Source organism: Crinia signifera, chromosome 2, assembly GCF_055691185.1.
Source record: "Crinia signifera chromosome 2, ASM5569118v1, whole genome shotgun sequence".
In the NCBI taxonomy this organism is placed as follows: Eukaryota; Metazoa; Chordata; class Amphibia; order Anura; family Myobatrachidae; genus Crinia; species Crinia signifera.
Window position 1 is genome coordinate 248230808 of NC_139218.1, and position 72089 is coordinate 248302896.

The following is a 72089-nucleotide window of genomic DNA, read 5'->3' on the forward strand; positions in this document are numbered from 1 at the left end:
TTAATCACCAGGCATCAGCGACACGTGGGGCCGTGCATCGCTATGGCCCCTACACACGGAGCGATGTAGGGGCATTTTGTAAGCAATCTTATCAAATTACCGTATTTTTCGCTCTATAAGACGCACCTGACCATAAGACGCACCTAGTTTTAGAGGAGGAAAACACAGGAAAAAAAATATTCTGAATAAATAGTGTAATGCCCGTTCCCCCGTCCAGCCCATTGCTGCTGCCTACAAGCACAGAGTACAGGGGAGGAAGGATCATACTGTACATCAGTGATCCTGCCACACTGTCAATAAGCGGTGCCTCATTGCTGCTAATAGTTATGCTGTGTATACTTGTGCAGAACTACTGCCAGCCCGTCCTGCACTTAGCAGCAGCAAATTCATTCACAGAAATGTGCACCATAGCTATTGCCACCAGCAGGAGCAGCAATGGATGACCTGACTTCAGGTCCTATGCAGTCCCCAGGTGGCCACAGCCTGGAGGCAGCAGCTTATGGACCCCCATAGGAGACAGGCAGCTCTCACATTACTCACCAACTACTACATTACCCACCATCTCTCTAGATGGGAAGCCCCTGCAGGAGTGTGGGGGAGCAGAGGAGGAGAGCCCTGTAGATGTAGCAGCAGCCGGTCTGCAGCATGCCCACACACAACATGTCCCGGGTGCACCGTCTCCTGTGCTTGCTGTCATCCCCCCGTTCCTGGAGCAACAACAGTGAGGGAGCGGGATCCTGTGCCCAGGGCCGGGTTGCAGCGATACCTTCCCGGCTGGCGGCTGCTGTCACCCAGCCACTTCCGACGGCACTAGTAATGCACTGCGGGTCCAGCGGTGCAGCGCAGTATGTGTTAAACAGTGCCGCGGTCGGTGGGTGGAGGGGCAGTTGCCCAAGGGCCCCATTAAGACAGCCCTGCAGCTTACAGCAGTCCGGGCAGCAGGGATCATGTAGTGTGCTGTGGGGTCCGTTCAGCGAAGGGGATATAATCAGCGGGGTCCTTGCTGCAGATGGGAACTAGTAGCCCTACTAGTTCCCAACTGCCGCAAGGACCCCGCCGACGATATCCCCTTCGCTGAACGGACCCCACAGCACACTACATGATCCCTGCTGCCCGGACCGCTCTGAGCTGCTTCCAAGTACCAGGGTAGGTGGGGGGTGGGCTCTGCTGCAGCTCCAGGAGTTTTTAGCACGTTTTTTTTCCAGTATTCGCTCCATAAGACGCACACACTTTTCCCCCCACTTTTTTGGAGAGAAAAAGTGCGTCTTATGGTGCGAAAAATACGGTAAAGGCCCCCTTACATTATGCGATTTGGGCACGATTTTGCCCGATTTGGATGAATCGGGCCGTGAAATCGTCCCAAATCGCATATGGTGACATCCCCTCCAACCCGATGCGCGGCCCCGTGCGCATCGGATCGGAGATGGGAGGTCGGACGGGCTGCACATAAGATTTGCTAAATCTTATGTGCTGCCCGGAGCCGTGCTCCCCCACAACAGGGGACCTACCAGAGTCAGGCGCAGGGAGCCGGGCAGCATCAGCGGGAGCAGGGGGGCGGCGCAGAGTACCAGGGAGCCGGGCAGGAGAAGACGCTGCAGCAGCAGCACTTCAAAAAAAAAAAAGCCATACAAACGCATAGGAAGCCATTCATTGGCTGAGACCTCTCTCAGCCAATCAGCGATTGGCTGAGACCTCTCTCAGCCAATCAATGGCTTCCTATTCGTTTGTATGGGGTTTTTCTTTTTTTTGGAAGTGCTGCTGCTGCATCGTGTTCTCCTGCCCGGCTCCCTGGTACTCTGAGCCGCCGCCCCCCCTGCTCCCTGCCCAGCGGCTTCCTGCCCGGCTCCCTGCACCCCGACCCCCCCCCCTGCCCACTCTCTGTTTGCGGGCATATTCCTGCTGCTGTCCCCCGCTCCCATTGTCCCTGCAGCTCCCCGGGAGTGGCATGTGATAAATCGCATGCGATTTATCACATGCAAAACTTGGCACATGAAGTGCCATCGCATGTGATCCCTCCCGGGGAGCTGCTGGGACAATCGGGTCCGACTTGTCGTTATGACAAGTCGGACAAATGTAAGGGGGCCTTAAGTCAGGCCACTTAGAAATGCCTTGAAAATGCCCCGTGTGTTGGGACCATAAGCCACTGCAGACAATTCTGTACTATCTACAGTCTGTGGGTCTGATTGGGATCAGCTTGGAAAGCGGGACAAAGACAGGGCGGGCGGCTCAAGTCATGCCCATGACACACTTTGTCCGCCCGCATTTTCATGCGGACGCCCATGAAGCGCTGGGCGTTCCCATGCCCCATCGCTGCCACCGTCCCTGTCCCCAACAAGAGCTCCTGCATCAGAATGTAATAAGGGAGATGTGCGTGTGTGTGTGCGTGCGTGCGTGCGTGCGTGCGTGCGTATGTGTAGAAATAATCAGCACTCATAGGTCTCCATCCGAAGAAATCACGGCACAAGAAGTGTGCTGAGTTATTTTCAGTCTATTTGGCTTCAAGCTCAGCTACAGCAGTTTTCTCATAGCCAGTGATTCAACAGATTCTTAAGAATTAATGTTGCAATCAGTGAATTTGTAATACACACAAGTACTCAGTTTGCTTCCAATCCATTTGAGGGTGACATCTAAATAGTTGATTTATGAAAAACTACAGCAATATGTGAACTTGATGTACTGTATATATGTGATTGATTGGCAATAGAACTGACGGTACTTGTGTACAATCACGGCTCCCACGATGTGCATCGTACAGGGAAAAATTGCATCGCATTGCATGCGATCGCATGAGATCGCATGCGATCTGATGTGATGTCATTTTTCACAGAAATTATGAACATGAGTTGAAATCATGTAAAATGCACCCCAAATGTCATTTTTCACACTGTACCACCCCCACTATCAACTCCAACCCAAAGCGTGGCGAGCGCAGCGAGCCCGCGAGGGGCGGCGGTACGCGTCCTACGACCTTTTCATACCCACACTATCCACGTCGGCGTGGAGTTGAGAATAGAAAGTGTGGCGAGCGCAGCGAGCGGACACGGATACCTGTGAAGCCCGCGAGGGGACACGGATACCTGTGAAGGTATCCGCGTCCCCTCGCGGGGCTCGGTGGCTTGCTGCGCTCGCCACACTTTCTATTCTCAACTCCACGCCGACATGGATAGTGGGGGTATGAAAAGGTCGTAGGACGTGTACCGCTGCCCCTCGCGGGCTCGCTACGGTCGCCACGCTTCGGGTTGGCGTTGATAGTGGGGGTGGTACAGTGTGAAAAATGACATTTGGGGTGCATTTCACATGATTTCAACTCATGTCCATAATTTCAGTGAAAAATGACATCGCATCGCATCAGATCGCATGCGATCTCATGTGATCGCATGCGATCTCATGCGATTTTTACCAAAAATGCATAAAACCACGGTAAAATCGCATCGCATCGCATCGCATGCCACTACATATGGCATGCGATGGGAGCCGTGAAAGTACACAAGTACCGAACTGGCTTCCAAGAATTAAAGTAACCCGATTAAAGTAACAGAATTTCATCTATATCTCTGCAAAAAGAGGACATGAAGATAAAAGGGGTGATTATCAAAAAGTTTATGTTCAACTTGAAACGTGTAAATATTGGCAAAACAATAGACAAAAAAAGGTGTTGCACACACAGCGCTCAGTGTATAGCCTTAAGACACAGTAAAAATAGACAGAGATATCACCATTTGTTTCCAAACAGGTTTTTTTCACTGGAGATTTCTCAGTAACAGGATTAATATCTGAAAAGATAACCACCAGATCTCACATTGCATGTGAGTGGGTGGAATAGAGAAATAACATAGTGCAGTTTATCCTTGGTTAAAAATGAAATTTAATACAAGTCCGCACTTACAAATGGTAGTCTTTCAACATAGCATAAGTGATAAACCCCTCAGGCAAAGCTGCTAGCAGTCAGATGGATCGGGCACAAACAACATCGATAGGTCCATATACCAGTCCGGAACCAGAAGATGGATGACCTCTGCTGTACGCCACGTGGATCGCCAGACAGCCTCTTCTTCCTGGGGAGTCTTCACTAAACACTCCTGTGAAGACTCCCCAGGAAGAAGAGGCTGTCTGGCGATCCACGTGGCGTACAGCAGAGGTCATCCATCTTCTGGTTCCGGACTGGTATATGGACCTATCGATGTTGTTTGTGCCCGATCCATCTGACTGCTAGCAGCTTTGCCTGAGGGGTTTATCAGTTAAGCTATGTTGAAAGTCTACCATTTGTAAGTGCTGACTTGTATTAAATTTCATTTTTAACCAAGGATAATCTGCACTATGTTATTTCTCTATTCCACCCACTCACATGCAATGTGAGATCTGGTGGTTATCTTTTCAGATATTAATCCTGTTACTGAGAAATCTCCAGTGAAAAAAACCTGTTTGGAAACAAATGGTGATATCTCTGTCTATTTTTACTGTGTCTTAAGGCTATACACTGAGCGCTGTGTGTGCAACACCTTTTTTTGTCTATTGTATTCCTATGGTGGTATTTTCCTGGATGTTATACCCGTGGTGAAATCACACTAGCTGCACTCTGTTTTAATTGCGCACGCCTGGTTGGTACGCTCTTGTTGTTTCTATATATTGGCAAAAGACAGAGCTAAGTGTGAACTCGTATCATAATTTCTATAATCAAATTGCAGTTCATTGCCTCAGTAGCATCTAACTTAAGGACCATACACACTGGGCAACTTTGAGCTGAAAGTCGCTCAAAACAGCAGGTTTGAGCAGCTTTCAGTGTGTATGCACTGAGCAGCTTTCCTCGCAGCGATGACAGCGGTCATCGCTGTCCATACACGCTGGGCATAGTCGCCCAGTGTGTATGGACCTTTAGCTTTATATTTCTGTGTCCTGACTTCTGTTAACCAAGGCCCCACCAGGGAAGGGTGTCAGATCACTATAGTGTTATCTTTGCTAAACCCTTTAAAGGACTTGAATAAATACTAGATATACTTATAAATATTATGTATTTAAATACCTTTGTATACAAATGCACTAAACTAAGTGTCAGACTGCAGTTGCAGAACGAACACATGCACAGCACTGAAGACTTATAAAAGATGCAGTTTTTAATCTTTTAGCATTTCAAGGCTTAACACACCTTGTCATCAGGAAGGTCACAATACAATAAGAATAGCAGAACTTACCTTGGTACCCCGACCAATAAGGACAATGTTACCGGATGAAAGAGCAGTGCGTCCCGAAGATGATATTATTGCTACTCCAAAAGTTGCTATGCCAACTATTGATGCTTCCCCCCCAAAAAAACAGTTAGAGGTAATCCAGCGAAGATCCAAACATAGATGGTATACAGTAAGTATCTTCGAAGCAACTCACAGCTACTGGATATCCTTATAGGACCACACTGACCTGAGTGTTGGTCCCTATGCTCACAATCAAGGTTTCTTTTCAAAATATTCCTCATTATCAGATCAGTTGGGGGGGGGGGATGATTCCCGAATGGTATCACTGACCTGGGAACTGGTCCCTACAGATGAAGCATCTGTCATATAGCGCCAGCTCTTGCCAGATCCCCTCCGCTGGCTAAAGCTGGTGGACAGGCACTCCATCTGATGGGGACGCGCGAGCGACTCACATGCACGCACATTCCCGTCTCTCGGTGGTGGGGAGCGGAATCCCTGCTCGTCTCTTCAGAAAGCTTCAGAAAGATGTGAGGGTTAGTGCAGGGAGGCATGAATAAAACTACAGATATATTTTTTATCCACTGTCTATTGCTGAACGATAGTGCACAATTGCACCAATCTAAGTGATTGTTAATGAGATTTACCTTTACTTCTATTACTGTAAGCAGACTCAGATGGGCCGCTGGAGATTTGGGGAAATGTTATTAGGCAGATACTGTAATGCTTGACAATGCTTCTTTCAAGTGGCCAGAGGAAAGATTGCCTGATAGTACTGGGTCCCCCAAAGGTTGAGACACAGGCACCCCCATTATCATCATGTAAATGAACACAGAAGATAATTAAGAGTTGGTTACATAGCAAAAAAGGACTTACCGTGGAAAAACTAGGTTACAATACTGTAATGTCACAAAGTGTGGTTTTGCAGCCTGACGTGCGCAGAAGCACATTTTATATAATTATGGATCCCATACACGCTGCAATAGCAGAATGCGTTCCGATGCGATGGGATGCACACTCCCACGGGCATCCCATTGCACAGTACAAAAAGTATCTGCTGCTTTATGATCCATGTTTCATCCTTTGCCTGGTCTGTGCATGTCTCCATGCATGTCCACAGCCTCTGCTGCCTCTACAGCCATTTCTGTGCTCATGTGGTTCTGCTATGCAGGAGGTTCCCACTAGGGGCCTTATTCCAAACTGAGCTCAGTACAAATTTGTTTAGAAAATGGGCAAAACCATGTGCACTGTAGATGGGGCAAATGTAACATATATAGAGAGAGTTAGATTTGTGTGAGTTATTTTGTTTCTGGGCAGGGTAAATACTGGCTGCATTATTTTTACACTTTAATTTATATTTCAGTTTCAGCACACCCCACCCAAATTTAACTCTCTTTGCACATATTACATCTGCCCCACCTGCAGTGCACATGGTTTTGCCCATTTTCTAAACAAATTTGTACTGAGCTCAGATCTGAATAAGGCCCTAAGTCCAGTACTGGTCACTCCATGACAGTCTGCTGATTGCTCTGGACCCAGTGACCTCACACTATACAGTCAGGTAATCATCATTCAGCCAGGAGTATAAGGCCGGTCCTCCAACACTGAGGAGTTGACAGTGCTTTATTATGCAAACCCTGTATGCAGTCTGCTATCCTGCTCCTTGTTGTCAAAAGACTCCTGTTCTATCTCATCTATAGCACCACCTGACTCCACAGCTATCCTCAGTAACTGCACCGCTGCTATCATTAGTCCATCCGGTGTTCCCAGGTACCTGTCCTTAACAACTGTTGCCCTCCAGTTCAATCCTAGCAATCTTCATGTTCTGTAATCTGCTCATTGGTTCAATTCCGGTAACCTGCACTGCTGTCTGCACCTCAGTTCAATCCAGGTACCTGCAACTGGTGTGCCCTGCGACCATCAGAGGTTGTACCAAGAGGAGATCTAGCTAACTGGTGCTATCTGGGAGGAACACACTGCCTAGCGGCAACTGGCCAGGGACAGGGAGTGCGACCCAGTCTCAGACACCTGACACAGCAAAACCGGGGTGTCTCAAACCTAAAACAAGTAAATAATGAGTACACAAACACACAGTACCCCGTATAAAGTAACAAAGGAAACAGGGCCGCTTGTCCACAAGTGAGTAACAAAAGGAATATGGCAGCTTTGCCAGAACTTTATAAATAAAGAACAGAACCAGGCTCCACTGGAGCACTTACATGACATGAACTGGACACACAGCGATAGGACCACGACACCCAGCTGCACCAGATGGAAGAGTGCAGGCTGGGAATGACTGGCAGGACTGAACGAGAAAGGTACGCTGACCAGGACAGAACTAGGACAGAACTAGGACTGGACCAGGACACACTGCAAGAAGCAATGAACTCCCTGCAACAGAAGCATTAAACTGGAAACAGGAAACTATCACTGGCAGGGCAGTGCTGAGAAGAATGCCTTAAGAAGGGCTCAGGTGATCAAGACACCTGTGAACAATCCAGCCCAACTCCCAAGCTGGGATAACGAGGTCAGGCTTGTGCATAAATCAGCTCACAGAGACTGGGCTGTAATGACACAGACTCACCACTGGAGGCTACCAGAGAGTCAAATACCAAAAACAGACAAATAGAACACAGAACTGATATGACAGAACTGAACCATAATTAATAGCTCCTAACAGTGGGTAGAAATGGGTGCATTTGTACCCATTTGATATTAGTTCATTTTGCCCATTGTCAAAGTAAGCCATCATTAGTCATTAACAAAAGTTAGACATGCATTATTAAGACATGTCTAACTAATCTGACTAGACATTGTCTGACAGCTGTCTGAAGCCCTAGAAGAGCACAATGGAAAATGTATTTTACTATACATGGAAATGATGGGTGGGGTGACACAAAAGTGAGGAGGTAGAACTACATGGCCTAGGGTTGCATAGGGAGAGGACGAGCTGCTCTAGATCCAGCCAGCTAGCCAGCTAGATGCTAAGTAAGTGGGGAGAGTTTCTTTGTGTATGGTTATTGTGTGTGTAAGCAGCGCTACTCCTGTGGGTATTTTGTGCATAAGGGCAGCTAATTATGTTGGCTTTATGTGCGTAAGTGGTTCTACTACAATGGGCATTATGTTCATAAGGTTCAATGTACAAATGCAAATAGGGATAGATTAATGCGCTGGGTGCAGCCTGCACTAATCAGTTTATATGTCACCACACATATAATACAGGTAACAGAAGAAATGGAAAATACTGACAGTGTTCAGGCGCTCCCCGATGTGAAGTTGTTTCTATGTCCAATTTCACTTGTCACATAAAAGAGATAAAAAATCTATACAATAGTGTAACCTATTAAAGTCTACTGTGACTCTAATATATAGAGTACAGGTGTAACTGTACCATATTTTGAAAGTCCACTGATACTGTAGGTAGACTCTTAAAGCATTTGATAATTACGATATCCAGATTTCAGTCCCCCAGATGTGTTTGTCTTTGATCTAGTACATGAAATGCTTAAGTGGGGGAACCGTACCCTATATTGTTGTCCACTTCAATTTAGTAGACATCAACAGCTCAAAATGGAGGGAGACAAAGATCTCCAATACTTGTCTTCCTTCCCTTAGAAGTTTTTCAACATGTAGGAAAAACAAGAATATATCTCCAATGGTTTTAATCAAGCATTTAAAAATACAATAGCATTCACAATAAAAATGGATGGGTGTGAACAATGGACGCTCACTGAATTCTAATGTCCACAAAGAATTGTAGACACAGACAGCACGATAGAATGACCTCAGGTGTCCCTGGATACTGTTACAGATGTTTCACCCGGTGTTCGTCCACTGCTCCCAAAGTCCCTTCTGCCAACGCGTTTCAAAAAATATGTCCTTTATCAAGGCATAGAGACTTATCCCCATATGATGGTATTTATGTGGGAGCTTTGTGAAGTTAGAAGTTGGCCAACATACTGGGCTTGGAAGCGATACTTGCCAGGGTTTAACTGCATGTTGATTGTGTAGATTCTTTGAAGGAAATTGTGGAGATACATACTGTATTTAGGGTGCATCCCCAAATTAAAATGTTATTCACAATGATCACACAAGGGTATCTCTCAAAGAGATGCTCCATACAATGTATATTTTACCACCAGTGCATAAGCCATAGGGCACACAGAGGAAGACATACCACCCACACGTGTCATGAATGTGGTAAGCCTGGGTGATTCCTTGTCCAATATGGTATAACAAAATTCACCTTTCGCACCCAGAGTGGTAAATACTGTATATTTGCATGTGTCTGAGCTTTTTTCAGATGCACATGGTCAATGCAAATGCATACTGATTACCTTTTTTTTATGGCAAACAGCACATGGGGTAGATTCTACAATTAGACCATGTATGCCCAATGCTCTCATGTGATAAATCTCCACTATGACTTTTTTAACTCTTGAAAATAATGTTGAATGAAATGCACACATTGTTAACAACAGTATTATGTTGTCTGGCAAACTTGGGAGCAGTTTGAAATGACTGTCCACTTAAAACTGCAATTGTAAATTTGTAGATTGCAGCATGGTTAAGACCATGTGTTAGATCAGTTAATAAGTGTTTGTATGCTGGAGGATATCATGTGACATGATGTTACAACTTTCACCAATGTTAAGTGTTTTTCATCCCTGAGGCCAACACTCTTATCAGTGGAGTTCTGTGTGTGAAATGTTTTCTGGTGAAGCACCCACTCATGAACTTGGTGCAAGGGGCTACTGGAACGTGTAGTGTAAGGTTGTCGGTCATCAGATTTAAGCCTGGACCTGCACTAGGGTGCATAATGTTTTTATTTGCCACAAACATTGCATTTATGACGTTCATGGGAAAGGTGACCACCGCAATGCACATTAGTTGTATAATGCTGCCAGGGCAGTCTTAACAGCAGTGTGGGCCCCTGGGAAAAGCAATGGACTAGAGCCCTTACCCATTCTCCCCTCCTAGGGGTGGGGGGTGCTATCAGCAGCAGCTTTATGTCCCACAGGTGGCAGGGGGTGCTCTATCTTTCATTCAACATGTAGGACCTGGAGCAGTAACTTCTGCTAATTACTCCTTTATTGCACAGGTGGTGGGAGGAAGAACATTAACGTGTGGAAGGGGGCACTGAGTTGAATGAAGGGTCCCTTGTAAATGACTTCCAGGGAGGTAGGGGGTGTTTTATACGCAAGGGAGGGTTGGATAATGGAGTGGGCTTAATATTTATCATTTTCCAGTGGAAGGGCAGCTTGTTTGACTGCAGATATCGCCATTATCTGGAAATAGATTTCTTAGCCTTCAATAGTATAAAAACCTAGAGTCCTAACTTTCAGGAGGTGCTGGGGACTTGGGGATCAGAGATCAGGAGCCAGAGCAATCCATTGACAAAAATATAAAACTGTACACCAGATGTTTGGAGCTGGAGCAGGGACCGGCTGCTGGAAGGCTGATATCTCTGGTTCTGGGCAAGAGAGAGACAAGCCGCTAGTGTCCACAGCTTTTGGAATATACTCTCAGAAAAATTCCAAGTCAGAGATAACCTGAGAAATATGACTGAGAATTGCAATTAACAGGTCGGATATGGACTGCTGCTTTGAAGTTGGATATCTCCAGTTCCCCAGGGCCGATTATCAAAATTCTGGTATCCCTGGAAAAAGGGGATCCTCAGCTATCAGCATAGGGCCCATATACACCTGGGGCCCCTGGGCAAGTGTCCATTAAGCCCATACGAAAAGACGGCCCTGAATGCTGCACCTGTTGCCATAGGTCACAAACTGTACACCAGACTCACTTTTATACTCAATTGCACTTGTTTTGATCTACTCGTGTAGCATGCATAGGTTTATAGAAGTCTCCAGTGTTACTTGTCGTGTAACAAATGTGCACAAGTTGAATGATTATTGCACAAGTAATCCTGTCCCTGATGCAATCACTTGCTAAAGCACTATAATCACATATATTGCTAGTAGCTTCAGTCTGGCTGCATACAATTGGATATTCTCATAGGAGCTCTGCACAACAGTTGCAAAAGCATATTTGTCCATTATAAAAAAAAATTCTGCTAACCATACTCATCAAACTTTTTATAGTTGTCTGGATCCTCCCAATCTTCCACCTCTGAATAGACAAATGTGTTTACCTTATCAACAGCCTCAGCATGTCATCAAAGAGAGTCCTGCATAGCAGTACACATGCCACTCCTTCTTGAACTTGAGCCATGCATCCATAATGACATCACAGAAAACCAGCGGATCTCTGGTGGGAGACCTTGTGCTATCACTGACAGACTTCTGACATCATGCAAAGTTGTCTTTGTGCACACCACAACAGGACTCTGGAGAACTTTAGTAGTGCAAGTCATTCAGAACAATGGCTGCAGAAGCACATCCTGTAAAACAAACACTTCCTGTATAACAAACACTACTTGCATAACAAGGTGATGGTAATGATGCAAATTCTGCCATCCACATACAGTGTGCATCTACAAAAACAATCAGACATAAACCTTGAATGAGATAAATGTATTTCAAAACTAAATAATCTGTGTAGAATCAGGGCAAGTTGCCAGCGGAATAATATGCACAGCATGCCTCCACTCTGTTCCATTTTGTAGCATACATGTTCTTGCCTACAAAATTGCATTTGTACTATCTAGATAGTGAAAAGTTTAATGTCAGTGCTGTTTTCAAAGAATAACATAACTTTGTTCTAATCTATTTAAAAGTCAAGCTTTCATGAGTGTAAATTGAAATTCTGAAACCTAAATGTCCCCCATGAAATCTGAATTACAGAAAGCCTCACATATATCTTGATTTAAACTTCACAGAAATTGCTTGACATAATTCTTCATAAAGTAGAAGCCAAGATAAAAGACAGGAGATTTCCTCCGTTAAACTGAAGTTATAGCAACAACGGAAAAAGTCAAAAGTTGCCAATTTTCACTAATGGTAATGTCCCATAAAAAATGAAAACTACAGAAAAAAAATAAAATAAAACCCAGACATTAATTAAAATTGGAAGCAAAAGCAATATGGCTGCCTTCTAACTATGGTATTTACATATAACAGCATAGATACAGTATATTACTACTGTATAGTATAAGAGGGTGCCAGATTACCTCACGACAGTCAGTATTCCAGCAGTCAGTAGACCGACGTCGGAATCATGACTGTTCAAAGCCTGACAGTTGGGATCCCAACATACAGGGGCTATTCTCCCTCGTGGGGGTCCACAACCCCATTTGAGGGAGAATAGAACCTCTTGCGAGCGCAGTGAACCCGCAATGAGCTTCATAGCATTAGCCCCCCCCCCCGTCGGAGATGGGATTCTGACATCAGTCTAATGGCCATTGGAATCCCAACTATTGGGAGATCATACCACACCCAGTGTAAGAATGGGGCTTCTAAGCTTTTGTGAAGGTGCTGTTGCCCTATTTACCATGAGGTCTAAGGTTAAAAGCTAAACAGTCCACTGTTAACTAATTTCTTCATGGAAGTCTATGCTACTGTATTTCATTGCAACATTAGCATACGTCCAAGCTGTCTGGGTGTGGTATAGGGTTCCGACAGTCGGGACCCCGACAGTCATTAGCCTGACATTGGGATCCCGACTGGCTGGCCTCAGACAGCATGGCTCGCCACCTATTCTATTCTGCCTCTATGGGGGTCGTGGACCCCCATGAGGGAGAATAGCCGACAAACGTCGGGATCTCGGCCATCTGTGTTTTAACAGTCGGGATCCCGACGTCGGGTTAATGACTGTCAGGATCCCGACTGTCGGGACCCCGTCCGGCACCCAAGCTGTCTAAGCTTACTGCCTCAGGAATGTTCAGCCATTTCATGTAAAAGTTAGTTTGTTTCAATTTGGAGACAGTTGAAAGTTACGTCAAACTAAATGTTGCCCTTTCTCTCATGGTGTGTACACATTCTATTCCTTTGCTATTCATCTAAGATTCGATTGCTTTGCAATTTTTGTTAACTCATGTGCAATTTCCATATTCATACTATATACATTCAATTTGTACTATATAGTCATTTCTGCACTGTCTGTTCGCTTTTTTTATTTCAGCTGAATGAGTGCAACGGCATCGAATCAGTATCTAAAGCTTAAAACTATGTTTGAACTCCAGTCTATGCTATACTGATTAAATTTTGACTAAATAGTCAAAATTGAATGCCAAATGCTAAATCTCACCGTGTGTACACACCATTACTGTGTGAACCAGCACAAAGTGTTTGTGTGGTATTGAAAAGCATGTTTTTAGAAAATAGGGTGGCCTCCTGGTCATCCCCCTACCTGACCCTTTCCATGAGTGAGAAAATGCTCTATTCCTGGGCTTCCCTGGTAATGTATGATTGCCATCACCGGGAAGCTAGGTAATTGATAAGAAAGGTGTTTCACTACCTATCATACAATACCAGGGAAGTCCAGGAACAGGCCATTTCCCCCTTATGGAGGGGTCAGATAGGCAAGTATGACAAACAAAATAACTCATCCAAATACTCTCTCTGCACATGTTACATTAGCCACACCTGGTTTTGTCACAATTGATTTGTGCAAATTTCCATTGAGTACAGGGGGGCACTTGTGCACCCCTTTGGCATTTGTGCTGATCACCACAACCCAGCTACAGAGGAATAAGACAGCTATCGGGCACTAAGACCCTGAATTTTGCTGGAGCCTGACCACATCTGCATAGCATTGCCTGCTTCTTGAACAGCAGGAAACCCCATCCAGCAGCCTGGTACACACTCCCAAATCAAAGGTCAGGAACCCATGCAGCCAGGAAAACAACAGTGCCAATCAGCACCTGCACTTTCCACAAAATAAGAATGACAGTTTCCTCACTCTTGCACAAGAGTCCTGGAGTGGCAGGGGGGATCAGCTGCTTGATATTCCCGTTAAATTAACATGAGTGCTTGTACAATGAAATATCGCTTAGCAATGCATGCCAGCAAATGGAATGCGATGAAATGCGATTTTTAATTGTACAAGCACCCTGATGGGTGCTTACAATGTTAAATGCACCCCCATGGTCAACGCCACCCCCACTATCAACGGCAACCCGAAGCGTGGCAAGCGCTGCGAGGGGCGGTGGTACACGTCCTCCGACCTTTTCATACCCCCACTATCCACGTCGGCGCGGAGTTGATTTCAGATAGACACTGGGCCCGAAGCATGGCGAGCACAGCAAGCCCCGCGAGAGGACACGGAATATGAGCCCGAAGCGTGGCGAGGGGACGTGGAATTCATGTAAAGTAACCCGTGTCCCCTTAATAGGCTCGTTTGCGTTCCACCTACGGACAGGTGTTTATTTTACCTGTTATTGGAGAACTGAATGGTGCATTGAGGATCAAGCACAATATACACATATTAGAGGTATGTAAAAGTATGAAAAAAAAAAAAAACTTTTACTATTTTGAATAAACAAAATTAAAGCCATATATTACATGTAATTTCACTAGATACTTAATGATGCTCCTAATGAAGGCGTGAAAGAACACCCATTGATAAAGATTTTTGGGATATGTTGCAGGTAACTGTTGATTAATATACTTAAAGATGATACAATTAAATAAATGGGCCTAACACTAAAGGTTACAATATATATCTTTTTTATTAGTGAAATTACAATCATTGGAAAATTGATGTGCTAAACAAAAGTACACAGTAGAATATCATTACTGGTTCAAAGGATTGACTGAGGTATGACATTTTCCCCTTCATATTATTTGCTAAAATATCCATCTTTATATGGTCCCTGAATATGATCCACAAGTTTAGGAACCTCTTTTTCATCTCTTATGAAAATAAGACAATCCATCATATATATATATATATATATATATATATATATATATATATATATATATATATAAATATAAAAAAGACTAAAACCCCCAACTCTTCCATCTGTTCTGTTTCTTCATAAAATCTATAAGAAAAATGTAAATTAGTATTACTATATCTTTCCTCTTTTTGTAAGTTAAATGAATATATTTTGACTTTCTGTAGATTTGTGTAACGCACCCCTGATGAAGTCTCATGTGGAGACGAAACGCGTCGGGCTTATGTGTGCATCAACTGTATAAGAAAAATTCTCTGACAAGAAAATCGTAAATAATTTTGTTTTAATGCCTATTTTTTAAATAAATGTTTTATATTTGAAAATCTTGTCTATGGGTATATAAAAAAACTTTGAAAAACTGGGAAAGATAAGTACATACTATTGAAAGATAGGGAGCTTTATAACACTTTTGTGGAGATATATATATATATATATATATATATATATATATATATTCACAGCTTCCCTCGACGGCCGTTTCAGTGCTATATAGCACCTTCATCAAGAGGGGTGCTATATAGCACCGAAACGGCCGTCGAGGAAGACGTGATTCTGATGCTGTGATGTAATGTATAGCCTGTTGGGTGTCATCTATCATTTTGGCATAAGGATGCATTATCTTTTTAAAGATTAAATGAATTGAAAATCAAATGAATTGTTTGGACTGGTGCTGGTGTGTCAGACAGCCCCCAAAAATGGTCGACAGGCCAGACCATTTCTAAACACCATGTTGCCACCAGCCTGCTGCTGTCAATCAAACAATCTTTGACACTTTGCACACTTTGTCTGCTGTGCATGGGCAGAAGTCCGAAAACAGACTGATTTTCGGAATTCTGCAATCTCAACTGAATTGAGCCCTACTGTAAGTCCATGGGTGACATTCTATGGGATGAGATTTGTGTTTTTTGGCGAATATTAGTAAAAAAAATGGCGACATCGCATTTTTCCTTAAAATCGCATATTTAATAGGATGCGCTAAGGGACGGATATCGCATATTATGTGCGATAACTCATGCGGACCAAAAGTGTGTGAAAAATTTGCATTTTTATCGCATCCAGATGTTTTCGTACAGAAAAGTATACAAATCGCTTATCTAATGGGATGCATTTTTGCAAATCGCACTTTTAAGGTGTCTAATAATCACACTTTTTTCAGACCAGGTTCTGTTGGTGTTAGGTTAACCCTTGGTGCTCCAGGAAAAACAAAACCAAAGAACAAACTGATGCAGGGGAATGCGGGGTGTTTTATTAAAAAACCGAAGAACACAGGAACTGATGCAGAAAACAAGAACAAACTTTATGAAACAAAATACGAAGTGGCTGGATAGCAGAATAAATACAGAGGTACCGGGTACAGATGCAGGCGGTCCAGTAGTTGGCTGAGGCTTAGGCACAAGACATGAGACACAGGACACGAGGCACGAGGCACAGGCTGTAGGAAGCTGAGGCACAATACACGAGGCACAGGACACAAGGCAACGGCTGTAGGAGGCTGAGGCACAAGACATGAGGCACGGGACACGAGGCAACGGCTGTAGAAGGCTGAGGCACAAGACACGAGGCACGGGACACGAGGCAACGGCTGTAGAAGGCTGAGGCACAATACACGAGGCACAGGATACGAGGCAACGGCTGTAGAAGGCTGAGGCACAATACACAAGGCACAGGATACAAGGCACAGGACACAAGGTAATGGCTGTAAAAGGCTGAGGCTGAGGCACAATACACGAGGCACAGGATACAAGGCAGATAGGGAAACACTCCTTTCCACAACAGGAACATAGAACAATGACCAGCCCTGAGTGCTGGTCTGGGGAGGACTAAATAGACTGCTCACAGGTGTCCAATTGAGCAGATTGCCTCCAATCATCAGGCACCTGATACCTCAGAGTCTGGAGACAGAGAGATAAGTCCACAGGTGCCTGATGCCCCTAGTGGTGATATACATGGAAAGAGAAACAGACATAACATAATGCCCCCCAGAAGAAGGCGGATTCCAGACGCCTTAAGAGTCATCTTTTCCTCCTGTTCTTCTTGTTTCTCTTAGTACCCGACGGGGCAGCCTTACAGAGCCCAGCGGCCTGGAGGGAGTCTTTTAGAATGTCCCAAACCTCCGGTGGACCGAACCTTTTGGTAATTGCTTCAGTGAAGGCAGTCAAATCGTGCAATGCTGGATCTTTAGACTCCACCAAAAAATTCGCCCATGCCAGTGCCTCCCCTCTAAACCTCATCAGCATATGGCCAATCAATTACTCCATATTTGTACCTTCCCGAGGCTGGCAGAAAAAGGCACTAAGCGTGGAAATATTCCCATCAAAAAAGATAGTTCCGGGAATATACCCCGTGTCATCGAAGACTATGCCTGGGGTTGTGGTACTGGTGTCCCCTTCTCGAACCCCTGGCACATCAGGCGGAACCCCTTGGATCTCTGGCACGTCAGGCGGAACCCCTCGGATCTCTGGCACGTCAGGCGGAACCCCTCGGATCTCTGGCACGTCAGGCGGAACCCCTCGGACCTCTGGCGCGTCAGGCGGAACCTCTCGGACCTCTGGCACGTCAGGCGGAACCTCTCGGACCTCTGGCACGTCAGGCGGAACCTCTCGGACCTCTGGCACGTCAGGCAGAACCTCTCGGACCTCTGGCACGTCAGGCGGACCCTCACGGACCTCTGGCACGTCCGGCGGACCCTCACGGACATCTGGCACATCGGGTGGACCCTCACGGACATCTGGCACATCGGGTGGACCCTCACGGACATCTGGCACATAGGGTGGACCCTCACGGACCTCTGGCACATCGGGTGGACCCTCACGGACCTCTGGCACATCGGGTGGACCCTCACGGACCTCTGGCACATCGGGTGGACCCTCACGGACCTCTGGCACATCGGGTGGAAATGCTCTAAAAGAAAAAACATTGCAACTGACGGCCGACACGGCGGCCCTCAATTTATGCCCAACGGAATCAGCAGGAGCGGACTCAAGACCGGGGGGCGCAGGAGTCACAGAGGCAACAGGCCCGAAGGCCAGGGCAGTAGCGTTCTCAGGCCCGGAGGCCAGGGCAGTAGCGTCCTCAGGCCCGGAGGCCAGGGCAGTAGCGTCCTCAGGCCCGGAGGCCAGGGCAGTAGCGTCCTCAGGCCCGGAGGCCAGGGCAGTAGCGTCCTCAGGCCCGGAGGCCAGGGCAGTAGCGTCCTCAGGCCCGGAGGCCAGGGCAGTAGCGTCCTCAGGCCCGGAGGCCAGGGCAGTAGCGTCCTCAGGCCCGGAGGCCAGGGCAGTAGCGTCCTCAGGCCCGGAGGCCAGGGCAGTAGCGTCCTCAGGCCCGGAGGCCAGGGCAGTAGCGTCCTCAGGCCCGGAGGCCAGGGCAGTAGCGTCCTCTGACCCGGAGGCCAGGGCAATAGCGTCCTCTGACCCGGAGGCCAGGGCAATAGCGTCCTCTGACCCGGAGGCCAGGGCAATAGCGTCCTCTGACCCGGAGGCCAGGGCAAGAGCGTCCTCTGACCCGGAGGCCAGGGCAATAGCGACCCCCTCCTGGGGCTAGACAGACGGAACCCCCTCCTGGGGCTAGACAGACGGAACCCCCTCCTGGGGCTAGACAGACGGAACCCCCTCCTGGGGCTAGACAGACGGGCTCCTTGGCGGGGACCGGATCATCGGGCTCCTTGGCGGGGACCGGATCATCGGGCTCCTTGGCAGGGACATCGGACCCTCTGGCGGAGACCGGGACATCGGACCCTCTGGCGGAGACCGGGACATCGGACCCTCTGGCGGAGACCGGGACATCGGACCCTCTGGCGGAGACCGGGACATCGGACCCTCTGGCGGAGACCGGGACATCGGACCCTCTGGCGGAGACCGGGACATCGGACCCTCTTGCGGAGACCGGGACATCGGACCCTCTGGCGGAGACCGGGACATCGGACCCTCTGGCGGAGACCGGGACATCGGACTTTGGCCTCCCCCCAAGAAATTCCTCAGACTGTAAAGACTCTGGCTGGGCAGCTCTGGGTAGAGACTCTGGCTGGGCAGCTCTGGGTAGAGACTCTGGCTGGGCAGCTCTGGGTAGAGACTCTGGCTGGGCAGCTCTGGGTAGAGACTCTGGCTGGGCAGCTCTGGGTAGAGACTCTGGCTGGGCAGCTCTGGGTAGAGACTCTGGCTGGGACTTGGCCAGAAGTTCCCCAATTTTAGGCCTGCGATTGGGACAGGAGTTCAAGAAGTGTTCAGGGCTGGCACAATATAAACACAAAAAGTTATTCCTGCGAAAGGCACGTTCTGTAACCGATAGCGGAGCACGAGGACCACCAGTTAGTGTATGGACTATATTAGTAGCCACATCGACAGATGGTAAATGAGTATCTTGAGGACAGGAATAAATGGTAGGCCCCTCTTGCGGTATGGAGGATTGTTTAGCTGTCACATGTCCAGGAATACCAGAAGCAGAATAAACTTGTAGCAATGCAGACATTTTCTTCAGAAAGTCAGGAAAAAAGACACAGACTTGAGCCAATTGAATACGCAATAAAATGATGTCTGCATGCAAAGGGTTAATTGCAGTTTTTTCACAGGAGTCATCAGCAACCCTGCAAACACCTGGGAGCTCTGCACACAAGGTTTTAATTAGAGAATCCAGACTGACATGATCCTTAGTATTCTCTTGTCTGTTTTGGCTGGTCATTATGTTAGGTTAACCCTTGGTGCTCCAGGAAAAACAAAACCAACGAACAAACTGATGCAGGGGAATGCGGGGTGTTTTATTAAAAAACCGAAGAACACAGGAACTGATGCAGAAAACAAGAACAAACTTTATGAAACAAAATACGAAGTGGCTGGATAGCAGAATAAATACAGAGGTACCGGGTACAGATGCAGGCGGTCCAGTAGTTGGCTGAGGCTTAGGCACGAGACACAAGACATGAGACACAGGACACGAGGCACGAGGCACAGGCTGTAGGAAGCTGAGGCACAATACACGAGGCACAGGACACAAGGCAACGGCTGTAGGAGGCTGAGGCACAAGACATGAGGCACGGGACACGAGGCAACGGCTGTAGAAGGCTGAGGCACAAGACACGAGGCACGGGACACGAGGCAACGGCTGTAGAAGGCTGAGGCACAATACACGAGGCACAGGATACGAGGCAACGGCTGTAGAAGGCTGAGGCTGAGGCACAATACACAAGGCACAGGATACAAGGCACAGGACACAAGGTAATGGCTGTAAAAGGCTGAGGCTGAGGCACAATACACGAGGCACAGGATACAAGGCAGATAGGGAAACACTCCTTTCCACAACAGGAACATAGAACAATGACCAGCCCTGAGTGCTGGTCTGGGGAGGACTAAATAGACCGCTCACAGGTGTCCAATTGAGCAGATTGCCTCCAATCATCAGGCACCTGATACCTCAGAGTCTGGAGACAGAGAGATAAGTCCACAGGTGCCTGATGCCCCTAGTGGTGATATACATGGAAAGAGAAACAGACATAACAGTTGGGCGATTTGGCCCAGAACTCACTATGGTCAAGTGCACAAATGGTAAATTTCAGCACAGGTGCCCTCAATTTCACTCAGAAACACCCCTACATATACCCCAACATCATTAAGGACACCTGTGAGGGTTTGAGACATGGAGATTTTGCAGAGTGGTTTGGAGTTGCTTATTTGTGATGCGCAGGAGGGAGGAAGCTGCACACCAGATCCAGGTAGCCCCCCGACTACTGCGTACCCCACGTATGTATCGTGCTCGGCTGTACCTGGACTCCCTCTCGGATCAACAGGTTGTGGGGATTTTTAGGCTGAACCGCAATAACCTGTTGGACTTATATGAGCAGGTGAGAGATAATTTGGACCCTTTCGGGGGAGGCAACTATGCAGTGTCTGGGCTGCAGAAATTAATGTGTACCCTCTACTATTTGGCCACAGGCTCCACTCAGTCTGTGACCTCATGGTCCTAGGGGGTATCACAGCCCACTTTCTCTAAGCATTTTACTCAAGTGTTACTTGCTTTAAAGAAGTTGTGGCGGACATACATCAGATTCCCACGTTCTGAGTTGGAGTGGCAGTGACAAGTGTTGTCGCAGGCTTTCCTGGGAACTGCCATGACGCCTATATTCTGAGACACTCCGGCCTCTGGAACCGATTTACCCGACAATAAATGCCATAGGGCTGGCTACTTGGTAAGTACATTTTTACAGATTACCCTCTCTGTCCTTATTTGTACCTGCTCCAATGTGTTCGTTTCCAGTTTCACAAGCATATTGCTGTTGTCCCAGTGTCTCCTGTTTGCACAATGCACATACCTTACCATATAAGGCAATAACTTCCTATCTGTGTTTTAGGTGACTCAGGATATGGGTGTGTTTCCTGGCTCATGACGCCTTTGCGCTCCCCAGAGGGCCCTGCACAGCACCGGTATAATGAAGCCCATATTGCAACCCGCAATGTGGTGGAGCATACATTTGGCGTATTGAAAAGTAGATTCCGGTGTTTGGACCGGTCATCGGGTACGCTGCTTTACCATCCTGCAAAAGTAGTGATGATCGTCCAGGCTTGCTGCATGTTACACAACATAGCCCTGTCCCAACCTGCCTATGTGGAGGAGGTACATGCAGCAGTCGTGCAGGAAGCCCAACCTACCACACCTCGGGTAGTGAGGGGTACGCAGAGGGGGAATCTGGTGCGTACACAAATCATCAGGCGTTACTTTTCTGGTAAGCACATGTGCCCTGTATTCCAACATGTACCTTTGCTGTAAGTGTACTCATAAACAAATTATTTAGCAATACCATCTGTTTCCACCCACATTTAGCCTAATACACAGAGCCCAACAGATGTAGCTGGTGGTGCTGACCTATCCCTTGCTGTAATCAACCTTGTAAGTACATTTGTAACATGTATGAATTAAGTTTGCTCTAAAACATGGCTCACCTGGTGTTGTGGAACTACACGTGCCAGCATGCCCTGACACACAATAACCATTACACTCCAAACAATGAGTGCCAGAGCTTGCTGGAATATGTAGTTCCACAACCTTTGACGGGCTAGAAGTTACCCAACACTACTTTTCAGCAATCCCATTGTCATATACCATTACACTATGTCATATTTCACACAACAATTGCTTTAAAAATAATACACAGACAAAATGGTATGCGTTTAGACATTTTTACTGCAGTATAGTATGTCATAAACAACCTGCATTTTTGTCACTCAAACATTCAAACTGTCGGGGGATATAACAAGATGTGTTGCATATTCAATGCAAATTAAAAATGAATAAAAAATATGACCTATTTTCTCCCACCATCAGGCCACCCTAAACCACTTCTTGAAGCTGCACCCAGGCCACCCCGGGTCCTAATACTCCGACGGGGTGGGGAAGTGGGGGAGCCACTTACTGGGGTGCTAGATACACTACGCAGTGTAGATGCTGCTGCACCTATGACATCTGCTGAATTTGTGCCTGCATACCTATTAAGGCATTGGTCTGCGCTGTGCATGATTGGCTAAGTGCAGCTATACTTTGCGCAAAGCTGCCAATATGGCTATTCTGTTCCCTTACAGCAGAAGTAAGATCTGCAAAACGGGTGTCAATGCTATTAGCAATGCTCACATGAGTACCTACACCAACCCGTACACTCCTTGAAATTTTTCTTAATTGAAGAAAAGTGTGACGCATGTACCCCTGGATTTTCCCTATTTGCAGGCTTATGGGAGGCCATAAATTTAATTTGTTTCTCCTTGAAATTTACCAAGGAGTTAGCTACTTGTGCAGCAGAAGCTGCTGTATGGGGTGTGTTTGTGGGTGGGGGCGGGTTGGGTTGGGAGTCACCCCACTTGGGGGAAGATCACTCTGTGATGACGTCTGTATTTCCTCCTCAGCCGCAAAGGTCTCCACGGGTACGAGAATTATGTCCATTTCGTCCAACATCATCATAGAGGATTCTGTTGGTTGTGTTCCTAGTTGTACAGTACCTGTGGATACAGATGAAGAGGTAAGTACTGATGCATATATAGGCCAGTCTCTCTTCAGTACTGTTTTTGAAAGGGCTTGAGATGCTGAACGCACATACCTAGGGGTATTATGTACTTACACATGTACCCCGATACTGCATGTAACATTGACATTAATAATAAGTGAGATGGCTAGGACAGATTACATTCATTTCCGTTGCAATGTAGCAGCAGGAGATGAATGTAGTGTGAGATATTGTTGATGTGACATGGGTTTGTGTACTGTATGTGTAATGGCCTGTTTTTTGTTCATTTACCTGCTTCCACAGATTCTGCTCCAACGGTCCTTCTTTTCTTTGATGCGTGAGCACTTCGGGACGGACAATCTGTGAAAGGAAAGATGGGCAGCCATTATGTACCTTGCAATGGATAAGCATTTATGGCAAAAATGCATTGAAATGACATTACTGGACAATACTTCCTTTGGTTAAGGACTACATTATTTAGTCCCCACATTATTTGACATATGTTTTTCACCTGAATTTTTAGTTAGATTATTATTAAACTATTGGACACATTACAACTGGTGGATAATCTGTGGTATGTAGGCATGGCAGCTAAACCACCAGTACACCAATGTTTTTTGGCCCACATACATGTTAAGCTGCTAGAAAGAATGTTAAAGTGTTGATCAATATCAGCAGTTGTGGAACTACAAGGCCCAGCATTATGACCAATTTGAAAGTAGGAGCAGGCAATTTTTTGTGCTTGACCTTGCTGGGCTATGTAGTTCCACAGCAGTACTTTATTTAGCATAACAATACAAGTGAACATTACAGTTTGAAAACATTGCCATGTATGTTTAAGGTTGCATGTGGTCACACTTACCAGCTCTGGATGGCGTTGGCGGCCTATCGGTATCCGCGACGTGCATGCCAGGCAGGACCTCAGGGGGTATGATTCTTTTGAGCTTGACCTCGTAGGACGTGTAGCAGACAGTGGTGGGGCTTCCTCCGCCAGTCTTGGTGGCCTCCTCCAACTCCATGGCCATTTTACTTTTGAGCTGTCTCTTGATGTCGTTGAAACTCTTCTTGACATTTCTGACCAGGCGCTTGTGCTGACTTACAGTGTTCTCCGCCTGGGTGACGTCCTTCCGCATAGCCCTTTTCCACTGTGCAGTGCTCTTGTGGTGACTTTTCCCCAGTAACCGGTCAAACACGGGTATGATAGCCCGGACAAGCGCAGCATTTTCCTCGTAGGAGAATCTGACCTTTCGGCCACTTTTTGTGCAGCCAGCTTCTACCTCCTCCTCCTCCTCATTTTCTACTCCAGCCATGTACCCCTCCTCCTCCATGCCAGTGTCTTCCTCCTCCTTACCTCCATCTTCCTCCACCTCTGACATGTGGCCCTCCTGCAGCTGCTCTGGGTTATGGAATAGGTCCTGGGTATAGGATGGGGATGCCAGCGGATCCTCCACCTCCTCCTGCTGGGGCTGGTCCACCAGGGCCTGGTCTGGGGCTGGCCTTGCTGTTGCCTTGCTGCCTGCCACACTGCTGCCACTCCCTGTAATGGAGGACGACCTCAGCAGTCCTCTGCTGCCTCTCCCACTTGGCTGGCTGCTGCCACTGCTCTCTCTGCCACTGCTCCCTCTGCCACTGCTCCCTCTGCCACTGCTCCCTCTGCCACTGCTCACTTTGCCACTGCTCACTTTGCCACTCCTCACTCTGCCACCAACTCCTCTTCCTCTGCTCACACTGCCACTGCTCCTCTCCATGCTCCTTACTTCCTATCAAAGAGTGAAATGGCGCCAGTGCCCCTTTATATAGGGGGTGTGATGCATAATGGAGGGGACAGAGGTGGGCCAATAGGTTAGGGGGTTCTAAGTCATGCGGAGACAGTTTTGTAAATCGCACTCCGGTTGGTCCAAAACTCGCACATGACCGGCGGAAGAAATCGCACTTTTTTGTGTCATAAATTCGCACCACTTCGCCGCAAATCGCACCACTTCACACTTTTCAGCCTCCATATCACATTCCATTAAATATACGATTTATTACCAAAAAAGTGCGAATAGCTGCGATGTGGTGCAACATTAAAAAATGCGCATTTATCTCATCCCATAGAATGTCACCCCATATGTTCATAGAATGGCACTATTATAAAAAAACAGCCACTGTGAAATGTTATAAATAACTGATTCACTCACTCACTCAATCAGTCAATCAATCAAACACAATTCGCTTTGGGGGGAAATCTCTAATGTACAAATTGACTTCAATGGTCTGCAGAGCTTAAGGTGCCCAAATAGTGCTGTATTACACGATGCCACAAAGTCATAGACACAGAACGTAGATGGGCTAAATAGAAGGCAATACAAGTTTATATAGAGTCATTATTTTTTAATGACTTTATAGGACTTTTATTTGAATCTTTAATGTGGATTAAAAAATCCATATTCCATTTATTTGTTTATTCGTCTTCATCTATATAGTGTCTCCAAATGACATAGTGCTTTCACAAAGAATGCTTTTAATCATTCATATTAGTCCCTGCTTGAGTGGAGCTTACAGACTAAATTTATTACCATATCAATATAAATTAAATAGTTTTCTATACTGTGGAATAAAAAAAGATTAGCAATTGTAAGAAAGATACAGCGTTCACCTCTTTGCTGCAGACACAAAAAGGTTTTCTGCTAGGAGAATTCATGTCGTGGCTCAGCAATGGCTGAATATTACAGCATGGGTGGCACCAAACCTAGGGCCTAATTCAGCATGGATCACTAATTAGAGAAAAAGCAGATGCCTGCAATCGAAAAGTCACCACCCACAAAGAAAGAATAAACGCCTTTTCCAAATTTGCGTATGCATCACAAATAGCTATGCATTCACAGATCCGTTTGCAAAAACTGAAACATCTGAGAATTTTGTCCATCTACACCAGTCAAAGGCTTACACTAATCGTGGTTTCGCTGTCAGTGACCCACCCAAAAAATGCCTAGGCACACCTGAGTTTTCACAAACACACCCAAAAAAGTCATGTTTTTGCTCCTAAACACTGGCTTCCTGTCAGGGAAACTACTGTATGTCTGTTAAGCAATTGCTATGCATACAGATATTTATTCGCAATATGTATATTCGCACACGCAGTTGTCCACTAATCAGCCAGACTGCGAGTTAACAATATTGGTAAAAATCCCCCTCCAGTCCCCCCCCCCCCCCCCCCCCCACAGTGCAGTTTCCCCAATAGCAGCATGGCTCCCTTGTTTAGGCAGGTATGTGGCATTGTACTGGTCCCTAAAGGTGAATACGCACTATGGTCCTTATTCAGATCTGATCGCAGTACAAATTTCTTCTCAAAATTGGCAAAACCATGTGCACTGCAGGTGGGGCAGATGTAACTTGTACATGGAGAGTTAGATTTGTGTGAGTTATTTTGTTTCTGTGCAGGGTAAATACTGGCTGCATTATTTTTACACTGCAATATAGAGTTCAATTTTTGAACACACCCCACCCAAATTTAACTCTCTACCCCACATCTGCCCCACCTTCAGTGCACATGGTTTTGCCCATTTTGAGAACAAATTTGTACTGCGATCAGATCTGAATAAGGGCCTATGTGTTTTTTCCCAGTGTGTATTTCGAACGATGTAATGACAATTGCTGGCCGATACATTGCGCAGTGCAGCGATTTTCATGGGGTATGAAGTACATTCCATAATAGGAGACTTTGGAAAGTGGTTCAGCAGGCGGTGGCTCACTGCTTTTCGTCTCCCCATAGACACTAGGAAACTTAGAGCACAAAGTAGCTTATAACAGTAAAAGTGAGCTACTTTGAACTCAAAATCACCTAGTGTGTATGGTCCCTAAGAGTGCTGGTGAGGAAATACTGCAGTGTAAGCAATTTTAACCAGACAGGTATGCACTTCAGCATAGAGGAGTGCTGGTATGCAGAGACTGCTCAAGGTAAGCAGCTTAAATCAAACAGATAAATATGTGGACATTTAATAATATGCACCCTAACTTTCAGGGGCTGGCTGGCAACTTTTAGCCTGGGGGGCAACACAAGCAAGTGGCCCACCACCATCGCCATCGTTTCACCACCCTAACCTCTCCCCTCTAGTATGCAGCAATTATTAAACAATCATTCCCCCACACACACCTGAAATGGGAACAGCGCACGCCGAAGGCGCACTGCAAAATTTTACACTGTAATGCCCATTCCACATAAAGCCAACACCGTAATGCCCATTAAACATAATGCCACACACCGTAATGCCAATTAAACATATATTTGCCTGCTTTAACCCATGGAGTGCCACAGGGTCAGCCCATATTTTAGAAGTATATATATATATATATATATATATAGTTGGAAGGGCACTCAGGGACTAGATGCTGGTGAACGTAGGACAATTTTATTGCCCGGTAGTCTACGTTTCGGGGTCTCCCCTGTCGTCAGGACAAAACAATAATGTGTGCCACACATTATTGTTTTGTCCTGACGACGGGGGAGACCCCGAAACGTAGACTACCAGGCAATAAAATTGTCCTACGTTCACCAGCATCTAGTCCCTGAGTGCCCTTCTTTCTCCAACTGTGTCTTTACGGGCTGCGAGGCCCCTAGTGTGGCACCAGGGCAAACTACCTCTCTGGACTCATCATAAGTCCTGGGTGCCGGTCTTTCTCCTGGATATATATATATATATATATATGGTGAGCTGGGAGCCATGAAAGGCTGGGTCGCCCCACATCTCCCTGCTTACCACCTTCCAAGGGGGGGAGCTTGTCACCCTGGCTGCAGCACATGACGGGATGAAAGAGCGCTGATGTGCTGCTGCCCGGGCGCTAGTGGATGTGTGGCCACTTACATCCGTGGCTTCTAGAGCAGGCATCCGCTCCACATTCTGCACTCCCTCGCACCAGGGCCAGTGCAGTGGGGCCCGGCCTAATATATATATATATATAGAAAGGCAGGATCGTGGCACACTCCGGTCTTGTAAATAAGGCAAGGTACACAAAAGTACTAAGCTTAGTACTTTTGTGTACCTTGCCTTATTTACAAGACCGGAGTGTGCCACGATCCTGCCTTTCTACATACCCACCTTGCGTGCAGCACCCCGGCAATTTGTCAACCCGGTTTTGCTTTCTGGAGTGCCTTCATCCCCATTTCTATATATATATATATATATATATATATATATATATATATTTTATAAAAAATAGGAGTCATTATACAGGACAGCAGCTGGAACACGGACATCAGTGGGGAAAAAGTCCTTTAGTCCTTAAGTGGGTGACAAGGAGAGGGTAAGGGTGACACAGTGAAGGTAAGTGTGACACAGAGATAATGGGTGACACAGAAAGGGTAAGGGTGACACAGAGAGGGTAAAAGTGATACAGAGAGGGCAAGGGTGACACAGAGAGGGTAAAAGTGACACAGAGAGGGTAAAAGTGACACAGAGAGGGCAAGGGTGACACAGAGAGGGCAAGGGTGACACAGAGAGGGCAATGGTGACACAGAGAGGGCAAGGGTGACACAGAGAGGGCAAGGGCGACACAGAGAGGGTAAAGTGACACAGAGAGTGTAAAAGTGACACAGAGAGGGCAAGGTTGACACAGAGAGGGCAAGGGTGAAACGAAGAGGGCAAGGTTGACACGGTGATAGTGGCTGCCACGGAATGGGAAAAGGAGGACAGACTTGACACAGAGAGGACAGGGTTGACACAGAGAGGACAGGGTTGACACAGAAGAGGACAGGGTTGACACAGAAGAGGACAGGGGTGACATAGAGGACAAGGTTGACACAGAAGAGGACGGGGGTGACACAGAAGAGGACAGGGGTGACACAGAAGAGGACAGGGTTGACACAGAAGAGGACAGGGGTGACACAGAAGAGGACAGGGGTGACACAGAGTGGACAGGGTTGACACAGAAGAGGACAGGGTTGACATAGAGTTCAAGGGTGACACAGAGTGGACAGGGTTGACACAGAGAGAACAGGGTTGACACAGAAAGGACAGGGTTGACACAGAAGAGGACAGGGGTGACACAGAGAGGATAGGGTTGACACAGAGAGGACAGAGTTGACACAGAAGAGGTCAGGGTTGACACAGAAGAGGACAGGGTTGACACAGAGAGGACAGGGTTGACACAGAAGAGGACAAGGGTGACACAGAGTGGACAGGGTTGACACAGAGAGGACAGGGTTGACACAGAAGAGGACAGGGTTGACACAGAAGAGGTCAGGGTTGACACAGAAGAGGACAGGGTTGACACAGAGAGGACAGGGTTGACACAGAAGAGGACAAGGGTGACACAGAGTGGACAGGGTTGACACAGAGAGGACAGGGTTGACACAGAAGAGGACAGGGTTGACATAGAGGACAAGGGTGACACAGAGTGGACAGGGTTGACGCAGAGAGGACAGGGTTGACACAGAAAGGACAGGGTTGACACAGAAAGGACAGGGTTGACACAGAGAGGACAGGGTTGACACAGAAGAGGACAGGGGTGACACAGAGAGGACAGGGTTGACACAGAGGACAGAGTTGACACAGAAGAGGACAGGGGTGACATAGAGGACAAGGGTGACACAGAGTGGACAGGGTTGACACAGAGAGGTCAGGGTTGACACAGAAGAGGACAGGGTTGACACAAAGAGGACAGGGTTGACACAGAAGAGGACAAGGGTGACACAGAGTGGACAGGGTTGACACAGAGAGGACAGGGTTGACACAGAGAGGACAGGGTTGACACAGAAGAGGACAGGGGTGACACAGAGAGGACAGGGTTGACACAGAGAGGACAGAGTTGACACAGAAGAGGACAGGGATGACATAGAGGACAAGGGTGACACAGAGTGGACAGGGTTGACACAGAGAGGACAGGGTTGACACAGAAGAGGACAGGGTTGACACAGAAGAGGACAGGGTTGACACAGAGAGGACAGGGTTGACACAGAAGAGGACAAGGGTGACACAGAGTGGACAGGGTTGACACAGAGAGGACAGGGTTGACACAGAAGAGGACAGGGGTGACACAGAAGAAGACAGGGGTGACATAGAGGACAAGGGTGACAGAGAGGACAGGGTTGACACAGAGAGGACAGGGTTGACACAGAAGAGGACAAGGGTGACACAGAGTGGACAGGGTTGACACAGAAGAGGACAGGGGTGACACAGAAGAAGACAGGGGTGACATAGAGGACAAGGGTGACAGAGAGGACAGGGTTGACACAGAGAGGACAGGGTTGACACAGAAGAAGACAGGGGTGACATAGAGGACAAGGGTGACACAGAGAGGACAGGGTTGACACAGAGAGGACAGGGTTGACACAGAGAGGACAGGGTTGACACAAAAGAAGACAGGGGTGACATAAAGGACAAGGGTGACACAGAGAGGACAGGGGTGACGCAGAGAGGACAGGGTTGACACAGAGAGGACAGGGTTGACACAGAGAGGACAGGGTTGACACAGAAGAGGACAGGGGTGACATAGAGTGGACAGGGTTGACACAGAGAGGACAGGGTTGACACAGAAGAAGACAGGGGTGACAGAGAGGACAAGGGTGACACAGAGAGGACAGGGGTGACGCAGAGAGGACAGGGTTGATACAGAGAGGACAGGGTTGACACAGAAGAGGACAAGGGTGACACAGAGTGGACAGGGTTGACACAGAGAGGACAGGGTTGACACAGAAGAGGACAGGGGTGACATAGAGTGGACAGGGTTGACACAGAGAGGACAGGGTTGACACAGAAGAAGACAGGGGTGACATAGAGGACAAGGGTGACACAGAGAGGACAGGGGTGACGCAGAGAGGACAGGGTTGATACAGAGAGGACAGGGTTGACACAGAAGAGGACAAGGGTGACACAGAGTGGACAGGGTTGACACAGAGAGGACAGGGTTGACACAGAAGAGGACAGGGTTGACACAGAAGAGGACAGGGTTGACACAGAGAGGACAGGGTTGACACAGAGAGGACAGGGTTGACACAGAAGAAGACAGGGGTGACACAGAAGAAGACAGGGGTGACATAGAGGACAAGGGTGACACAGAGAGGACAGGGTTGACACAGAGAGGACAGGGTTGACACAGAAGAAGACAGGGGTGACATAGAGGATAGGGTGACACAGAGAGGACAGGGTTGACACAGAGAGGACAGGGTTGACACAGAAGAAGACAGGAGTGACATAGAGGACAAGGGTGACACAGAGAGGACAGGGGTGACGCAGAGAAAAGAATGAAAGGAAGAGTAAAAGGGTGACAGGGAGTGAGAAAGGGTATAATAAAAGCATGTAGTTATTTACACAAGAGCTTCCAGCACTTCTGATAATACAACTTACAGGGACATGGAAGGCTATCCGATGTCCGGGGAGGGAGGGAGTAGCTGCAGCCCCCAGCCTGTCACTGTCTCCGTCTTCTTCTTCAGTCAGATGCAGATCACTGTGTCTGCCGTGACCCTGCGCCCCCTTGGAGATGGCTCCCCCCCCCGCTGCCACTAGGACTGCGAGTGCGGAACCATACTGCTCTGCTGGCCACGCTGTCATCCAGGCTCTGACAGACACTAGAGGTACAGCAGTACCTCTAGTGTCTGTCTCCTCCAAGGCGGCGGCCATTTTTGGAGGGGCCGTCGCCATACATGGAGGATGTGTGCGGCAGGACCCGGAGAGCGGAGACGGCTGCGGCAACAGGGCTGTGCAAGATGCACACAGCCGGCCCCGGCCCAGCCACTTCATACCGGCCCGGGGGGCATGTGGCACCCTGCCCCCCGGCCCAGCCCGCCCCTGCTAACTTTAGTGCTGTGTGCAACATTATGGGGCAGATTTAACAAGATTTAACAATATTTGTTACGAATGATAAATTGTGCTATCAGCAATAAGCCATGTCTAAAACATGACAGTTAGGAGCTCAGTAGTATCTGGGTACAATAATTTAAAAAATCGGCCCTTGGGAACCAGAGATATCCAGACTTTGGGAACCAGAGATATCTGACTTTAAAGCAGTGGTCCCCAGCCAAGCCTGTTAATTTCTCTTCCCAGTCAGATATTTCAGGTTCTGTCTGACTTAGGGGCAGATTTATTAAGCTTGGAGAAGAGATAAACTGGAGATAAAGCGGAGAAAAGGTAAAAGGAGATAAAGCACCAGCCAATCAACTCCCAACTGTCTTTTTCCAAACACAGCTGATTGGCTGGTGCTTTATCTCCTTTTACCTTTTCTCCGCTTTATCTCCAGTTTATCTCTTCTCCAAGATTAATAAATCTGCCCTAGAGTTTTTCTGAGGATATATTTAATTCCAAAATCTAAGAAATCTATTTCCGGGAACTGAAGATATCTGCAATCAAGTAAGCTGTCCTCCCACCAGAAAATTATGAATAATAAGCCCACTCCACTATACACCCCTCCTCTGCATACATAACTTCCAGGGTGGTAGATCATGTTTAATATCAGGGCACCTTCATTCAGCCCAATGCCCCCTTCTCCCACCCCATCTCCCACCATCTGTGCAGTAAAGGGGTAATTAGTGGCAATTACTGATCTGGGCCCTACATGCTGAGTGGTTGATATAATAACCCCTACCACCCGCGGGACATCAAAGCTTCCCCCACGCCAGGATGGAGGATCGGTAGGGGCCCCAATACATTGCTATGCCCAGGGGTTTACACTGCTGTTGACACCCCTGTATGTATATGTATGTATATATATATATATATATATATGTATGTGTGTGTATGTGTATATATATATATATATATATATATATATATATATATATATGTTTTTTTTATTATTATTATTATTTATATACATTTGGTCTATCTATAATACTTTAACTGACCCGGCATATACTGGGTCACCTAAGTGCCCATCTCCGAGCTTTGCTCCGCCCCTCTGGAAACCCCCTTCTGAAAATCCTGCGTTTGCCCCTGGAGCTGATTGGCAAGAGCACCATTTATTATTTGTAATAACAAGAATATCACTTGTTAAATCTGTCGCTATATATTTTTGTCCTTTTTCTAGTTCACTACCCACACCCAGCAGATCTTCTAATGAATAAGATTTCCATCTCAGTGCTGCTGTGTAATGTCTTGTTCCTTTTCTGCAGAGAATCTCAGTAAATAGAGGCTCTGGTGTATTTAGGATGTATTCTAATTTAATAAATAGGGTACTATTTGACATATGTGAATAGAACCAGTAGCGGATCCAGGAGGAGCAAACAGGGAGATTGCCCCCTGTAACACAAACCTCCTCCATCTATGTACTTTGGGCTACCTCCACCGTGCCTCATCTCTACAGGTCCAACCTCTCAGTGATGCTCCATAAATGAGGAGCCAGGGCAGGCTGAAACCTCTTCCCTAGGGAGGAAATGAGGCTTTGGGGAGGAGAGGAAGGCTGTGTTTTTGTTACAGGTAATTCCTCAGATCTCTAACGTAATAAGAGAGAGCTCAGATTAGAAATATTAAACGTGTATATTTTGACATTTAAGAAAAATTGTACTGCAGAAAGAATATGTATTGACACTAGTAAGCCCACTTGAAGCAAATGCTTCGAAACCTAGTCTGCTACCTTCTGTGTTTGTGCATGTGTGAGAAAGATATGTAGTTTCACTCTCTGCCAGCAAATGGCAGTGTTTTGGAGACTCACATACACTAGACATATATACTGTATAGATGATAATACATGAAAAGACTTACAAATATCAATGATTACTAATGCTACTAGCAATAAGAAAAATCAAAAATAGCTCATTATCCATTAAGGTTTAGAATTATAATCTAATATATAAATGTCTTTATATAAATCCAGTTTACAAGCGATGATCGTGAAATTTTTCATACAAGCTTATTAAAACACAGCCAAGGCAACTAAAAAAATTACAAATCGAAATTAATTACTGTTAATTTTTTATTATTAAAAATTACAATTAAAAAAAAATAATATATTTATATAAATATATATACAGTATATAGAAAGAAAAAGACTTTTGTTTGGGCTAGATAAGACAACAGCAGCTCTAATAAACCTCCCTGTTAGTGGAGGAAAAGACAGCAAATAGTATAAAGATAGAGCGTGCTTCAGATTTACCACCACCAATGTTACGTGAAACATTTACACAATAAAACGTTTTTATTAAAACATAAAATATATATAAATAGACTTATGTGTGTAGGTTTCAACATAACTTGGGAATGCCTGGAACATCAAACATCACTTACAATCTGGAAAAAAATACGGTGTGGGTAAGACACCCATAGCACGTGGGGGTCACGGGGGCCCATAAAGGGGTCTGGCCACTACACAAATTTGGTCAGGAAAGCAACATATGTCAAAGTTGCAGAGCCTAAAGAGGGTGTAAGTCACTGATTGGGTCCTGATTAGGTTCACAGCCACTAACACCCACAATCCAGACCGCGCTGTCTGGGGGGGGGGGGGGGGGGGGGCAAAAAGGGGTCCAGCACACTACACAAAGTGGGTCAGGGAAGCAACATATGGCAGAGTTGCATAACATAGAGGGGGTAGAGGACATTTATTGGGTCCATATTAGGTTAACAGCCACTACCACCTTCAATTCCGACACCGCGGGGAGCCCAGGGGCCAAAAAAGTGATTCGGCCACTACACAAAGTGGGTCAGGGATGCAAGAGATGTGTGAGTGATTAAGCTTAAAACAAAAGTAGGCTAAAGAGCAAGTAATGCTAATTGTACAACCAAACCCGAGCAATGCCGGGAAACTCAGCTAGTGGTATTTAAAAAGAAGAACAACTTTTCCTTAAATTATGATTAGATTTTTGCATTTTAACCTATTTTCCATTTCTAGTTAGAAATAATCAGCAAATAGAATAAAAAATGAAAAAAATACACATTTACATCAGAAGCTGTCAGGTTGGTTGTGAAATAAGTAAAACACAGTGCAGCCTCATCATTCGTGGCAGCTGTATTTCTAATTGTCAAATGCAGTTCTACCAAGATAGGATTTATACTTGAATTAGGACATTTTGTGGACAAAAAACCCTTCAAGCAAATACTATTTCTTTTGTACCATAAAAACAGTCCTAGTTTAAAGTAGAATAAAACATTTATTATTCTGTATAATTCTGCAAAGATAAATTTCATCTCTGCTTATTCTTTATAGATTTCAATAGATCGTTACCCCTACTGGCAAAATTCACTGAAATTCTTAGAAAATAACACTTGCTTAGTTTTAACAATGTGTACAGACTTGGAGACTATACTTATATTGTTGCAAGAAACTTATTCTCATACAGGAATAGAAATATACTGTACTACTATGATATTCTCTAAAAATTGGTTGATTGAAATTTTGGGATTGGTAGACCGTTTTATTTGGCCAGCGATACTTGTGGTAGTAAATTGTATACAAGTAACCAGGGGCATAACTAACACTTTGTGGGACCCATAGCAGAATCTTGGAATTTAATAGCATGCATAATTAATAAAATGAGCCTTAAATGTATAAACTATTAACTGTTGATATACTGCTCCTCCACAAGAGTCAAATGGGACACTCCTGCTAACATCTGCAACACAGTGGTTCTCCACCTGGACTATTGCTTGGGAAATAAGCGTTTCTCTTGGACTTACAAATCCGGGACTTTCCAGGACACCAGAGCTTCATGGTTCGTGAGGACTTGTGAGCATTGTAATGTGCATTGATCAATTTTTTATGGAAAAAACTTTTAAACATTGCTGGTGGTATTTACCTTTTTAGCATGTATTAGTCATTAAATCATAGATTAACCAATTTGGCTAATTTTATTAAACAGCGCTGCTCATCTTTCTTTTTTCTATTTTTGGTTTAGTGCAGGACTGACTATCCTGACTATTCCTCACCGAGTAGGAATAGACGGTACCTGGAAGTTCTCCTGATTAGCTGGTCCGGAATTGAATGGAATTGTATCCTTAGTGTGCAGATTTGATGTCCAAATGAAAGATAAAGGCTCAATTTAAAAGCAGGCTCAAACAGGCTACATCTTCATCAGGAGCAGAGGAAGATGTGGAGAGCACATTCTGCTCCTGATGAAGATGTGAGCACTTCCACGTTGAAACGCTTTGAGCCTGTGAGCCTGTTTGAGCCTGCTTTTAAATTGAGCCTTTATCTTTAATTTGGACATCAAATCTGCACACTAAGGATGCAGTTCCATTAAATTCCGGACCAGCTAATAAGGAGAACTTCCAGGTACTGTCTAGGTTCCGCACCACTAACCACGCCACCCCGCTGATCTAATATAGTGTGGCGAGCGCAGCGAGCCACTGAATCTGAAGCGCGGTGAGTGAACGCGGAATACATGTAACGTGATTCGCGATCCCTCACAGGGCTCGCTGCACTCGCCACACTTAGAGCTCAGTGGTTTGCTGTGCTCGCCACACTATATAAAATCAACGCCTCACTGAAGTGGATAGTGGGGGTATGAAAAGGTCGGAGGACACGTTCCACCACCGCTCGCCCCGCTTCGTATTATCAGGGCGCCCAAGATTTCCATCATACGACATAGTTTTGGTCGCATCGCATGCGATCCGATTGCATGCGATGCGATACGATTGGACCTGATTTTTAATTGTACAGGCACCCTGATAGGTGATTACTATGTTAAATCGCGGTACGCGTCCTCCGACCTTTTCATACCCCCACTATCCACGTTGGCGTGGAGTTGATCTTAGATAGTGTGGCGAGCGCAGCGAGCCACCGAGCCCATCAGGGTGCCTGTACAATTTAATATCACATGCCATTTATAATGGTAAGCGATGTGATGCAATAGTTTATTGCACAGTGCGGGTCTGTGTGCCCGGAAATCGGGTCCCATCGCATACCTTAATTAGTGGTATGCGATGCGATGGTCGCCCTGATAATACACAAGTACCTACATCAGTATAACATCAGCGCTGTTCTACTTTCTTTTTCCTTGTATTACATATATAATTGGGGAGTTACACATCCCCATCTGACCAGCTGCTAATTGATTGCGCCAAGGTCCATTCTTTACTTTTTTTCTATATACATATTGAGAGAAAGGGTGAAAGACAGAGAGTAAGAGATGGTGTCAGAGTGAGACATGGATCGAAAAACAGAGTGAGAGAGGCTGTCAGGGAGAGACATGGAATAATTGAAAGTGTCAGGAAGAGAAAAGGAGAGAGTGAGAGAGGGTGTCAAGGATAGAACGGGGGAGAGACAGAGAGAAAAAGAGAGAGAGGGATAGACAGTGTCAGGGAGAGAAAGGGAGAGAGAGAGTGAGAGAAGATATCAGGGAGAGAAAGGTGGAAAGACGGAGTGAGAGAGGATGTCACAGAGAGAAATGGAGAAAGACAGGGAGTGAAATATTGAGAAGAGTTACACAGTTCTCATTGCACATCTTATATGATCATACCTGTAAATGAGCTGTGGATCTCCTGCCACCTGCGCCAGGTTTCCTGCGCCTTAACACAAGTACCGGGTCTCCCGCTCCTCCTTAGCAATGTCATGTCTCCTGCGCGATCTCCCTGACATTGACAGAAGGAAGACACAAGCAAAAGGTCGACATAGAAAAAGTCAACATAGGAAAAGGTTCACGTTTTTTGGTGTCAATGTCAACACCTTAGCACGTGCACCCCCCAAAAAGTGTATTGCTTTGCTATCCCTGCTTTGGGCCAGGTGCATTGCAGCGTTTACTACACTTTACCATTCCAAATCGGAGTCCATGTGGATAGTAAAGCATAAAAAAAACACAAAAAATGAATAAAAAATTTAAAAACTCATATCGACATTTTCATGTGTCAGCGTTTACATGTTGATCTTTTGCTTTTGTCGACCTTTCCCAGGATCAAGATCAACAAGATCCCAGGATTTGGCCCTAAAATCCGAGCTTCCAATCAAGGGTTCTGGTATTGGCCTGCGCATACACAATCTAATGCTAGGCAGCATCACGCACCCGCTCAGACGCTGCCCAACTGCGCCTACCCCAGGCTGTATGGCTTTGCATACCGTGATGTGGTCAGAGGTAACACTGTGCAGTCCACCAGCCGGAATGCAGTTTAAATCCCGGCGGACGGGTTCCCAGCATTCAAAATCCCGACGCGAGAATCCCGAACGCCGAAATCCCGACACTTTCTCCCCCCGTGGGTGTCCACGACACCCTCGGAGAGAGAATAAATTAGCGTAGCGAGGCACCGGGCCCGCTGCGTGGCGAGGCACCGGGCCTGCTGCGTGGCGAGCGCAGCGAGCCCGCAAGTAGCGAGGCACCGGGCCCGCTGCGTGGCGAGCGCAGCGAGCCCGCAAGGGGGGGGCGATCCACGTCCCCGCCTTGTCGGGATTTCGGCATTCGGTATTTCGGCGTCGGGATTTTGAACGCCGGGATCCCGACCTCCGGCTTTTCATGCCGAATCCCACCAGCCACATGCTTCTGCCTGTCGCACCAGTTCTGGGCACCACATCGCCTGTCTCCCTCCCGCTACAATGATCTACTAACACCTGTTGGGTACTGCTGCTGCCTGTCACCACCGGCCAGCTAAATACTGCAGGGGGGATACTGCACAGATCGAGTATTTTTCAATCCCAGAATTGGAAAAACTGCTGAAGTTTATAAGCCTTGTCCTTGTTCTGCATTTTTTTTTAATGTAATTCAAGTGTTTTTATTTTTGATAAACTGCATCCTGTTTATGTACTTTGTAAGCCACTGAAGAAGAAGAAGAAGAAGAAGAAGAAGAAGAAGAAGACCTTAGTTTTGTAGTCAGTCTCAGTTTTTAGGAAATAAAGTAGATTAATGTTAATTTGGTGAATTTTGAAACTTGAACAGCTTTATTCAATTCACTGGCAAACTCACAAACATTGCTGTCTACATTAATCAGGATCAGTCTATATTATACAACTTTATCGTTTTACAGTAACTGAATACTTACACATCTTATAATATGGGCTCTTAGTAGATATATTGCAGTGAATAACCAAAGCAATTTGTGCCTTAATGAACTTCATGATTGAACTTGAGAATCAGTTACAAAGAGCATTTTGAAGATTTATTCTACTCTAAAACAAATTATGTACTGCCCATAGGGTCACTTAAACTGCAAACATTCAGATAACTTCTAAAGTTCTCCTAAAGGGCTCAATGAGCTCTAATTGCAATACATAGGGGGTTAATCTGATTCACTCGGAAAGGCACAATCATTCTCTAATGGACAAAACCATATGCAGGTGGGGCTGATGTAACATGTGCAGAGAGAGTTAGATTTGGGTGTTTTATTGTTTCTGTGCAGGGAAAATGCTGGATGCTTTATTTGTACACTGCAATATAGATATCAATGTGAAGTACACCCCCACCCAAATCTAACTCTCTTTGCACATGCATCAGCCCCACCTGCAGTGCATATGTTTTTGTCCATTAGAGAGTGATTATGCCTTTCCGAGTGAATCAGAATAACCCCAATAGTTCTGATTCATATGAGTGGACAGGGTCTTACTAATGACATCATGATCATTTAAAGCAGGCATGGCCAAGCTGTGGTCCTCTAGCTGTTGTGAAACTATACATGCCAGCATGCCTTGCCACAGTTTTAGCATTCCCTAATAGCAAAACTGTGGCAAGGCATGATGGGACTTGAAGTTCACAACAGCTGTAGGGCCATAAACAAAAGATAGATTGATTCCTCCACTGGCGCTCTGAATAGGATGGTACCTCCCTTGAAATGGAGACACGGTCCTCTTCTCCCAAATAAATACGATCACTACAATATATGTATAAATACCATACATCCCATTGTATTAAACAACGATCCTCTTCTCCGCCTCTGTATAGTCAATTTCTGTGTTAAATGAATTCAGCCCCCTCCGATCGATGGATAGGCACAAGAGTATAGAAGACTTCCTTTTTGGGGGAGTCTTCTATACTCTTGTGCCTATCCATCGATCGGAGGGGGCTGAATTCATTTAACACAGAAATTGACTATACAGAGGCGGAGAAGAGGATCGTTGTTTAATACAATGGGATGTATGGTATTTATACATATATTGTAGTGATCGTATTTATTTGGGAGAAGAGGACCGTGTCTCCATTTCAAGGGAGGTACCATCCTATTCAGAGCGCCAGTGGAGGAATCAATCTATCTTTTGTTTGTTGTCCATGATATTTATGGTGTTTGTGTCACCATACTTTAGATTGAACTCTCTACAGGCTGCCAAGCGCACATAACCATTGACTTTACCTTTTTGTCATACAGCTGGAGGGCCATAGTTTGGCCATGCCTGATTTAAAGGAATCTAATTTAATAAATGACCATCAAATTATATCATTTTCTTCCAAACAAATCTTCATACCCAATTTCTTCATGTGGATCCATTCACATCTACATAAAAAGGGACAGAACAACACATGCACGTTCTCTTCACTCAAGATAGTCTGTGATATATTAAAAATGACACATTAAGAAGAAATCAAATAATACCTCAAATTAAATACAAGTGTAATTATTTCACCTCTGACACCAATATACATTCCAATTACGATGGCTGTGATGTTTGCAGAATCAAGATCACAGCGCAGTACAGTAGAGCTATGCCGGAGGGAGAAGACTGCAGTCTTTAGATCTTTTAAAACTGACAATGTCTGAAGAGCAAGTCTTTTATGAAAACATGACACAATACTAGTATGATACTGTATATCAGCTGCCTGATATACTGCAAGTATTTTAATAACAGTGGAAGAACTACTATTTTGTAAGCATTCCATGTAGATGTCTAGTATATAGGCTGCTAGGAAAGTAATGACTTTGGATGGAGGGTGGGAAAAAGGGCTTAAAAAAGAGGAATATTCCCACTATATACAACATGATAAAATGAACTATTTATTGACCATTCATGGGCTGAATATAAATCTGGCAGTTTGTTGCAGTCACATCCAGCAATAGCACAGCCAGCATCCAGGAAACATTACATGCGAAGGCACTGAGTTTGGAAATATATATTGCACATGTTATACTAGGTGACTGCTGCACTTTCCTACAGATGAAAATAAAATATAGTAGTAGTACTAGTAGTGAGCGAAAAGCCTCTGTTAAAAAGTCTATTCAATTACTTTTTCATTTCATTCTTGTGTCCTGTTTTTGAAAGAACCTGTCTATGATTGATATAACTATATGAACTAATTGAGTTTTTTTGCTTTTTCTTTTTTTTTTTCAATAGCTATTTATACACATTCAAACTATGCGGGACGCCGGATGAACTTGGACATTTTTTTTAAGGGGGCAATAATTAAAAGGCATGGTTTTGACTTGTAAATTATTGTCTGAGTTCATCTGAACTCAGAACTTCATTTCATCAAGCCCAAGGACTCAGAACTTCATTACATGAAGCCAAGGTTCTGTAATCAGTAGAAACCGATTAAGGATTGTCATTTATGTAATGCAATTTTTAAGAATTGAAACAAACGTTTGATACGGTTCCATGTGCTGCACAAACAATTTCTGTGCGGCATAACAAACAAGTCTTGATAATGGAATAACAAAATAAGAGATACCAATATAATCCCTGGTGCTGATCGGGATTTTACTTAATCCTTACAAAGTTGTACCCCCCAAAAAATAGGAAAATAACCACAATGGTGTAAGACATAGTTGCCTACCCTCCTGCATTTTGCAGGAGACTCCCTGAAATAGCAGCAATCTCCCTCTCTCCCTCATTAATCTAGCAATCTCCCTCATTTCACCTTGTCCACATTACACTGTTACATTTTTTTGGGGAAAAGGAATGAGATAGATACATTTATATTGAATCGTCAGCACCATTTCCTAGCACTTTAGCAAGTATAGTAGCTCTTACTAACTGCTTTGGCGCTCATCTATATTTGTATATAAGTCATTTTAAAAGATTCCTCTCAGATGTAGCAGTACACAGCCACGCTTCTAGGTGCCACGTTCACAATCTCTTTTCACAATCTCTCCATATATGGAATTAGACACGCTCTTTGGGTGGAGCATGACACACACCCTCAATGGTGTGCTGTGCAAAATTCTACTACAACTATAATCTCCCTGAAACCAGTTTTCAAAAGTAGGCAAGTATAACTATTACACTATTGTGGTTATTTTCCTCGTTATTGGGGGGTACAACCTTGTGAGGAATAAGAACATCCACAACCTGTGCTGGGGATTATATCAATATCTCTTTTTTGTTATTCAATTGTTATTGTATGAAAGGTGATTCATACTACCAATTGTATCCCATTGGCAGCTGAGGAAGCAGGATTAATCTACACCCTTTTGTGAATGTGTACCAAGTCTTCATAATACACCAGCACGGAAATAGAATAGTTGCTTCCATGATATCCCCTTGAGGTCTTTTTTGTAGCTTTTTTTAAGTCTGCTTTGACTATTTAGTTCTGTGATTATGTTGTACATTTAAAGCTGTGAGCTGCAATAGTGGTTTTTAGTCATATTTCAGGCAAAAATTGCTTATACCTTCAGGCCCCCCATGGTTAGTGTCATGGGTTCATGTGATGTATATTTGCAATGGTGAATTAGCTTACCACCACCTCTGGCTTGGCTATGATTAGAAAACAAATTAGCGAGAATGTATGTTACATAGTAGTTTGGGTCACTAGACCAGGGCACATCTGCCATGTTTCAGTTGGTATGGGATCTTTCACTTTCCAGGAATATATTTAACCAATGCAATTATTTCTTACTTGAACCATCTGTGAACATTTTTATTCCAATGTTTTCTTTATCTTAACGCTAGCATTGTATTGCAATATGTTTCTTTGCTTACTACAAATCATAGAAAAAATACCCTTTATTTTATTTCTATCTGAAAATAAGTAGATACAGATGGGTCTTTTGCCATCCTTGCTGGCGGGTCGCCAGAACGTACGCGCTGGCGACCCGCCAGCAGCCTCGCCAGCGAGGAGACTGAGACGCGCGTGCGTCTCACGCGCACGCGCGTCTCAGTCTCCGGCGCTAGCGCGACGGAAACCCTGTCCGTCTCCGCCTCAGGGAGACGGACAGGGCTAGGGGGGTTAGTGGGGGGTGCGGGCAGGCGGCGGGGACCCCGGGTTACCGCCGGCAAGCCGGCGGGGACCCGGGGGAACGCATCGAAGCGCCGTCGGAAGGGGACGCGCGCGCCTCTCGTGCGCGCGCGTCCGCTTCTCACCGTCGCCATGGCGCTGGCGGGGGATGGCGGCTGGCGACGCCAGCGCCATCCCCTGCAAAGATGGGACAAGACCCATCTGTATGTCGTTTACAATATTGCAACTTTGTCATACTCGCTCTTAAGTACATACGTTACATACTGTCTTACTGTAAGTTTAAAAACAAACAGAATGTGTTCTAACGCTCAGATTTCTTGTCTATCATTAGCAATAGAGCTTTGAAAGGAACAATACAAGTTACTTTTTATATGTATTCCTTTCAAACTAAAAACTACAAAGATAAGGCCCTATCTTATATTTGTTACCCCAACATACAATGGCCATAGGTGTTGGATTAAGGTTATTTGTTCCCTAGTCTGTGGAGCATTTTCTTTTTTTTTTAATTAACATTCAATTCCAATACATTTAAAATCAAGTAACCCTTCAATTATTCACTCCTTTACATTATCTCCTACCATTAAGACAATATATCAAATGTATCAGTTATTTATATATTCACATATATGTACATTCCTTTCCACTGTCAATGTTAAATTCATCTATTAACTTATTTTCTCAAAATGGAGGTTCGTTGTTTAATGTTTCTTGTATAGACCAAGTTGTGTCTATAAATGAATTTCTAAGAGCTGTTTTTCAAGGTGGTGACACTGTTCTTATATAAGGCAACCATATCTTAAAGATTTTTTTTTTCCAATTTCTCTTTTTGAAGTGATGCCTCTGTCCAATCTATAAGAAATAAATATACTATTGTAGGGTGAACTAAAGACATGGGAGATGGAGTGGGTGTAATCCATTGTGCTAATATAGGTTTTTTTTGTGGCCGCTGCTATTTTTGTAAGTAATTTTCTATTGGCTGGTGTGAGTCTTTTTTGGTCTTGTAGCGAATATATTCCCCAAAATACCCATGCTTTAGTGATTGCAAAGTCTATATGTAGGATCTGCTTTATGTATTATTGCACTTCTAACCATAAGGTTTGTATTACTTTACATGTCCACATACAATGTACTATTTCTGCATTATCTTCTTCACATTTATAGCATTTAGCATCAGGGGCCTCTCCAAATTTTTAATTTTTAGTGTAAAATCAGCCCTGTGTAGTAGCTTTTGATGCATTTCCATGTACTGTATGATGAAGATACCAAGAGTTTGTTTAGCTGGTTGTAAGATTTAAGCAAAGATTTAAGCATATCTCCCATATTTATTTCTGGGAAGTCTAATTGCCATCTCAACATTCCTTTTGGTTTTTGGTCCAGTTTCAATTTTGACCGACACAAATCATATATTTGTGATGTAGGGCTTTTTCTTATTGTAAAATAGAATATTTCATGATTATCATGATGCTATCTGAAGTAAAGGAAAAAAAAAGATTGGTAATTATGTACTTCTTTTTAATTCTACAGGCAACTCAAAATAAACACATTACTGCATTTTATGCCTGTGCTTTGCATGCAAATGTATACGGTATAACTGTAAATGAGCCCCATACTGTTGTGTGCTTTTACAGTACAATACAAGTATGATACAATGCATTATGGTTGATTTCACACTCCTTATCACCAACAATGCTATACATAATTGTATCTGTTCTACATTACAATTTGCATGTTGGAGTAAGTTACTAGAAAAAGTCCCCTATACTTTTCCCAAAAGTATTAAATACTGGTAATTAGATTCTATTAGCTATGGATTATTTTAAATGTAATGGTATTGCTGCTTAAATTACATTTTTATTATTTATATTTTTACAGGCAGCTGTTCATTTGTATATACTTTCTACCTATGTATACCTCCCCAAATAATACTATTATAACCCGTAGTTCATTTGCTGAGCTAATATCTTGTGCCTTCACAAGTGAAATTTGGTAATCTAATCTCCGGTGAGGTTATGGTTAGTACAGGCGTGCCACAGGGGTGTGTTTTGAGCCCGCTGCTATATTCTCTGTTTACACATGATTGTGTGTCGACTTCAAAATCGGTACAGATAGTGCAGTTTGTGGACGACACCGCTGTGGTTGGCCTGATAACCGAAAATGATGAAGTAGCATATAGGTCTGAGGTTTTTAGATTGCTCGAATGGAGTAGACAAAATTGTCTGCAATTAAATACAAATAAAACCAAGGAGACTGACCCACCATATAAATGACAATGAATTTATGACAAAATGGAACACAATTTTACTCAGAACAAATTAAGACAACCAGATCACACCCATTCCCTTCATAGATACATCAGATACTGACTCTCTTATTTCCACAGACGAATCTACAATTGATTCATCTTTCTCAGTTTATGACACTGAAAAAGATGCACACTACGACACACTTTCTAGATTATTCTTTGACCAAGGATGGACCACCACACTCAGAGATTTATCAGGCAACAGAGACACACAAAGAACCTACAGAGAACCCTGTCTCGGTAGCTGACACATCCATTGAAACATGTTGGCACAATTTTTTAGATTCAGAGACAGGCCACAAGGCCTGTCTCCCATCAGCAGGACAGATACACAGACCCACGAACACAAAGAAAAGACTTATAGAACAATACGTGGAGTAAGAGGAGGGGCAAACAACATCAAAAACAGAAACATGTACAAGATCAAACTCTGACTTAGACACTAGCCAAATCTTCAATCTCAGCGATACAACAGTGACATTAGATTAATAGAAGGTCCTAATCAAAGGACTTACATTTGCACCAACCAACAAACCAAGCAAGTTTAGTACATACTTGCGAAGTCCATCTCAAGAAAACTGTGTCTCAAAATATACTTAAACTCCAATCCAATAATCAGAAATCATGAGAGACGTAAACAGTTACAATTGTAGAAAAAAAAGGGACTTTCACTGCGCTCTAGTATAGCTGCTTGATAGGCAGGGGGTTTATACAAAAAATGCTAGGTTTTTTATCAAGCGCTTGTATTTATGTTAGTATGTGTATTGTGCATGCCGTACAAAACATGAAAAAATAAAAATAAATATAAAATAAAAATAAAAATAAGTATAAAAATAAAAATAAAAAGAAAATAAATAAAATAAATAAAGGAATGAGTTGTAAAAACAATTGTTAAAACAATTATATCAACACATTTGCAAGGTAATCACTTTTTAGGTGTTTACAGCCCCTTCTGGAGCAAATAGAGTTTTTATGTGGGTTTATGAGATTTGCACAGATGAAATGCCGGGGTTGGTCACTCGGAGGTAGCCGTCTGTAGTAGATGGTAGTAGATGGTATTCGGGAGGTTGGTGGAAGCCCTATCTATCCCTAATCTTACCTCTCCTTTAGATGTTCAAGTATCAGCGTTTCTTCTCCGTCCCCTTGTGCCGTCCGCACGCTGCTTTCCCGAAACCGGAAGTCGCGGTACGTGCTTCCGGTATAGCGGGTGTGCTAGTCTCACGCTTCCCTCTCTCCAACGCGTTTCAAGGCAGTGGCCTCTTTGTCAAGGATGAGGACTGGCTGTTTGAGCCTTTGATTTTATAGCATTGTAGCTATGAAAAAACTTTTTTTCTTTTGTTCATTAAAAAAACTTTATTTGTAAAAAAAAAAACGGAAAAAACGGAAGTTGGTCTCACTTTTGGCGGCATGCACATGGTGTATAATGAAATGGAGTTTTTCAATGGGGTTCTATTTGGAGCAATATATGTATATGAAAAATATATTTTTGTGAATGATACATATTGCAGAAAAAATATGTTTATAGGAAAAAGGGGATAAATAAAAATAATGATGAAGTAAAAGTTAATTTAAACTATATTATTTTTTTTATTTTAGAAAACTTGCAAACTCGAAGTCTATGTTCAGTCCTTCTGGTTTTAATGTTTGCAGTTCATATAACCACTTGGATTCACGCTTTTTTAGATTTTCTGAAGGATCTCCTCCTCTCCAGTTTGGTGTTACCTTTTCAATGGCATTGATTTTTAATGAACTTGGGTCTTTGTTGTGACATTCCAAAAAATGCTGGGAGAGACTGTGTGTCTGGAGGCCTTTTTTTATGTTGTTTATATGCTCTCCTATCCTTACTTTCAAGCTTCTTTTTGTTTGGCCTACATATTGTAGGCCACACGGACATTCCAGTAGATAAATAATTCCTTTGGTGTCACATGTTATAAAGTTTCTCTGTTCGAATTCTTTTTGATTCTTGTTTGATTTAAATGACATAATAGGTTGTGTTTTTTTCTTTTTTGTGGTTTTGCAGTTTGTACAGTTTAGACAAGGGAAGAATCCTTTTTTGTTTGGTCCGGTCTCTTCCTTATCTAATGGTAGATAGCTGTGGGTGAGATGCAGTTTTATGGTTTTCGCGCGTCTGTAAATTACTTTTGGTGTCTTGTCTATGATGTCTTTGAGTTCTGGATCCAATTTTAAAATGTGCCAGTGTTTGGCCAGGATTTGTTCTATTTCTTTGTGGTTTGAGTTGTATTGGGTGATGTAGGTAACTGAAGGTTGTTGTTCTGGTGTTTTGTCCTTGTATTTCAAAAGTTCATTTCGGTCAAGTGTAGTGGTTTTTTGTATTTCTGTTTCTAGGTGATGTTCTGGGTACCCTTTTCTTATGAAATAAAATCAAAATTCATAAGAAAAGGGTACCCAGAACATCACCTAGAAACAGAAATACAAAAAACCACTACACTTGACCGAAATTAACTTTTGAAATACAAGGACAAAACACCAGAACAACAACCTTCAGTTACCTACATCACCCAATACAACTCAAACCACAAAGAAATAGAACAAATCCTGGCCAAACACTGGCACATTTTAAAATTGGATCCAGAACTCAAAGACATCATAGACAAGACACCAAAAGTAATTTACAGACGCGCGAAAACCATAAAACAGCATCTCACCCACAGCTATCTACCATTAGATAAGGAAGAGACCGGACCAAACAAAAAAGGATTCTTCCCTTGTCTAAACTGTACAAACTGCAAAACCACAAAAAAGAAAAAAACACAACCTATTATGTCATTTAAATCAAACAAGAATCAAAAAGAATTCGAACAGAGAAACTTTATAACATGTGACACCAAAGGAATTATTTATCTACTGGAATGTCCGTGTGGCCTACAATATGTAGGCCAAACAAAAAGAAGCTTGAAAGTAAGGATAGGAGAGCATATAAACAACATAAAAAAGGCCTCCAGACACACAGTCTCTCCCAGAATTTTTTGGAATGTCACAACAAAGACCCAAGTTCATTAAAAATCAATGCCATTGAAAAGGTAACACCAAACTGGAGAGGAGGAGATCCTTCAGAAAATCTAAAAAAGCGTGAATCCAAGTGGTTATATGAACTGCAAACATTAAAACCAGAAGGACTGAACATAGACTTCGAGTTTGCAAGTTTTCTAAAATAAAAAAATAATAATATAGTTTAAATTAACTTTTACTTCATCATTATTTTTATTTATCCCCTTTTTCCTATAAACATATTTTTTCTGCAATATGTTTCATTCACAAAAATATATTTTTCATATACACATATTGCTCCAAATAGAACCCCATTGAAAAACTCCATTTCATTATACACCATGTGCATGCCGCCAAAAGTGAGACCAACTTCCGTTTTTTCCGGTTGTTTTTTTTACAAATAAAGTTTTTTTAATGAACAAAAGAAAAAACGTTTTTTCATAGCTACAACGCTATAAAATCAAAGGCTCAAACAGCCAGTCCTCATCCTTGACAAAGAGGCCACTGCCTTGAAACGCGTTGGAGAGAGGAAAGCGTGAGACTAGCACACCCGCTATACCGGAAGCACGTACCGCGACTTCCGGTTTCGGGAAAGCAGCGTGCGGACGGCACAAGGGGACGGAGAAGAAACGCCGATACTTGAACATCTAAAGGAGAGGTAAGATTAGGGATAGATAGGGCTTCCACCAACCTCCCGAATACCATCTACTACAGACGGCTACCTCCGAGTGACTAACCCCGGCATTTCATCTGTGCAAATCTCATAAACCCACATAAAAACTCTATTTGCTCCAGAAGGGGCTGTAAACACCTAAAAAGTGATTACCTTGCAAATGTGTTGATATAATTGTTTTAACAATTGTTTTTACAACTCATTCCTTTATTTATTTTATTTTTCTTTTTCTTTTTATACTTATTTTTATTTTTATTTTATATTTATTTTAATTTTTTCATGTTTTCTACGGCATGCACAACACACATACTAACATAAATACAAGCGCTTGATAAAAAACCTAGCATTTTTTGTAAACAGTTACATCCTGTATACTAGCGGTCACCACAGACCTTGGTTAGAGAATATACCCAAAGGGCAATTCAGATTCATTAGGCACAACTGTTCAAAAATTGATGATTTCAAGGTACAGGGTGAAGAACTTAAGCATCAATTTTATGAACACACTATTGTGGAACAGGCATATGAGGATGCAATACTCCTCGAAAGGGACACAACACTACAAACCAAAAGCCAAAATGTCAGCCAAATAGCAAAAGATGTCACCTTCGTAACACAATATAACCATTCTGCAAATAAAATCAAGAACATATTAGCCAAGCATTGGCACATTCTCAAGCAAGATAGTGATGACAGCACCAGATTTAAAACATAAATTGTTGAAAAACCACATCAAACCACGGAACACGACACAAACCATGATTACATAGAGAAAAGGCTTTTACTACTGTGGCAAATGCTCAGGATCTAAAAACATGACCAGCAACACCACCAAATGCACACAAACATGGTCATCAACCACAACAAATGCTACTTTTCAAATGCAACAAAATCTAACCTGTGTTAACCAGGATGTAATTTACATTTTGAAATGCCCGTGTGGTATAGAATACATAGGCAGAACCATATGCTCATTAAAAACTAGAATTTACGAGCATATAAGGAACATCCGCATTGGTTATGAACAACACAGTGTGTCGTTACACTATAAAGAGGTACATTGGTCATTCCCCAGGGTCTCTTCTTTAAGCAAAAGAAGCCCCTGAAAAAAATTGGAGAGGTGCAAATCACACTGACATACTCAATAGAAGAGAACTGTGCTGGATTTTTAATTTAAAAAACTTGGCTCCAAAGGGCCTCAACATTGATTTCAACAGTGGTCTGCTCACGACATAAACTACCCTATCTGACTTCATCACAATAAATAGCCAGGCGGAAAATATACAGCACCACTGCACTGTATTCTGCATTTTAATATAAACACATCGCTATAGCATAATCATCATACCAATTCTCCCCTATAAATCATTTGTGAATATATTATCATTAACGTGACATATAGCCAACAGTATAGTAATATATACATTGCACCTTTACAGGTATTGTACACTGCATCTACTTTTAATTATAATACAGCAGGCAGGACCCCTTTCTTAATCACTTTCTTTTCCCCTGTCAATAAATCTATTGACACGAGTACAGGCTCTCTTGCTCAAATAATTCTCCTCCTCCCCGTGGGATGATTGAACTAATGTCCACCTATCATGGATATTCAACAGTGGACACACCCACCCACCAGTGGACATTAAACCTCATACACACAGGAATTTTTTAACCCTGGATAAAGGCTGTAAGGATGAAATGCGTTGGGTTCTCCATTACAAATCACACTCAATACCAGAACCACTACTATACTCTGTCTAGAGCCTCCTCCCGACCAGAAGTCAAGTGCTCACTCTCATTTCAGCAGTGACTCTCGCGAGGGTGGCATCCCGGAAGTTGCGCACACCAGGAGACTGTGGAGCTGGGCTGTGTGTCTCACTGCATAAGCCATGGTTAGAGCCTCTGCAGCTGTGACAGGACTCATCACCGCTACACTTACTAAGATAAGGGTAAGCAGAAGGACACCGCTCCCTGATAGGACATTCTTTTCCTTTTTAACAGCAAATTGGATTGACTTTTACCGGCATCTACAGGCATTTACTGTCTTGGACACTATGGGGGGTATTCAATCTAGGATCACGGCTGTCGATCCCTGCCGACAGCCGTGATCCTGGCCCGTTTGCGGTCAGCCCGACAGCTGAACGACAGGCGGGATTCAATGTCCCGCCTGCCGATCTGCGCAAAGGGGGCGTGGCCGCGAAAACGGCCGTGGATTGTCGATCTGCGCCCGGGATCGCAACAATCCACGGCCGCTATTGGCAGAACGAGCCTGACAGCTTCTAAAGTCAAGCCCGTTCTGCCGTGATCCCGCTTCAATGCTGTCGCTAAAGACAGCATTGAATAGGGAGTTGCCACTTTTTCCCCCAGTCGGAAATAGCGGCGGCACATTCAATACCCCCCTATGTGTGTGAGTTTATTTTTTCTGTGGGAGCCTATGTGTTTGTTATTCTGTGCAGTCCTATGTATGTGTGTGTGTGTGTGTTTGTTTTCTTTTATCAATGCCTGTGTGTGTGTTTTTATGAGGGCTCATGAGTGTTGAGTGTGCTTTCAATTGAGTGTGCTTTCTCCAACTGGTGCTTATGTGTGTGTGTTTCCTCCTATGGGTGCCTATGTGTGTGTTGTTTTTGTATGGAGGATTATGTGTTTGTGTTTTATTGTATCAGTGCATGTGTGTGTGAGAGTTTTATGGGGGCGTATGTGTGTTTGCGTGTTATCCTATTATTGCCTATGTATGGCCCTTATTCTGATCGGTGCGTACTTTTCCGAATTCTTTCGGATGGCGTTTTTTAGCCGTCTGCGCATGCGTGGAGAACGCGACGCGCATGTGCCACGCATGGTCTCCGTACTTGTTCTCACTAATACCGTACAGAAATGTGCACCGCAATCATTCGGCCAATATGGGTGTGTTATGGGCGTCATGCGGAATGACACAGGGGCGTAGTTTCAAAGTGGGCTAAACTGGGCGGAAACATGGGCGGACACGGGGGGAGTACACATATTTTGGTAGGCGTGCATTCGGACAGCACGCCGAATGCACGCGAACAAAAAGGGAAGAAATGTGCGGTGTCCAAAAGGCTACTCTTGCTTTGCGGACACCACTCGGTCATGCGCTAGGCAATCGGAACGCCTAATCAGGACGGACGCACCTCAACCAATGTCACCTGAACAAAATACAATCACATACTTTACCCATTACTTGTTAATTACACGCTTCTCACTGCTACAATTGGAAGCATGCAGCTTAAAGGGAACATTACATGCTGCACTTGTCACACACTTTTACACTGCAAATAATGAACACAGCTTAATATTATTAATACTAATACACATGGCACTTCTGCATGTATCAATTAATACAGACATTTGTGGGGCCAAAATAATATTTATTAAAGACACTTTGGTAAAAATGTAAAAAACAACACAAAACAAATGGGACCATAACAGGCCAAAAAAGAAATAATATAGAAGAAATAGCCACAGCAGAATCATTAGGAACACATCAGGTGGCTTCACAACAAAAGTACAGCACCAACACTTCAAGTACAGCACACAGTAATGGTAGCCGAAACAGGGCAACAGGGGAACCAAACATGACATTTGAACCGCGGGCAAATGTGGTGACCCTGGGCACGGATGTTGACACAGGATGCTGACACACACAGCTCAATGGAAGATTTGGGAAGACATAACGGTGGAGATTAATGGGGACACAAGTTCATTTGCAAGCACGTTTGCCCCTGGCAGGATCCTTGCCACGTGCAGCAGGTCTTCGGCCTCGTCCACGGCCAGAGTCAGATGGTGGCTCATGTGGAGCACATGCTGGTGAGGGGGTGGATTTTCTTCCCCCTCTGGCAGCAGGGAGTGATGGTGTTGGTAATGCACCCGAAGCGGGTGACATTAGGGCCCTATTGCTGGTAACTAGCTCCACCGTAAGTTCATTATGGCGGAGGAGGAGGTCATTTTGCCGCAGGGCTTGATCAGCCAGCACCTGCAGGCTAGCAGCAATAGCTTGGTGGCTGGCACTCATAGCTTGCTGGCTGGCACTCATAGCCTGCAGGCTCGCAGCAATACTCTGCTGGCTGGTGGTCAAACCCTGCAGCACCTCCTCGGCCCTACGCACCCGCTCGAATGCAGACTCTCCCTGCTGCACAATACTATCCAGCACACGGCCCCACATGGACAACTCAGCCGCGGACAATCTCGGCTGCTGCTGCATGGGCCTGCTACTGGGGCCAGGTGGCACAGACTCAACAACCTCCTCAAGAGAATCTTGACCAAGCGGTGGGGATGCTGTTGAACGAGAAATTACCAATTACCACACATTCCATGCCAAATTTTAAACATCTACTTATGGCCTGGCAAATAATTACCTTCAAGCGTAGAAGCCATCACTTCCGCTGGGGACTCGCTGTCTATAGTGCTCACCCCCCGGACCTCCTCCACTGCAATACAGCACTGGGCCATCTCTTCCAGGGGGGTGAGCTCCAGCTTGGATGGCATGGGGCCAGCCCCAGAGGTGTGGCTGTGTTCCCACCGCTGGGTCAATTTCTTCTTGAGGTTGCCTTTGAAGTCGTGCCACCTGCAATCAAAGTGTACATATTAATACATGTAACTCCTCATGTTTGCTGTAGCACCCATTGCAATCTGAAACATAATACAACATGTGCCTACTGACACCAAACTTACATTATATTCATTTTTCAAACCAACCCTTAGAAGATACAAAAACAGTCACCCTCCAATAACTATCAATTCTATGTCATGGCCAACATGTCTGTGCCTCCAAGCAACGTGAACACCCATTGACCAACTCCATCTAATATTGAATGTTAACATTACTGGACTTGTACTACTCAAATGTAACACACATGTACTTGCCTCTTCTTAACATGCTCCGTCTGACGAACTTGTGGAGCCACTGCAATAATCTCCGCCGTTATCTCCTCCCAGATCTTCCATCTCCTTGTGTGTGTCAACTTCACCGCTGGGCACTCAATTAAATCACGTGCCCGAGTCACCAGGATGTCAAGCTCCTGCGGTTCATATGCCATGTTTCTTGTGGTTGGTTCCTCTGTTGCCCAACTGCGGCCACGGGCACGGGCACTGCCACTGCCACGGGCACGTCCACCGGTTGCTGTACCTGAAGTGCTGGGCTGGCTACTCTGTTGGGAAGCCACCTGCTGTGTTCCCAATGATTCTGCTGATGCTGAGGATGGCCCAGCTGCTGATTGGCCTGATGTTGATGGGCCACCTGGGTGCTCTGGGTTGAGGGGGACATAGGTGGTGTTGGCCTCCATGCGGGACAACAGATTCTGCACCACCTGGTCTTCCTCTGAGTCTGAGCCTGCCATGTTTGCAACAAGTGTTTGCCTCTCTAGGACAACTTTAAATACTATTTCTGTAATTGGCGTTAATCAGCTGCAACCTGCGTTCCGTACGGCCGCGTCCCGTACGCCAGCGTCAACCGTGCGGCGCATACGGCCCGCCCCTTGGTGTTGAAAAATATTTCCAAAAAACCTGGCAAACTCAGTAAGTCTGATTTATTAGCTACATGCAGATTCCTACACCAATGAGCAAATAAAACTGAGGTCAGACATGAAATGTATATTTGAATGTACTTCTGTACTGTGCACTTGTTTGCTATGTAGTACAACTGACACTACCCATTCCATATGTCAATCCAGTCCACCACTTAGCCACAAGTAATCAGTGCTAGCATCCAAATCACATGTGAAAGCACTCCAAATTCAGGTTAGATGCTAGCTACTTTTCATTCCACCTCTGTAGTATGGCCCAGTAGAAGGTAAGTGTACACATGGCAGCATGGCCTAATTTTGGGAAAAGGTCTGCCACTATTTGCTATGTTTCTGCTGCATAGCTTTCATTATAAAATAGCTGTTTAGTACCTTGTTGAGTTAGGTGTAAATGTCTAATGATGCACACTATTTCACCTGTTGCTTATACCCATGTTTGGTGATTAGATAGAATGTGTTTCCATCTTATTTTACACTGTTTAGGATGGGTGTGCGATGCAATGGGTTAGCCGTCTGTTCGGGCGCATACACGCTGTTAGTGTAAAAATGAACAATAAAGTTAATACCAAATATCACTCTGATCAACCAATGACAGCACATGATTGTTTGATTTGTGCCATTGCTAAGATGGCGGCTTATGGCAGAGCAGCACCGTTTTCGCCTGCAGAGCTGAGGACACTGGTCTCCGTTATGGAGACCAGGCTGGGGCGGCGGGCCCCTTCATAATGAATAGGCAGAAACGCTCTGCCTATGCGGTGGCCCGCCGGTGGATCTACGCACGCACCCAGGTGCGGCGGACCATCGCGCAGCTGGAGCGGCGGTGGTCCGACCTCCGGCGCAGGGAGCCAGAGAGGCTTCAATCCATAAGGGCCACCATTGCTAGATGTGAGTATTTAAACAGTAAATGTGGATTTGGAAATGATTGATTACCTGACATTATTTAATCAACTAAGGTCACCAGCCTGATCATGAGTTAAACATGGCATACAATATATGAGTGCTACTTCCTGTTTGACACCCTGTAATGGTCATAAAATATGTGATTGGGGAGGATTAATGCTTGTGATGCTTATAATGGCCCAAATGTCACAGCATACCTGCCATGTTACAGGCTGTGTTTTGTAAAGGCCACTGAGGAGCTGTTTGCCTGTACAATTATCTGTACTTATAACCTTTGCATTTATAGGTTGATAAGGCTTAATACAAATTACCACTAATTGCCACTTTTTTTACTTTGTCCAAACACAGCCCGTGATAGAGCAAGACAGGCACGGGAGCAGGCAGAGGCGTCCCAGGCCCAGGAGGAGGACACTGGCGAGATGGCCGAGGAGGTGGTGCCAGAGGAGGAGGAGATTGTGGAGACAGAGGAGGTGGTGCCAGAGGAGGAGGAGATTGTTGAGGAGGAGGTGGTGGCACAGGAGGAGGAGGTTGTGGTGGAAGAGATGGTGCCACAGGAGGAGGAGCTGGTGGAGGCAGAGCTGGTACCAGCTGAAGAGGAGGATGAGGAGGCCTGTGAGGTGGCGCAGGCGGAGGAAAGTGGTATGTATACATAAAGATTCATTATTCCTTTAGTCATCTTCTATTTGCTTTGTAGCACTGGTGATTCAATAGTGTTTTTCAATACTATAAAGTGATAAAACAAACTGGATAGCAACAGACACACTTTGGGGTTAGATAGGGTGGCCAAACCATCCCTTTCATCCTGGACACATATTAATGACACAGGTTGTGCGGATGGCTGTCAGGTCGATTTTAAGTGCCACTGAACCTGTGTAGTTAATCTGTATCCTGGAAGATAGTGATGACTTGCTCATGTAAGGGTTACATGTCCCTGCTGCTTGCATACAATCTGTAGCCTCATATAGGTGAGTAGAGTTTACTGGTGATTGATCTGTGTAAACTAGATTCAGTATGGCATAAATGGAGTATGGCCAGGCGTGGCTTAGACTGGAGTAACAAGTGGTGAGTGCCCCTGGGCCCTCCTCTAGCTAACCACCCCCTGCGGTCTGCATGTATGTTTTGCACCATAATTGTGTGTGGATTTGGTCTTAGTAATGCTTTTGAGCATGGGAGTGGGTTAGTGCTGCAGCTTCCCCTAACTGGCATTATGACAATGATTTCTGGAGCAGACCATCAGCAGGCAAGCCATGCTTGATTGCACAAATGTACTGAGCATTCCGGAGAGTTGTGTAACTCCCCTGCCAGGCTCCATCATATAACCGACACTGAACTTTGTTTGCAGAATTGTGATTGGTGCAGCGCGTGGCATGCTTCTCAGAGCTTAGTCATGGGTGGGTTTGGATTGAGAAGGAGCAGTATGACTGTGAGGTGTTCTACAGAGTAAAGGGTAGAGGGCCAAAATCAGGCTTTCCATGTAGTATGTATGCATGTATGTATAGGTGTATGTCTCAGATATATAGTTAGATATGTGTGTATATATATATATATATATATATATATATATATATATATATATATATATATATATATATATATAGAGATATATATATATATATATATCTCTATATATAAAAATATATATATATATATATATATATATATATATATACACACACACCTGGCAGAATGCATGTTTAAAATGTAGGTTTGACTATGTTAAATGTATGCCTGAATATCATTAGTCATTTTTACATTTGAATTTCCTCCACAGATGAGCCAGCCCAAGCAGAGGAGGGTCGCCGTGGGGCCCTCCTTCGTCTAAGAGGCCTGATGCGGCAGATGTTGTGCCTCATGGATAGCATAATAGATGCTGAAAATTAATTTTCTTTGTTGGTATTAGTTTTTGTTAATAAATCTTTATTTAAAGTTCAAAGTTGTCAGTGTTTTTTCCTAACATGCTAAAGTATATGTGTAGTACCCCTGGACTGCTGTGGAACTACAAGTGCCAGCCTGTCTCTGCATTGCCAGTTGCTGAGGCATGCAGCCCACAGCCTTATGCCCCTCTCTTGTTTGACACCCAAAAGCTATAGTAAATCTTCCCAAGAGACTTCAGGGGTTAACTCCCTTTTACTGTACTGTGAATAGCAGGAGTCTGCAATGAGCTGTGAAATGAGGAGGACTTTAGGACCCAGAAATGACTGCAGGGGAAGAACACATGTGAGCTGGCTGCTGGGACAGGAAGTGGAAGTAGAAAGGAGACTGCACTTGAAGTATGCTGTGAGAGCTAGGAGCTGGGGGAGCTCTAAAGGGAGAGTCAGCAGTGTGCTGAGAAAGTGAGGGAGCGTGTTACAGCCATGAGCAGCAGTATGCAGAGAGATAGAGCAAGTGTGTTACAGCTGGGAGCAGCAGTGTGCACAGTGGTGCAGGACAGACCATGAGGAGCAGAGTTTGGCAGCATACCAGCACAGACTGTGAAGTACAGAGAAGAGTGGGAGCAGCAGCTGCAGTGGAATCCCTGCTGTACAGATATCAGTGAGAAGGGCTCTGCACTCAGGTGCCTTTTGACCCAGGACATTGTGAGTATGTGTTGCCCTGTACACTCACATTGAACAGTACTCCAGACTGTCTATTATACATAGAACATTTGCCCTAAGGGTAACACTCCAAACAAGAAGAGTGGAGAAAGGAGCCTTATATTAATAGGTATCCTAGGGATTTGCTGATCCCTGTGACATTGAAGCTACACCAAGTTAATGTAATAGGCCATGTGGGGAAAGAGAGCAACTGGTCCCCATCCCACATGCTAACAGGGCCTATGCAAAGGAGGACTCTAATTACAGTAGGCCGCCTGGCTGCAGTACAAGACCCAGGTAGCCCCATCTACAGGACAGTGTCTGTATTACAGTGTCTGGGAATAGCCCCATCTAGTGCATGGACTTGGATATACAGCTCTCATTGCTTTTAGTCCTGTAAACCATTGGAGTACAGTTAATCCTTTCTTGTTGAGCTACAAGGACAGTTCATTTGCCTTCCACAGTATTACACGACAAGGATTATTTCACCATTACCTCGGCCAGAGTTCAAGAGTGACCTTCCGGCTACTTATCCGTAGGAAGGCCAGAGTTCAAGAGTGACCCTCCGGCTACTTATCCGTAGGAAGGCCGGGTTGCCCCATAGGGACACCTCCCCTGGGAACTGTACATTGGTTCCTGTACACAGGCCGTATCCTAAACTCGGGTCTTGGATAAAAATGTGGTACCGGTACCAGTTAGACTTAAGTTAACGTAGGGCAAAGTACTGTTAGTATATTATGTATGGTATGTTGAGAATTGCCTGTTTATTCCCGTATCTTGTACCATTGACCTGGTGGGTACAGAGATTGGTTCACCAGAGGTTGGTTTCTTATTGTTCGAAAGTGAAGAATAAAATCACTCCTGTTCAATTGCATCTGCGCTCTCAAGCTTGCATTCGTTATTGTCTACCAACCCCCTGGACGAATGAGCCCCTAAGCGTGGGTGTCACATTTGGAGTCATACCGAACAGGATCGGACATGGAGGTGCATAAAGGCAACCCCACCGCATATGACAAGTCCATCAGTGAAATGTCTGTCATACTGGATGGACTCATCAAGATGACTGCAGAAATAAGGAATACCCTAGCCAATGATAACATAAGACAGACTGTATCAAGAAACAGGGAATGGCATTCAGAACAAAGAGTGAACAACCAATCCAGATGGAATGTTACCCAGGAGATGGGAAGATGGGTGACTAACAAGTTTCATGCTCGAGGGAGGCCAATATGTTGGCGATGTAGACAAAGTGGTCGCTTTGAGAGGAATTGTCAACAACTCTCAAGTAGACCGTCACAAGGAGAACCACCCTGGGAAGGACAACCCAGGAATGCAGGCCCGTCTGAAGTATTCCAGAGCCAAATGAGAGTGTCTGGGGTACAAAATGCTGTGCATAGTGAGCGAACCAACCCAAGAAGGATCTCCGGTCATGTCATGTGGTTCAGTGTACCACGTGGGTATGGGTTCATCAAGAGAACAGACAACAGACAACGCGTGTATGTACATTGTACAGCAATTCAGAGAACAAATCCAGGAAACTGGTTCCAGAGCCTGAGAAGTGGCGAAATGGTAGAATTTGAGTTAGCAAACGGGAGGAAAGGCATCAAGGCTGTACATGTGACCGGTCCGAATGGGGCTCCAGTGCAAGGCAACAGACAAGCCACAGAGGGCAGCCGGTATGGGCACTGTCCACGTTTCAGAGAGCCTCCACGCTACTGCCAGCAAGATTACCATTACAGTAAAGGTAGAGAGGAACCCAGCAAAGTTTTGCCTGTTGAGGAAAGACCCCGGGGATTTAACAAAATGCAACCAAAGCTGCAGGATGTGGTCAGGCAGCAATTTCCCCCAGAACCAAGAGAAATGGAGGGCAGTAAAGTGGTAGAATACACTGGTTCCAGCACAGCCAACCACAGACCAACAGATGCTGGTGCGACTGACCAAGAAAGAGCCATTGAAGCTGTGGGGCAACTGGTTGTGGCAGAGAGATCTAGAGCCTTGGAAACCAATAGTAAAGAGTCAGATGTAGCAAAGTCTGAGTGTAAGGCCCTGGAAGAAACCCCTAGTGCAGCTAAGGAGAAGGTGACATGGCTCTTCCCAGAATTACATGGACCCGATGTTGAGTACCACACGATAAGCAAGGAGGAAGTCACCTTGTGGTTACAGCAAGCATCAAGAAGGCAAGGAAAAAAATCCAAAAGGAATTTCTAGCAGCTAGAAGCACATGGAATGTCTTGCCCGCCAGTTACGAATATTGATTGTTCTCGTTGCAATTAGCTGTTGATGCGTGAGGACACGCACATGAAAAAGTGTGGGCGAATGTAGTACCCCTGGACTGCTGTGGAACTACAAGTGCCAGCCTGTCTCTGCATTGCCAGTTGCTGAGGCATGCAGCCCACAGCCTGATGCCCCTCTCTTGTTTGACACCCAAAAGCTATAGTAAATCTTCCCAAGAGACTTCAGGGGTTAACTCCCTTTTACTGTACTGTGAATAGCAGGAGTCTGCAATGAGCTGTGAAATGAGGAGGACTTTAGGACCCAGAAATGACTGCAGGGGAAGAACACATGTGAGCTGGCTGCTGGGACAGGAAGTGGAAGTAGAAAGGAGACTGCACTTGAAGTATGCTGTGAGAGCTAGGAGCTGGGGGAGCTCTAAAGGGAGAGTCAGCAGTGTGCTGAGAAAGTGAGAGAGCGTGTTACAGCCATGAGCAGCAGTATGCAGAGAGATAGAGCAAGTGTGTTACAGCTGGGAGCAGCAGTGTGCACAGTGGTGCAGGACAGACCATGAGGAGCAGAGTTTGGCAGCATACCAGCACAGACTGTGAAGTACAGAGAAGAGTGGGAGCAGCAGCTGCAGTGGAATCCCTGCTGTACAGATATCAGTGAGAAGGGCTCTGCACTCAGGTGCCTTTTGACCCAGGACATTGTGAGTATGTGTTGCCCTGTACACTCACATTGAACAGTACTCCAGACTGTCTATTATACATAGAACATTTGCCCTAAGGGTAACACTCCAAACAAGAAGAGTGGAGAAAGGAGCCTTATATTAATAGGTATCCTAGGGATTTGCTGATCCCTGTGACATTTAAGCTACACCAAGTTAATGTAATAGGCCATGTGGGGAAAGAGAGCAACTGGTCCCCATCCCACATGCTAACAGGGCCTATGCAAAGGAGGACTCTAATTACAGTAGGCCGCCTGGCTGCAGTACAAGACCCAGGTAGCCCCATCTACAGGACAGTGTCTGTATTACAGTGTCTGGGAATAGCCCCATCTAGTGCATGGACTTGGATATACAGCTCTCATTGCTTTTAGTCCTGTAAACCATTGGAGTACAGTTAATCCTTTCTTGTTGAGCTACAAGGACAGTTCATTTGCCTTCCACAGTATTACACGACAAGGATTATTTCACCATTACCTCGGCCAGAGTTCAAGAGTGACCTTCCGGCTACTTATCCGTAGGAAGGCCAGAGTTCAAGATTGACCCTCCGGCTACTTATCCGTAGGAAGGCCGGGTTGCCCCATAGGGACACCTCCCCCGGGAACTGTACATTGGTTCCTGTACACAGGCCGAATCCTAAACTCGGGTCTTGGATAAAAATGTGGTACCGGTACCAGTTAGACTTAAGTTAACGTAGGGCAAAGTACTGTTAGTATATTATGTATGGTATGTTGAGAATTGCCTGTTTATTCCTGTATCTTGTACCATTGACCTGGTGGGTACAGAGATTGGTTCACCAGAGGTTGGTTTCTTATTGTTCGAAAGTGAAGAATAAAATCACTCCTGTTCAATTGCATCTGCGCTCTCAAGCTTGCATTCGTTATTGTCTACCAACCCCCTGGACGAATGAGCCCCTAAGCGTGGGTGTCACATATGTGTAAGTTGTTTAAAATGTTTAAAATAAGCTAAATGTACATAGTGTATATAGATGTATGTTAGGGTCACATGCTGTAAGGGTTAATGTGTGTCATGAATGAAGTAGGAATGTGGGTTAGTATAGATGAGCATTTAATTGATTGAAATTGCTAACAATCCCTTTTCCAGGAGGTTGCCTAATAGCCTAAGTGGGTCATGTGATCGATGTGTGTACTCAGTACAAAAGTGTTGGATTGTGCGTAACTACTCCGCATCGGGGCGTACGGACAGCTTCCCGTACGTTCTGACGCGGTAAGACCGTGCTTGTGCGGGAAGACCGTGCAAGAATCTGTACGTTTCCACCGCACGGTTTGTATGTCGTCCGTACACACGCCCTGTTCTTAAAGAGTGAGTCCGTCCGAATGCGGAGGACACGTGGGCGTTTCTACGGACGATGCCCGCACGCTGCCGCACAGCGTGGCGTGCGGCCCGCACCGTAAGAATTCGGGAATATCTGCACCGATCAGAATAAGGGCCTATGTGAGAGTTTTTATACCTATGGAGGCTTACGTGTCTGTGTTTTTTTCTAGTGTGGTCTTTCTTAGCTGGGTGGGTTTGTATCTGTCTACTATTTTTTCTACTGTAGTTTGCGTTTTTCCATACAAATCCCAAGGGCCAAATGTAATAAAGAAAGTCAGAGATTTTTGGAGAGTGGCAATCATTTACACTGAATAACCAGGTTGATTTTGCCATGTAATTGATTACCGCATTAAACAACTGGGAAAACTCTCCCCAAATCTATCACTTTCTGATTCTCACACCCTACTACATTTGGCCTTAAGTGTTTTATTTTTTTCCATATCCTCACATCAAAATTCCTACTTCAACTACTGATTTAGGACATATTTTTGACCAAAATGTCAGAACAGGATTTTAACAGGGGTTTCTGATGTAGGTATAGTTACAAGAGGATGTGTGTCCATAAGCCTGTTAGGAGGTGTATCTATAAAGCCTAATATAGGGCAGGTACAAGAACTCACAAATGGTGATTACTAGTATAAAATTAGGACAATATACTACAGGTACAGATTCAGGCATATATAGTCTTACATATATTAGAGTATAAACAATTTTTCAAATGATAGTTTTTTCTACATCAGACCATTAACTGCCCCTTCTACTCCATCCTCAAATTTAAAATTTGAAGAGAATGTGTATATCTACTTCTAGTTCATGTGAAACAAATGATTAAAGTAAAGCATGTTACTGAAACCAGTTTTATACTGTTTTTATGCTGTAGACAGCCTTTCATTTTCTTGATTTTTCCCATCATCCCCTGCTGTATGTTTTGAACAGCGGTACTTATACATTTTTTATATGCTCATCATTACTTTTTACCTTTAACAGGTGTTATATTTCAATGATTGGATTGGTACAGAATGTCTTCTGAGATTACAACTGTACAGTATTGCTCGTCTTCATGCAGCTGTGTCTGGATAAGAAATGGAACATCTGATAAAAATAAAGAAAAAGCATATAGATTAAATTGTCCTACATTGCCAACCAGGCATAGAAAAATATTTGTTACGTTTTCTGTGCAGCACTTTGTTGGTTTTCACCGTACAATTGTAAATTCTTCCATATATATCTAATACAGATATGTCTACAGTAGAATACAGCTGCAGGCATGAATATTTTAGGTGCTTATGTCTACGCTAAGTGAGCTGCCAGTAGAGCAGCTTGAAAATGCTCTTTAATATGCTCGCTCGGATGTGCTAGTTCCAGAACTCTTATGGCAGGTTTCATCAATATATCTACACAAGTGTTTCAATGAGATCTACAGCTATTAACCTAATTTTGTTCAAGTAGATCTATTCCTAAATGGCAATCTGCTAGATATCAAAAGCATCCTAGAAGTTCGGCTGCAAGAGGTCATTTATGCTTGAGGGAGTTCTGAAAATACAGAGACATTTTCAACACCATTGTCTTCTATTAGTTAATGTAAAACTGAATCTGGATATGTCTTTTTTTACTGTAGTGAAAGATAGAACATTGGGGATGATTCAAGTTGGTTTGCATAGGCGTGTGCACGAGGGGTGCTGGGGATGCCCCAGCACCTCCTATTGACCAGCACAATCCTGCTGCCACCGCCTTCAGCTTGCAACACACAGCTTCCTGTCCGTCAGTCTTCTGTAAGGTGACAACCCCTCCAAAATTGCCGCCGCTTTGGAGGAGACAGACACTAGAGGTACTGCCATACCTCTAGTGTCTGTCAGAGGAGAGCAGTGCGCTTAGCGCGGATTCCGGTACGCTGTTTGAAAGGCGCCCCACAGGAACAAGCATTTACCCCCTCCCCACCCTGGCAAAGATCAAGTAAGATTCCTTGGCAAGGAGCAAGTAAGACTACTTGGCAAGGAGCAAGTAAGACCCCCTGTCCCTGATAACAAGCATATACAGTAAATCCCCCTGGCAACTAACATGTAACCCCCCATAGCAATGAGCATGTAATTTCCCCGAGCAATGAGCATGTAACATACCCCCTGGCAATGAGAATGTAAATACCCCTGGGCAACGAGTATGTAATTCCTCATGGCACCGAGAATGAAACCACTGGCAAGAAGCATGTATCCCCTGGCATTGAGCAATATGCCTCTGATAATGAGCATGTAGATAAGTGGCACTTATGTGACATAATATGTAATAGGCATTAGGGTGGGTGGTATAATCTGTAATAGGCATTACGATGTGTGGTATAATGTGCAATAGGCTTTACAGTGTGTGGCATTGTGTACAATGGGCTTTACAGTGTGTGGCATTATGTTTTGAGGGCATTACGTTGTGTGGCAATATGTGTAATGAGCATTACAGTGTGCAGCATTACATGTAATGGGCATTATGATGTGTGGCATTATGTATAATGTGCATTATAGTGCAAATTTATGTATGTATTTATGTGTATGTTTGTATGGGGGAATGATTTAGTCTGAAGCACATATACATAAATAAGTCACACTCTATTTAGTTTGCATTGATGCCCAGTAGGTGGTGATAGACACACCCAGTAGGCGGTGATAGATTTGCCCCTCTGATGATGCATCCCTAACAAAATAGTCTGTACACACCTATGTTAGTTTGCAAATAAAACTCTTTCTTTAATGGACAAAACCATGGCCCTTATTCTGGTTGGTGCGGTAATATCCGCGTGCGTTCGTGCCGCCGATGTTTTGTGTCTGCGCATGTGCAGAGGCGTCTCTGCGCATGTGCGAGCGGGACGCACGGCCACATTCCGCATGAAATGTGTACACTACGAACAGGGGGTGTAGAGGGGTGTGACGGGCTGTTTGGGCTCATTATCATATGTTTACACCCCGCGTTTCATGGGCGTTCCCATGCAAACGCTGGGCGTACGTATGGTAATGCGGCCGTGACGCAAGTGTAGGGGGCGGACATATGACATTGCCGGATGTCAGCTGCCCGCCCAGATCCCTGCATTTGCACGGAGAAATGCCCATGTGGTCTGAGGTTGCGGGAGCTGCCTGGCCACTCGGTCCTGCATTCGATGGTCTGTGACCATCGAATGATGGGGGAGGTTCCCTGAGATGGAGGAGGTGTATTCATGAGAAATACACGTGCGGTCCGTTCGGACAGCTTCTTACCGCGTATGGACGGAGTTGGCGATCCGTATGGAAGGCGGGGTTTAGGACGCACGGTGCTGGCCGCATATTCGGATCCGGCCGCACCGATCAGAATAAGGGCCCATGTGCACTGCAGGTGGGGTAGATGTGACATGTGCACAAGCAGCCAGTATTTACCCTGCACAGAAACAAAATAACTCACCCAAATGTAACTCTCTCTGCACATCTGCCCCACCTGCAGTGCACTTGGTTTTGTCCATTAGTAATGAGTTTGCTTTTGCAAACCAACCTAAATCACCAATAGCAACCAATCAGATTCTACTTCTTTTTATTTATCACCATTTAGAAGACAATATAATCTGATTGGCTGCCATGTGCAAAGGATTCGGTATGGAATCCCGGCGGTCGAAATCCCGGCGGTCAAAATCCTGATGCCGGAATCCCGACCACTGAAATCCCAACAAGGGGGGGGGGGGCGTGGATCTCCCCCCCTTGCGGGCTCGCTGTGCTTGCCACGCAGCGGGCCCAGTGCCTCGCTACGCTCGGCATGCTAATTTATTCTCACTCAGAGGGAGAAAGTTTCAGGACTTCGGCGGTCAGGATTTCGGCGGTCGGGATTTCAGCGGTCGGGTATCGGTGGTTGGGATTCCAGCGTTGGGATTTTAACCGCCGGGATTCTGACTGACAGGAAATTGACCGCATCCCTCTTTACTAGAATTACCATCTTAGTAAATTTGCCCCGTCATGTCTATGGTAATCAATGATCAAGTTGTTATCGTATAGTAGTTTACTCAGTCAACCACATGACAGAACAGTATTGAATAATGTCAGCTTAATCATTTGCAACACACCAACAGGAGTAATATGGAGTTGTTAATGACAGTTAATCAAAAGTCTTTATCCTACACTGTTGGTAATGCACGGAGATGGCTGATACCTGCAGAACTAAAGCTTCACCTATAATAGCCACATTCGAAGGGGTAAATTAGGTTCACTCCAACCCCGGTGCCACCAGGACTTTGCAAGGAAACAAGGTATCAGCGATCCCACTGACGCAACAAGAGGTAAACTAACTAAAGGACCTAACTGCCAGGCAAAACAATAGAAACTAAACGGCGGCTTGCCGTAAATAGCTAACGCGACTAAAAGCGCCAGCGACCTAGTCGCAAGACCACAGGCAACTGAGTCGCATACACAAGTTAAATATGCCACACCAAAAAGGCACAAGATGAAAATGAAACAAACCACGAAAAACCACTGAATATGCCGTTACATGGTGAACACCCAGACGGCACCAAACAAAAGTACAGCACAATGCTGCGGCCATCTCCAGCAGCTCCAGAGGGGAAATCAAAGCAAAGGATAATGCCTTGGAAGGCTGAACAGAATAATAGAAATAAAATGGTCCACAACTGGGGAACTTATGGTACCAGGAAAGGACTGCTGGACTGCAAAAAGTCCTCCAGCAAATGGACGCCAGGAACAAGCTGAAAGACAGCAGCTGGGAGCAGGCAGGTGTGTAGCTGCAACAAGAAGCTAACTGAACCAGGACAGATAAAGATGGGTTGTAGGAGTCCTCTGGAACAAATGATTGGTTATCCAGGAACAGAGTATAATGCAGTAACCTGACAGGTAACCAGCAGGAAACTGGAAACTATCACCAGCGGGGCGGTTCTGCAGAGAATGCTTAAAAAAGGGCTCAAGTGATCAATCACCTGGGAAAGATCCAGCCCAGCTCCCCATTCCTAATGCTGCCAGCTGAGATAATGAGATCATTATACCACAGACTTGTGCATAGAGCAACTCACAGAAGATTGAGTTGCACAGGCAAAGACTCGCCACCAAAGGCCGCCAGAGAGTCCATTACCAGAAACTGGAAAGACCACAAAACTGACGTGAAACTAATGAGCCACAATAATGGCTCATGACATGAACAAGGACCTTAATACTTTTTTTTATTATTTAGAATAGTATTTTAACAAACATTCTGAAAGATAACTCATCACAAACTCCAACTTCAAGCTCATTACAATATTACTGAGCTTATTTGCAGAGTTGTTGCCTCCCTCATCACTTGTATTGTATTAAACTGCACATTTTCTGCCAAGATTGTCTCTTTTTTTTCTTCTGTAACAGGAACATATTTCTGGCAGTGTTTCCATGTCAGTTGTAGCAGGTTCAGGGGTTGTATATTGTAAGTTGTCTGTGCACCCTACATTTCTTTGATAGAGGACAAAATCTTTTTAAATGACTTGATCCAATAGGTGTATAAATATATTTTACAATGTAATAAACATATCACTTGTGTAGCTTATGTGATAGTTTGTAGTGTGTTGCTCGGTGCAATCTACCCAACCATTCTTATGTTACAGTCAGCCACAGCCTGTTGCGTGTGCACTCTCAACTTCAGAAGGTCTATGTTGTGGACTGTAGACAAAATACAGATATCCTTTTTCTCTTTCTACTTCAAACACATTTTGTCCTTGTTGAAATCCTAGGATTTCACCTCTTTGCAGTTTTTTCTCTTAAGCAGACTCCCATAAATGTCGGCCTCGTAGGACAATATATCAATTAGTTGAGGGAATTTGTGGAAATTTTCCATTGTGAAGTAATATCTTTCAGTTGTTGTTATTACTATTATTATCCTTTACATGGTGCCACAAAGGTTCTGCGGTGCCTAACATAGTGCATAAACCAGAGGTTCCCAAATGCGGTCCTCAAGGCACCCCAACAGTCCAGGTTTTAGGTATATCCATGGCTCAGCACAGATGGTTAAATCAGACTGACTGTATTTTTGCACCAAAATCGGGCCTGAAACGGTATTTGGGACCCAGCCAATGGGTGGACCCAGCGCAGTGAATATTTAATGAGAGCTCATTCAAATATTCATAGGCATTTCACCCCCTGGAGCCCCCCCCCTGTGGGGCTAACTCACACACCCCAATGTGTTTAAGAAACCCCCCATGCGTCCGGTACCTCCTGCGTTGCGGATCCCGGCTCCTGCTGCTTATAAAAAAAGTAGGGAGGAAGAAGGGCTGCGTTCACTGTGATGGTGGCTACTCATGCTACTATGCACCGTCCTGAACCCACAACAAAGATGGCGACTTCTGCCTCAAGTCAGTTGAAACATGACACTGCTCTACTTCAAACAGTCATAGCATGACAATAGGGCAGAGAACAATCGGTTTCCACAACCAAGATGGCGACCACTGCCTCTAATTACAAGCACATGAATGCAATAAAAAGCCCTCGCCATAGAGGCCCAGCACTCCCTGAAGAAGGCTAGGAAGCTGACACGCGTAGGAGAATTTCACCTCCAACACCACTTTTTCCAGCATCACTACCCCATCCCCCTAAGGGGTTCCAGATAGCTGACAGACAATGCCAAGTCAGACAGTCAATAGGTAGACACCAAAAGTTAGACATGCATTAGTCAGACACTGACAAAAGTTAGACATGCATTAGTCAGACACTGACAAAAGTTACACATGCATTAGTCAGACATTGACAAAAGTTAGACATGCATTAGTCAGACATTGACAAAAGTTAGACATGCATTAGACAGGGGTTTTTTTTACAAAAATTAAAGCAAACACATGCCGACAGGCGGTATTTCATGCCCTACCATCCACTACGGCGTGGTGGGAGATATATATAATAGTGTGCCGAGAGCAGCGAGGCACCGAGCCCAAAGCATGGCGAGTCATGCGAGGGGACGCGGTACACAGACAGCACCCATGTCGACCTATGTCCACATAGACAAAAAAAGAAAAACTCTTGTCGTCCTTTTCCATGTTGACCTTTTGACCACGTCAACATTTTCACTGTCGACCTATTGACCCTGTTGACTTATTGTCTGTCGATCTTTTCACCCTGTCAACCACTTGACCCTGTCGACCATTAGTGTTCAACCATATGACTGTAGACCTAGACATTGTGGGCGAGATTCTATGCTATGCGCTAAATGCGCATGTTTTATTTGCGCACCACATCGCCGCAAATCGCCAATTTTAAATTCACATTTTTCAGTCAAAATGCGCATATTTAATGTGATGCGCATTGGAGGCTGAAAAGTGCGAAGAGGGGCGATTTGCAGCGAAGTGGTGCGCTGTATTTAGTCCTGAAAATGTGCGATTTTCATGTCTGAAAATCGCACATTTGCAGGACAGCGCAAAGTGTAAAAATAAGAACGAGCGCGGGGTCCCCCGCCCGAGCATAACCAGCCCCGGGCTCACTGAGCCGGTGCTGGTGACATAAAATCAGGGTCCCCGACAAATAGGGGTCCCCTTGATTTTATGAAACCAGCACCAGACTCAAGGTCCGGCGCTGGTTCCCAAAATACGGGGGACAAAGTGACTAGGGGTCCCCCGTATTTTAAGAACCAGCACCGGACACAACCAGCCAGCAGGGTAATGCCACAGCCGGGGGAAGCTTATTATATAAGCTCCCGCGGCCAAAGCATTAACCCCCTGGCTGGTCAGCATGGGCAGGGGTCCTGGGGAAGTGGGGACCCCCCCAATGAAGGGGTCCCCCCCTCCAGGACTTACCAGCCCATGCTGATAGTCCGGGGCTGTCCCCGATGCCCCTGGCCGGTGGGCATCGGGCTGATGATTTGTGTAAAAAAAAGAATGAAAACTATTGTTTTACACTGGCGAACTATGAGTCCCAGCAAGCCTACCCCGCATGCTGGGACTTGGGGAACCACAAGTCCCAGCATGCGGGGCATTAAAGGGCCCGCTGGCACTTGTAGTTCTGCAGTGAAAAAAATAGTGCACAAAATCACACTGACACCCTGTAAAATAAAACTTTAATACACACAAAACACACACACACTGATACTTACCTACCTTGAGCCCGTAGGTCGGTCCCTGGATCCTGGGTCCGGGCTCCGGGGCTCCAGGGCAGAAGAGTCCGGTTCCGGGGCCTTGGTCCTGGTTCCGGGGCTAGTCCTGGGGTTCCGGGGCTCCTGGCGTGAAGAATCCGGGGTCCGGGATCCGTGGTAGTCCCCAGGGGTACCTAAGGAGGCAAATCCTACTCACCTGCTCCCCGGCGGCGACCTCCGGTGACAGCGCTGCTCCAGACTGGTACCCGGCTTGCAGGACTTTGACCGGCGCTGAGATGTTTCCTCCTCGCCGTCTCTGCACAGAATGATTTCTCGGCCAATCAGGAGCCGAGAAAGTCGGCTCCTGATTGGCCAGAAATCCTTCTGAATACAGACGCCGACGAAGTAACATCTCAGCGCATCCAGAGCAGAGATGTTACTTCGTCGGCGTCTGTATTCAGAATGATTTCTGGCCAATCAGGAGCCGACTTTCTCGGCTCCTGATTGGCCGAGAAATCATTCTGTGCAGAGACGGCGAGGAGGAAGCATCTCAGCGCCGGTCAAAGTCCTGCAAGCCGGGTACCAGTCTGGAGCAGCGTTGTCACCGGAGGTCGCCGCCGGGGAGCAGGTGAGTAGGATTTGCCTCCTTAGGTACCCCTGGGGACTACCAAGGATCCCGGACCCCGGATTCTTCACGCCAGGAGCCCCGGAACCCCAGGACCAGCCCCGGAACCAGGACCAAGGCCCCGGAACCGGACTCTTCTGCCCTGGAGCCCCGGAGCCCGGAACCAGGATCCAGGGACCGACCTACGGGCTCAAGGTAGGTAAGTATCAGTGTGTGTGTGTTTTGTGTGTATTAAAGTTTTATTTTACAGGGTGTCAGTGTGATTTTGTGCACTATTTTTTTCACTGCAGAACTACAAGTGCCAGCGGGCCCTTTAATGCCCCGCATGCTGGGACTTGTGGTTCCCCAAGTCCCAGCATGCGGGGTAGGCTTGCTGGGACTCATAGTTCGCCAGTGTAAAACAATAGTTTTCATTCTTTTTTTTACACAAATCATCAGCCCGATGCCCACCGGCCAGGGGCATCGGGGACAGCCCCGGACTATCAGCATGGGCTGGTAAGTCCTGGAGGGGGGGGACCCCTTCATTGGGGGGGGTCCCCACTTCCCCAGGACCCCTGCCCATGCTGACCAGCCAGGGGGTTAATGCTTTGGCCGGGGGGACTTGTATAAAAAGTCTCCCCCCGGCTGTGGCATTACCCTGCTGGCTGGTTGTGTCCGGTGCTGGTTCTTAAAATACGGGGGACCCCTAGTCACTTTGTCCCCCGTATTTTGGGAACCAGCGCCGGACCTTGAGCCCGGTGCTGGTTTCATAAAATCAAGGGGACCCCTATTTGTCGGGGACCCTGATTTTATGTCACCAGCACCGGCTCAGTGAGCCCGGGGCTGGTTATACTCGGGCGGGGGACCCCGCGCTCGTTTTTTTTATTTTTTAACCATTTCTATTATTTTTTACAGCAGAACCCTGCACAGAACATTGCGATCTGTGCAGGGTTCTGGCTAATTCGCCTAACAGACCCAGGTCTGAAATAAGTGCGATAATTAGTCACTTAAAAAATGCGATGTGCAAAATGCGCATTGCATTAAATAAGCGACTTGTATACTTTTCTGTGCGAAAACATCTGGATGCGATAAAAATGCGAATGAATCTCGCATTTTTATTCACCAGACCTTAACGCACATAATATGCGATTTCAGCCCCTGTGCGCATCCCATTAAA

At 45.1% G+C, this 72089-nt stretch overlaps 1 long non-coding RNA gene across 1 annotated transcript; it reads left to right on the top strand.

Annotated features, from left to right (window-relative positions):
* The first annotated feature begins 21573 nt into the window (after nucleotides 1-21573).
* On the top strand, nucleotides 21574-23758 carry LOC146059021 (uncharacterized). Its single transcript, XR_014470100.1, has 4 exons — nucleotides 21574-21748; nucleotides 21847-21912; nucleotides 22920-23032; nucleotides 23321-23758. It is a non-coding gene; the product is annotated as an uncharacterized LOC146059021 (long non-coding RNA).
* Nucleotides 23759-72089: the final 48331 nt, after the last annotated feature.